The sequence below is a fragment of the Thamnophis sirtalis genome, unplaced genomic scaffold (assembly GCF_051295495.1).
Source record: "Thamnophis sirtalis isolate CommonGarterSnake01/CBP01778 unplaced genomic scaffold, rThaSir2_p1.2 scaffold_2, whole genome shotgun sequence".
In the NCBI taxonomy this organism is placed as follows: Eukaryota; Metazoa; Chordata; class Lepidosauria; order Squamata; family Natricidae; genus Thamnophis; species Thamnophis sirtalis.
Window position 1 is genome coordinate 156,773,430 of NW_028261382.1, and position 72,089 is coordinate 156,845,518.

Here is a 72,089-nt window from a genome sequence, read left to right on the forward strand (position 1 = left end):
CAGTGTTTTGTTTGCTATGGATATGGTACTTGGAACCCTGTTTCTCTCATTGACTTTGCTTGTTGGGATCTAGTTGGGAAGGTCAAATATAGTAATCATATGCAACTGTACTAAATATATGCCAGTTGCCAAGAGCCCAAATTTTGATTATGTGACGGTGGGGATGTTGTATCCATTGTAAGTGCAAGGACTAGCCGTAAGTCACTTTTTTCAGTGAGGTTGTAACTTCCAATAGTTATTAAATAAATGGTTGTAAATCGAGAGCCACCTATATAATCTTTTGCCTGGATTGCAAACAGACAGACATTAGCAGTACTTCAGTTGAAAATTAAACTCAAAAACACCAACTGCTACATTCCACTTTCAAAGGGGATAGTCAAAGTTCCTGGATTCCGATCCACAGTTGGGGAATTCATGCAACCAGGCAGACCCCCACATGCTTTTAGGTAACAATTGCAGAAGCTGTTCTAGCAAAGAATACCCCTCTGAAGAATCCTTAAACACCCAATACTCTATTACCTTCCTACCAGATGAACTGAAATTAAGCAGCATTTCCAAAGGCCAGAATGAGGGTTTGCTCAGGTATTTATTTATGTATGGTGATAGAATATAAAGCTGCGCATATCAGTCTTGTGATTCTGGGTGGCTTACCCTATGAAACATAAAAACAAGAAATAAACAACACTACAGCTTAGCCAGCCTGGCTTAGTATTTAGGACACCAGGCTAGAAACTGGCAGACTATGAGTCTCCTAGTCTTTCCTTACTCATGAAGCCACCTGGGGCTTTCAGTTACTCACTTTCAGGCTTAAGAGGGAAACAATAGAAAACCACTTCCATAATCTTGCCAAAATAACTGCAAGGACTTATCCAGGCAGTTGCCAAGACTCATGACTGATTAGAAGGCACCAAAAAAGAAAGAAAGAAAGAAAGAACGAAAGAAAGAAAGAAAGAAAGAAAGAAACAAGAAAGAAGGAGAGAAGGAAGAAAAAGAAAGAAAGAAAGACAAACATCAAGATTATTAATGATCTGTTCCTTTGATAACAAAGCCAGATCTTCAAGGTTTTCTCAAAGGATCAGTTCCATCCATATCTCAGGGAGATGCTGCTCCACAGGGTAGATATTACAACAGAGAAGAGATGTTTTCCTGGATCCTACTAGGTGGCACTGTTTCACAAAGGTTACGCTGGAAGTCTTTCAAGCAGGACAGCTTCATGAACTGATTATAAACAACAACGTAACACGGTCCCCAAAATGATTCACTGTAACATCTGTAAAAAAATTATCATGTGCCAGTAATGAAAAATTAGTGGGAATATATAGCTTTATTTATTTATCAAATTTCTACAGTTCTCATTTCACCAAAATGAATCTGGATGGTTTACAATAGTTGGCAAATAGTGAAAACATGAGGTTAAAATATTGTGGGATTCATGCTGACATTAATTATGATTGAAAAGAAGATAGTGTGTATAACTGATTTGGCAATACCAGGGGACAGTAAAATAGAAGACAAAGATTTGGAGAAGATCACAAGGTTTCAAATTCTGGAAATTGAAATTAAAATATTAAACTGGCTCCGGTGGTCCTAGTGGTTATCAGCACACTGGGTGCCATAAACCTTTGAATGATACTTAAAAAATCTGTGCATTGACAAATTTTCCATCTGTCAATTACAAAAAGCCACACTACTGGTGTCTGCACATGTATACTAGACAATACAATACATCATTCTAGGTTCTTGAGAAGAACTTGATATATATGAAAGCCAATATCAACTAAGCACAGGCAGCTGTGATTTCACATTATTGTGTATACACAGAGGGGGTATTCAGCCGGTTCGCACTGGTTCACCTGAACCGGTGGTGGAAATTTTGCCCAGATTGGTGAACCGGTAGAAATGGCCAGCTGGCCATGCCTCCAAACTGATTCCCCCATTGCAGGTTGCCTGCCCAGTCTTGCAAGACAATCGGATGCACATGCACGAAGAATATGGTGGTGACAGCAACAGCTTTTTCACTGACCAGAGGATTTTTCAGAAGCCTGCAGTCAACCGCCACCTCTTTGAGAGCTGGTATGCAAAGCAGGTCTCAAAGAGGCAGAAGCTGGGAGGCTTCTTTGCCAGCCAGCCAATTTCCAGTAGCAGCGGCTGGCTGGGGGCCACCGAAAACTCCAATCAGCTTGTCTTCCAGACTCTGGACCAGCTGCTGTGGAAGGTAAGCAATCAAAAAAGTGGTGGGAGGGAAGGAACTGATGCTAGGGCTGGGACCACTAAAGAAGGGGAAATAGGGGTGACTGGCAAAGGTAGAGGGGGTAGATAGGGAGAAATCCTAAAAAATTCTTACCTTTTCCTGTGGGCGTGGCTTAGTGGGGGGGTCATGTGACTAAGTGGGCATGGGTGTGAGTGATGTCAAGTTGGCCATGCCCACTCAGTCTCATGCCCCCACCTAGTTACACCACTGAATCAGTAGCGGAAATTTTTGAATCTCATCACTGTGTATACAATAATAACATACTAAACTTCTACGCTACCTGACTCTCAATCACTCTGGACAGGTCACAGCAATCAAACAAAAAGGTCTTCACTGCTAATATAAATAATAGCAGAATGGAGGCAAACTCATTCTAGAGGGTAAGTGATGCCACATTGAAGGTATGTTTCGGGATCCTAATGGATGGCATTGTTTAACTAAAGGAACCAGAACATGTCAATCTCAGAAGATGCTATAGGACACAGGCAGGCTCTCAAATAACCAGATTCTATGTCATGGCCTCTTAATTATAGCAGTGAATCTGGTCTCCTTTAATATTTTAATTCACTTTGTTGAATTGAATCTTAGCTGCTTCACAAGGCCTATTATATAATCCCTCAAAATGAGAGATGGGGTAACCATGAACTGGTAAACCGAAGACCAGGCCTGTAATTAAGTTCATGACAGTTTGATCATGCCATAAGATTCAGTCTGATTTGAGTCCGGTATTATTCCTCTTCCTTTTCCCCCTATATGCCATGGGATTTAACCTAACCATTGTTTGGGCCACAGCTGCCATGATGGTGCCAATGCAGACCAATCTGAAGTTCTTGAAAAGTGGATCAGGAATGAATTTTCATGGGCCTTGGAATCTGAATAGACAAGGATCTGAACTATCACTTTACTTGTATCAGGGAAATAAATATCTGCTTCAAAGTAGTTCATTCCAGCTCATGTTCCAGGTTTTGATCATTCAACACAGACCCCTCATAGTTAGCAGAGGTAATTCTCTAAGTATTTAATCAATCTGAAATCCAAACTGGAAGGAACTATTTTCAGCAACACTGCCTGCCCATTTTTAGAATCTCATCTGGCGCTCATTATAATGCCTTTTCTACACTAGATGAAAAGTATTTTAAAAACACTGTAAATGTATAGTTTTGCTTCCCCCCATCTTCCCCATGCCATGTTAACATAATGTTATTATCGATCTCTTTTGATGGTTACTGTAGGTTTATTTCTTTCTAGAACTGAATTTATGGACATATAAGTTTTCCCGTGTTGCATTTGAATGTATTGTTAAACTGCTACATTTGTTATTGTTTTTAATTTTCTTTTACACTTGATGTTCTATTTTATGACAAGTAAAACAAACACTTTTTTTTGGATATTTTAGGATAATGAAAGAATAATATAGGAGGATTTTGAATTCTGGAGATACAACTTAAAAGCATATGTGCCTTGTTTAGCACAGCAAGCATGTTATACTATCCTGAATAGAAGTCCATGTGCTCCATTTTTATTTTCCCAATGAGAGGCACATTTAAAACAAATTAAGCAAAACAGACACCTGTACACACATACACATTAGGAAAAACACTGGAGAAACCAAACACATTATTTCCTTTTAGGGTAAACAGTGTTAGATGAAGCCAGTGGTGGGTTTCAAAAATTGTTGGAACCTACTCTGTGGGTGTGGCCTCCTTTGTGGGAGTGGCTTGCCACCCATGTGACTGGATGGGAGTGGCTTGCCATCCATGTGACCGGATGGGAGTGGCTTGCCACCCATGTGATCAGATGGGAGTGGCTTGCCACCCATGTGACAGGATGGGAGTGGCCTGCCACCCATGTGACCTGGTGGGAGTGGCCAAGACGATGTCACTGAATTCTTTGTTCCAATGGATGAACTACAGTAAGATTAAGATAAGTACAGAAACAATAAAAGAGCTACTTAAAGATGGAAGATGCCTGTTCTTGCCAGTCTTCAGTATCACAGACTCCAACGAATGGGCTGCACAAAGAAGAGACACAGAAAGCAAGATTTTAATTGCATTCACTGCATTGGGATGAAACCAGCACACAAAATAATAGAAAAGGAAAATTACTGTCCTTTTTTGTGTCTTCTGCACCACCACCTCACCACCTTGCTCCAATAACCTGCACAAAGGAGAGACACAGAAAGCAACACCTTAATTGCTTGCACTTCACTATCTCAAGGAGGAACACAGCACAGACCACACCACACCCAGCAATAAAGACAGCTACTTACAGAGGAAATATCACTGGCTTGCCGGTCTTCTGCACACCACCTTATTAGATTTAGGTTTAGGTTTATTGGCTTTACTTTGCTCAAACAACCTGCACAAAGGAGAGACACAGAAAGCAACACTTTAATTGCTTGCACTTCACTATCTCAAGGAGGAACACAGCACAGACCACTCCACACCCAGCAATAAATACAGCTACTTACAGAGGAAGCATCGCTGGTTTGCTGGTCTTCTGCACACCACCTTATTTCTTTACTTTGCTCTGAAAACCTGCACAAAGGAGATATATATAAAGCAAGACTTTAATTACTGGCACTTACACCTTACATAAGAAAAACACAATGAAAGAGATACACTCAAGTACTTACTTGTGTTATTACTTTTCTGGTTGTTGATATCTCCATACTGTTCTTAGGCTTCCAGATTCCTCTGTTGCAGCTTTCCTCGTCTTTACGTGTGGATCATCAGCCGTGTGGTGGTGCGCTCTGAACCAAACTTTCACTGTAGGAATTGGGTCCCATCTCTCAACAGGTATGCCAACAACACTTATCACCATCAGATTACTGATGTTTGGAACAATTAGGCGTGTTCTTTGCTCTGAACATATGAGGTTCATTTTTGAGAACCCCCTTTCCGCCTCTGCTGAACTAACAGCAATTGTCCTGACAATATCTCTAGCTTTTCTGACACTGTCAGGAATTTTGTAGTTATCTGGATTTTTCAGCACATTTTCCAAAAAATCCCTGTAGTCGTTCAAATCAATTTCATAATTAAAAAATACTGCCAAATTCAATCAATGCTTCCTCTGCGTCACCCCAAGGAATGACTACATATTTCATGTTCCAGTAATCTGGCTCCAAATATGTGATAAAGTGTAACTTTTTTACTGCTGGCAATAGGCTACCTGTTCTTAGATAGTCGCAATCCATTAGCCTTTTCTTTAAATTGGTGATGATGCTTTGCAAAAGTTTTTCATGGGGAAAGGCAACAAATCATTGGTTTGGAGCTAAATTGATGTTTTGGAAGGCTTGTGTTTTTAGCAATTCCACAAGTTCTTTCTCATATTTGCCCTTTTTCTGTAGTAGCACTTCAAAAGCACCAATTGTTCACAACACTAACTTTTCGGCCACAATGATATTTGTCGCTCTTCCCTGTAGGGCATTTGACAGAACAGAAATCTCACTTAGGATGTCGATCATCACGGCCAAATCCTGCAAAAAATGTAAATTTTCAAAACGGGAAGCCATGCCTGGGAACCTTTCATTGCCTTGAAAAAACTGAGGTAGCGCTGGATAAGCACACCACACAGCCATGGTTGCCCTTAAACTACAGGCAGCCCATCTTGGTCCCAAAACTCTGCCAATCTTCACAATTTCTATGCCCAATTGCTCGGAAATTTGGAAGAGGTCATTCTGGCTCTTGCAGGATTTGTGGAAGGTGGCGTGCACTTTATCCAGGAAGATCTTGAAGTGGTTGATCTGCTTCACTTCTCTTATTGCATCATCCAGCACAAATTGCAGGTGGTGGTTCAAGCAGTGCCAGATGATGATGTTTGGGAATTCTTGAGCTATTCTGGTGCTGACTCCACATTTTCTTCCCAGCATAACATTGGCACCATCAGAGCAGAAAGCGATCAAATTCTTCCGTAGACATTCGGTGGTAAATCCAACTTTGTGCAAGCTTTCCATTGATGCAGAATATATGGTCTCCGCATCTTGTCTCTGTAATTCTAGAAGCTCAACGAAGATGGTGGCTGGGCATTCTGGATCCTCAACTCTAACAAAAACTGTCAGCACTGGTCTCATTGAAAGTGTTGAGGCTTCATCAATTGTTAGGCACACCTTTAGATTATTGGCAATAATCCTTGAAAACACGGTGGTCTTGATTTGGTTTGCAATGAATTCAATGATTTTCACTGCAGATCTTCATGAATGCAAGCCAACCCCACATCCACTCCAAGTGTATTTAGCAGATTTACTTGCGCTTCGATGTCTGAGAATGGATTACATCTCTGTGCCAGATCGTAAATGGTAGAAAATATTGTGCAAGTACTGGATAAATGTTTCTCAGTTGACTTATCCAGGGGTTTGGTGAAAGTTTCCTGCCCCTGTTGCTTACTGGTCTCCACACAAGTAAGGTGTGCCTTTGATTGAAAATGTTCCCTTAATTTTTTTTCTGAGCAATGCTTGTTGTGTATCCTTGCTTTTCCCTGCTGGTGCCACCTGGAAATGTTTCCACTCTTTGGAAACATGAATACCTTTTCCAATGAGAACATGGGTTTTGCACAGTACTCACAACCCACCTTCTTGTTGGATACTTCCCGTCCATCCTACTTGTCCTTGAAGTGTCTGTATTGATGCAAATTCCAGCAGTCAAGAAGTTGTGGAACTGCAGTGGAGTCAATGGACTTGCTGTTTTCTCCGACCTCAACTGGTGTTAGTGGTCGTGCTGGAGGTGCTGGTGTTGCTGGTGTTGCTGGTGCAGCTGGCGGTGCTGGTGCTTTTTCACGTGGGATTGGTTTTAGCAATTGCCAACTAATGGAAACAGAAATTAGAAATCCAAAAGTATGAAAGAAAACACCAATTATGTAAGGAAAGGTCCCTAAAATGTATAAAGAAATATTACTAGATCATTATTAATGCGTAGATAACTGCAGGACATTACACACCCACACACCCACACACAAACTATGACAGTGCCAGGAAAACACCAAAAAATAAGAATCCCCCCCCCAAAAGACTGCAAATGAAACCAGTTTTTTTTTTTGCCTAAGCCTAAGGACAGGAAAGACAAAGCCACTGGAATAAAAACCATCAAAGCATTGTGGGAAATTATAAAGGACAGGTGCTCACAGAACCATCAACCACCTCAGAATTACCTAAACAATGAGGGTGAAACACACTAAATCTGGCAAAGCTGCCTTGCAAGAAACTTGGCCTGTCCATAAAAAAGCAGCCACTTTGAGACACATAAACCTGGTCTGAACATTTAAAAGCAACATATTGCATCACAAAGAAAACATTTGCAAAAAAGGAATAACATTTATTGTAGTAAATATATTTTATAAATAATTAAAAAATAAAATTTCCCCCAAAAAATTAAAAAAAGATATTCTATAAATAAAAGAAATCCTTAAAAACCATTGTTAAGTATTCCACCAGTAATAATTTATAGTATAACTATTTTAAGGTATTATACCAGCCATAGTATACTGTAACCATTATTCCAATCCACCAGCAATAATTTATGCTGTAACTATTTTAAGGTATTGTACCAGCCATAGTATACTGTAACCAAGCTAGGCCGCCTTCGCCGCCAGCCCACAGCTTTTACGAGGGAAGGCATGAAGGCCTTCCCTCACGAAAGCTAGGCTGCCACCGCCACTGCCGCTGTCCCACCCGCCTTTGGCCACATGGTGTATGCCAGCCTGCGGCTTTTGCAAGGGAAGGCCACTGCCGCTGTGCCACTACTGCCCCTCGCCCACCTTCGGCCGGGTGGTGTATGCCTTCCCTCGCGAAAACTGGGCCACTGCCGCCCACCCGCTTTCAGTAAGCTATACTCCTGAGTCCCGTCGCCCCCCTCGCACTTAGTTGCTTACCTGAGGGGAAGCAGCAAGCTCCTGGAAGGCAAAGGGATTTTTTTTAATGGAGGTCAAGTGCGATGCGAGGCATCTTGGGAACAAGACCCTTTTGAAAAGAGAAGTCTCCAAAGGGGAAAGACTCTTCAAAAGAGGAATGCTAGCCGTTGGCGCCACGCTTTTAAATGCTTCACCTCCAGCCCGCTCACTGATTGCCTGGACTCCAGCCAATCAGTGAGCGGCAGGCTGGGCTAGCTTACTTTAGTGCGGACTGGCGGAGGAGCAAGCAAGCTGCGATGGGCCGGCAAGGGCGCTTTGAAGCGACAGGGTCGGTGCCGGCATTCCCGGAAGTTAATTACTTCCGGGTCCACCGACCAACTGGTTCTCAAGGACCGGCGTGGACCGGTAGGAATCCACCCCTGGATGAAGCACAGGAAAAGAATAAGATTTAAACAAAAGGAAATATAGAGGAAAGAGGAACTAATTTAATTTATACCAACACATTTAGCAATAGCAATAGCACTTATAGTGCTTCATAGTGCTTTTACAGACCTCTCTAAGCAGTTTTATAGAATCAGCATATTGCCCCCAACAATCTGGGACCTCATTTTACCTACCTCGGAAGAATGGAAGGCTGAGTCAACCTTGGAATGGTGAGATTTGAACTGCTGAACTGCAGCTAGCAGTCAGCTGAAGTAGCCTGCAGTACTGCACTCTAACCACTGCGCCACCTCGGCTCTTCCTCTATTCCTCTCCCTAAGCTCTTTTTTTCTATACTGATCCCACACATGCTTTTTACATCAAAGTTATTTTTATCTGGCATTGAAACATTCATATTAAATGAGCGTGTATATTAATAAAAAAGTAGCATGAAATAAGACAACACACACAATCCTTCTAATATCTAAATGCTTTTGGTACTTTTAGAACCAGACAAAATAGTGACCTATAGATCTTAATATTAAACATAATGCTTGGAAAAGAGAGGTCAGTAACCTTTTTATATGCTTTATGACACTATCTGATTTGTGATTCCATGACCTCACCAATTATTATTTATTACATTACTATTACATTACTATTTATTTCCCCGATCATACATTAGCCTCTCTCAGACATTAATGTCAACACATTTCCTGTGAAATCTCCAATGCTTGCCATTTTCATATTAATATATTTTGAAACTATCATAAAATATTCTGAGACATCTATAACTTGACTCATAACTGGAAACACATAAGGATATATTATATCAGCAAGTTCTGGGTGATGGTCAAAAGTGAAATTATTTTGCAGAATAGATATTTAACAAATATTATCCTATACTATTTCTTTAAGCTGTTAACATATTTGTTAAAAATGTTCCTGTTGTCTATAATAGTTTTGTTATCTTTCATTTAGAATGCATTCAACTCTTGATTTGTACCTGTGTATCAAGCTATTTAATTAGCAATATTTCCTAGATGTTTTGCTGAAATGGCAAAATCTGATTTGAACCATTGTTTTGATTTGGAAAATGTATCCAATTCAATTTGATAATTCTATTCATGTTTTTAAATTATCCATTCAGTTTGGAGGTTTCAATCAAATTGCCAAATTGAATCAAGTTGATTGAGTTTTTCAAAAAAGGAATTTATGCATCTGTCCAAAGCATTCATATAAATTCAGAACCACACAATGCAAAGTAAACAATTTGTATCAACTTTACAATTTGATTTAGAAAATCACAGAAAGGCAATTAGATTCAGAGATTTTATTAAATTGACTTCAAATCAAATCCTCAAACTTAATACTTGCCAAAGTACAAAGCAAGCTATTTGCACAACAATATATAAGCTCCTGTTATTCTAAAATAGCAAATCATATCTGGTTGCTAAATCAATCCAAATGCCCCAGAACCTTTCATTCACCATAGGCTGAATTGTGATGAGGTCATATTTCAAATCTAATAGTTTGAACTGATTACATTTCCTTTGCAATACTTGTGATTTTTTTTTTGAATTGTCATTCTCCTAATCTTTGAATCTAAACAGGGAATTTCAATGAATGAATTACATGTGGTACACAGAAAGGGCATCAACTTCATTTAAATAAATAAAGCATTCAGACTAATGGATAAACTTACATACATATGCATCATACTATTCGTTTTCTGGGCAAGCGGTTTTATATAGAGCACAGGGAAGGAGAAAGAAGTAGTAGGGCAAAAGAATTAAAATTGCTATAAATATATATATATATATAAAACAGGCTCCCTCCAAAAGGCTTGAAATATGAAAAAGAAAAAGAAACTACAGAACTAATATTATTTTATGCCAACAACATATATTGTAGTGTTCCACATCATTTTATCCTTGCAAAAAAATAAATAAATGAAGCGCTTCCACTATGTTCTTATTTCTATTTCATGTTGTTCTTTAAACTTTTCACCTATTTCTTTTTTCAGAATCCCATCAACTTTATCCAGTCACAACTTTCACTTTCCTCTTTTCTCTTTTCTCTCAACTGCTCATTCTTCCTTCATACATTTGCTTTGATTCATCTCTTATTCAGTCTCTATGTGACCAAACAGCCTTCATATACTTTTGGTACATCTGACTTAGTATTTATTCAGTAACCATTTTTTCTGACCCCATCTCTGCTTGTATTACTATACATGCTTTTAAAGTAAACTCTTCCCAATGCATTCAGCCTATTTTTATGTTTTTTCTAACATTCTTTTCTTCCATATATCATGGAAATGCTCGTTTCTTACAAAGCCACAGGGCCACTTATTATCTTCATGTAAACACAGAAACATGTTAGCATTTATCCATTCTTGTCTTGCTATTTTGTCCTGGATAATACTAGAACCTAGAGAATATTCAATTAATTTGTCAAGGTTGTTACAACTGGTTCTACATTGTTCTCAAGGGAAATATAGGGACTGATCCTGGCCAGCTGCTTTTCAACATCTTTATACATGACTTAGAGAACTGAATGAAAATAATACTTTTCACTTTTCACTCAAGCCTGCCTTCTAGGAGTCCAACATTCATTTTAGCTTTCCCTTCCTAGTTATCTAGAACTTATCTACATCCATAGCACCAGATATTAGAGGAGAGCAGTCCCTTCTTCTCTGTTGGTCAGGATGAGATCCAGGATCTCATTGTCTTTTCTCTTTGTTTTTCCTTCTATCTTTTAGAAAATGAAATTATTAGTGTGAAAGGCCAGAAATTTGTCACTGACATCCCCTAAACTTTGCTGAAGATGCTACTTAGCCTGGTAAAGAGACATTCGGAAACCAACCCACAAACTTGGAGAATGAACCTTCACCCTCAACTGTGGACATTGTTGATTCCTTATTTTGCGATGGGGAATGATGATTGTAGTATAATCACTTTACATTTTAAAAAAACAAGCAGGAAATGCAGAATGCTCTTTCCAAAACTCAAAAAAATTTTTTTGAATATTGTGGTTCTTCCCACATATGTGACATAGCTTTGTCTCTTTTTTATCATTGGCCCTTGCACTTTTTATCATTAGCCCATGCCGTTCATTTTCTCCAAAAATTGTTTCATCCAGCCATTGTCATCAGCAACAATAAATGTAACACAGCTGTTCTCTGAAATTTTTATAATTTTTTTTGCTAAAAAAATTTAGACCTAAGGAGTAATTGACATTATAATCTAAGCACCAGTAATTGACATTACTTAGACTGTTAAGACTAAGAGATAGTTCACTTTAGCTCATGCTGAATTGCTATTATTTCCCTTCTCCATAAAACAAAGACAACTTATACACTCTGCATTGTCTTTTCAGGTTCAAAGAACACTTCCGAAATCACCTACTGAAGGTCGCAACTCATGTTTTTTTAATTCATTATGTCAAATATTCACAACATAACAAGCTGATGAGAATCTAGAGCTTAAACCTCTGAAATTAGAAAGCAGAAGTAGATTCAGAGTAATAAACAATCTTATCAGGTTAACATGTCATTTTCAAGTTGGTATTGATGTAATTGAAAAGTGCCATGGGCTAGAAAAACAAGATCTTCAGGGAAGATATTGGTCAAATTGTTTTATGCATGCTCAAAGACTCTGACCCCAAACTTCTCTAAATCAATGAAATGATTCTTGTTGACTGTAGTTAACAATTTCAGGGACATTTTAAGTGCCCAGAACCAAAAGCACCCCTTATGTATTACAACAGCTTTTGGTCCCTGGAAAGAAGAACAAGAAGTTACTTGCATACAAGATAAAAATAATAAACAAATGTATCCTTACTACCTCTGTAGAGTAAAAGAGAGCCTTTTCTGTATTGTATTATTTTTACATTCTTCATTTCTACATCATTTCTTATTATCAACACTAAGCATTAAACCAAGGTCTTGTAAATATAAAACCCATGATCTCCATTAAACAAATGGAAAAACCTTAAAATCAATACATTAAAAATATGTAACTTGTTTATTCATATAATGAATCAAAATATGCATTGATATTTGTCAATTCATGTAACATATTGTGAAACCTACATGAAAGAAAACAATGGGTCATATATGTTTAGTGGAAAATAGGCTTTTAAAAATTGGATAAATTAAGGAAAAAAATAAATTAAAGAATATGTAAAGGTCAGAAGTGGTATTCAGCAGGTTGTGACCAATTCTGGCGAACCGGTAGTAGAAATTTTGAGTAATTCAGAGAACTGGTAAATACCACCTCTGACTGGTCCTGCCCCCATCTATTCTCTGCCTCCCAAGTCCCAGCTGATTGGGAGGAAATGGGGATTTTCTAGTAACCTTCTCCTGGAGTGGGATGGGAATGGAGATTTTACAGTATCCTTCCCCTGCCATACCTACCAAGCCACGCCCATAAAACCACACCATGCCCACCAAGCCATGTCCACAGAACCAGTAGTAAAAAATGTACACACACACACAGACACACACAGACACACACACACACACACACACAGAGAGAGAGAAAGAGAGAGAGAGAGAGAGAGAGAGAGAGAGAGAGAGAGAGAGAGAGAGAGAGAGAGAGAGAGAGAGAGAGAGAGAGAAGATTGTAGCAATTACTTAATGGGTTTTCCACATACTGGTAATAGCCCAAGATATTAAATGTTGACATCTAACAAGGCTTCTCTTAGGATATCACTGTGTCTGTAATTCCAGGGGTGGAATCTCATACATAGGGAATGCTCCTTAATGTCAACTTGCAAAGCATCCCTGGCCTGCTCTCGAGTTGCCATAGGCAAGGGAGATGGGAAAATGAACTTTGCAGCTGCAGGGAGAGAGCATTTCAATCAAAATAAAAGTACATTAAAGCCATCTCTCTGTCACTGCCATCTCTGTGGTTAATCACAGTGGCCAGAAGGGAATGATCTCTACAACCTGCGAAATTGCTTCGTTGGAGAATTCGATTGATGATACACCTTGGGGGGAGGGGGGAAACAGGGTCAGAGCTGGGATGTAAATTAAGTGGGGTCAGAGTTGGCTTCACTTGGAATGTGAGGACATGAAGCTTCTAATAAATAACTGGATCTCTTTTGAAGCTTGGGTCAAGGCTCTTGATTTAATTAGGGCATCGGTGGCAACCCTGACAGTTATTTTGAAAGCCAGAGGTAGATTTTGAGCACTGTATGTTTGTTTGTTTTGAACTTCAACAGCAATAGATTTTGCTCCTTTTCTCCTGAGGTGTTAGCATAATGTTTGACCCATGAATATTGTGAATAGGTATTATAAAAATTGCTACAAAGAATAGTAGAAGCTCCTTCAGTATCAATTATTCTTTTTGCTTAACCTTACAGATTAATATGGAAGTGATATAAAATGAATTCATGTGTGTGTGTGTGTTTGTGTGTGTGTTTGAAATCTACACACAGCTCTGAAGTGTACCTGTGCTAATTGTCTGTAATTTTCCCTAGCTTCACCTGTTGCTTTGTATCAGGCAAAAAGTTTATGATACACCTAGAAGTATGGGCAGGCACAGCTAGCTGAATCAGTTTGAATGTAGAATTTCTGGTATGAAAGATGGAATTGAATGCCAAGCTTAAGTCTACAAAAAGGACTCTTGCATAGGTTATTGGGGATTAAAGATGTTGCAAGGTGTAGCACGGTGCCATATTGACAGCATTATCTGCCAATCTGTTTGCATGGTAGACAAACTGCAAGGGATCTAACAATGGATACCTGATGCTTTACAGGTGGGCCAACATTAACCTTTCAAATGTCTTCATAACTACAGATGTCACAGCGATGGGTCTGTAGTCATTCTGCTCTTTGATGGAGAGTTTCTTGGGCACCAGAATGATAGTAGAGTGTTTGAAGCAAGGAGCAATATAAGACATCTCCTGGTCTTCAGTGATTTATTGAAAATGCTGGTGAAGATGGGGGCCAGTTGATCAACACAGGCTTTTAAGCAAGTAGGAACTATTCCCTGGGCCTGATGCTTTTTACCCATACACACAGACCACCCCATGGTCATTCTGAGTGCTTGGAATCTAGCTTGCCTTTATGACTGGTTGCAGTGTCCTACATGTGCAACCAATCATGTGACCATGATTTGCAACATTCTTTGCCAAGAAGTGCTCATTTGGAAGAATGGAGTCACACTTATAACTGTGGCATTTGCTTAACACCTGTGAAGCTTTAATGACCACTGATTTGCTTAATGACCTCCACAAAAATGTCCAGTCTGGTCATGCAGGTATCCCAATTTATGACCATAATAATGTATGACCCTAAATCAATCCCAATTATGGTTCTAAGTTGAGAACTATAGGTAAATATATGCATTGCAGAAATCCAAGAAGAAAACTATCATTAATATTCAAACAAAATAATTTACATTAAAACCTTTAAAAATGGTTTGAAGTTAATGACATTCAAGACAATCAAATAATCACATGGTTTTCATTAGTTACAATTACCACTTTGTACCATGACACAGAGATCTGAAGCAAATAATGGCTTATGAAAATTAAATGCATGCAATTAAATAAGAGAAAGCTAAAGCAAGGGATTTTGAGAAACAATTCATTTTAATTATTAACACATTGTTCACCTATTGGCCAAATAAGAAATGAAGAGAAGAGAAGAGAAAGAAAAGATTACATTACAGCCTTTCACCATAGCAAATAAATAAACATATAGTTATAACGATTATATACACAGAAATATACATATAAAAAGTTAAAGGAATGCAAGGTTTTATGCTATGGAGACAGGAGAAATGATTTTTTTTTCTTATCAAGGAATGGAACAGCTTGCATTTGGAAGTTGTGGGAGTTTCATCAATGGAGGCTTTCAAGGGGAGATTAGACTGCCATTTTCTGGGGATGGTGTAGGGTCTCCTGCTTGAGTAGGAGTTTGGACTAGATGACCTACAAGGTCCTTTCCAACTCTGTATCTACGAAGGAGAGAGAACAAGAAGAAACACCTTCCTACCAGACTTGGGTTTCACTGACATGTAATACTTCTATACAAATCTAGGAGAAGCCAAGTTAAAAAAGAAGGGCATTGGAAAATGAAGTATAGAGGAAGAGAAAGGCTGAGAGAATGAGAAAGAGGTAGAGAGAAATCTATTCAGCTGATTCTGCCTTTTGCATAAAACTTAAAATAGCTTTTTTTAAATAGAAAAAAGCTTGAGAGACAGCTTGAGAGAAAACAATAACACTGTACAGGAGTACAATCTATTCCTTATAAAGGGATTTCTATCCTGAGACAAAAATATTGCTCCTTCTGGAGTATCCATTTGAGAAAACAGGGAGAAAAGGAAGATAGCAGAGACTAAAAGCCATCAGTCAGGGTCATAGAAAGTCTTTGCTTATCAGATTACAAAAAATGATCACATGACCCTGGGACACTGCAACCATCATTAATATGAATCTGTTGCCAAGTGTCTGAATTTTGATTATGTGCAGTATGGGGATGCTGCAATGATCATAAGTGTGAAAAATGGTCATAAGTCACTTTTTTCAGCATCCTTGTAAACTTCAAATAGCCACTAAATGAACTGTTGTGAGTCGAGGATTACCTATATCTGAACTGAATCTTTCAATTATATATGTGCATGTACATACCTGAGTGGGACGTGGTGGCTCAGTGGCTAAAACACTGAGCTTGTTGATCAGAAAGGTCGGCAGTTCGGTGGTTCAAATCCCTAGCGCCGTATAATGGAGTGAACGCCCGTTACTTTTCCCAGTTTCTGCCAACCTAGCAGTTGGAAAACATGTAAAAATGCAAGTAGAAAAATAGGAACCACCTTTGGTGGTAAGGTAACAGTGTTATGTGCCCTTTTGGCATTTAGTCATGCCACCACATGACCACAGAAACGTCTTTGGACAGCGCTGGCTTTTCGGCTTTGAAATGGAGATGAGCATGGGAACGACTAGCACATACTATGTGAGAGGGAAACCTTGTATGCCTGCACATATGCATATATAAAAATATTGGCAATAAAATATTGCTGATAAAAATTATAGGCATATATGCAGAGGAAGAAGAAAGAGAAAACCCAAAATCTTGAATGCAATCAATTGTGGTGTTAGGAAGAAGCAGATGCTGTCTTGTTTCTCATTTTCTGTTCATGTGGTTTGGTTGTTTATGTGGCACAAATAAAAGAAGCACATTTTCTAAACTCCTGCAGCGCACTTGATTAGCCCTTTGGTGGCAGATGTGTTTCAGTGTAATGGAATCCAACAGGTATAAAGAAGAGCCTGGCTCTGTGGTTGGTTCAAAATAGCAGCAATGGAATTTCTCTTGTTTGTCATCTCTATGGCAAGTATCAAGTATTTGAGATCTAAAGTCTGAAGATAACTGCTCCCTCCCTTGTTTGCAGCCTGACAAATCAAATTAGAAGTGTAAAATATTGTGCACAGAGTGAAAAGGCCCTGTGCCTGAACAATGAGAAATGGATGTGATAACAGTATGTATCTTTTCATTTATATATCTATGTCTATAGCAATCTATATTTATCCATCTGTCTGTCTCTGCATATTGTGCATTAAAAAAAAAGAATATTTCTCTGCATTCTGCTTATCTCCTTGGCTCTAACTGGTTACACATTTTGTTTTTACACAAGCCAACATTTTTCAACAGCTTCCCCCCCCCCTTCCCCCATGTACTCCCTGTGTGTTTGCCTTCTGGTTGTAATAGAATAATTTCTAAGTCTTTAGAATCTGTGTCTTTGCAGGTGGGGATGGATGTTGTGGCCCAACAGCTGAGCTGGTGGTGGAATCTGACAGCGATGAACACTATGGGACTGCCCTGGAGGCTGAGGAAGACTCTGGGGGGTGTTCGGAGTCAGAGCAGGGACTAGAGAGGCCTGTTGGCCACCAGGTGGCGTCTGAGTCAGGGAACAGTGAGGAAGAACAGGGGGAGACTGTCTCTGACTCAGACGCCACCTGGTGGCCAACGTATGGATAGGGCTGCGAGGAGGAGGGAGCAGCTTTGGAAAAAGGGTCACAGAAGGAAATAGGAACACGTGTCTACTGATTGGCCCCTCCCGGAGAGCTTATAGGTGAGGCAACGGGAGGGGAATTTTGCAGGAAACAACAATTTACTGATCCAGCCTAGAGAAAGATTGGGAGAATTTCATGAGTTCAAGCCTTCTGGGTAGGGCAAAAATGGCTGCTCCCCCCCCCCCAGAGGCACTTCAGAGACCAAAAATGCCCTCCCAGAGCCTCCACGTGAGCCCTGTACTTATCTGACATCCTTGGAGACTCCTGGGAAGTGAAGGACAGTGTGGGCGGGCCAGTCAAAAATCAGATGGCCATTGCACATGTGAGCTGAATTGAGCTAGGGCAATGCTGGTATGCCCACAGATATGGCTCCGTGTGCCACCTGTGCCATCCGTGCCATAGGTTCGCCATCACAGCACTAGACTGTGTTTCATTCTGTAAAACAAAGAATAACTCCATCAACTCCCAGACATTTCAACTTTCCCCCTTGCTTTTTAGCTTTAGTTAGTACATAAAGAGTGATACCCCGGGCTTTTGCTTGGAAGCTAAGCAGGGTCAGTCCTGGTTAATACTTGGATGGGAGAGTAGCAGGAAATCCCAGGCCTGTAGGCTGGATAGCAATGCAAACTGTTTCCATTCTACTGCCAAGAAAATGACAAAGTTATTTTAAAGGAAGTTACCAGGAGTCAAGCTTGATTTAAGGGCACCTTTACCTTTATATTTATGCAGCAAGTAGGATTTTGGGTGACCTCTATGCTAATACTAAATTACTTGGCACTCAGGTATAGTAAATGAATGCATTTGATATCACAGCAGGCATAGCAATAAATCTCAGCTTTCCAGACACTTAACCCTATACTCAGGAACTAGCTAACAACAGCCCTTGTCTTTTATCACAGACAAGAATAAAGCCATATCTTTGAAAAAGATCTGAAAACTAAAATGCACAAAAATCATGGCATATATGCACGCATATGTATCAGTCTGATCCAAGATTTAAATTCTAGGGTTTTTTAAAAAGTCAATGGAAATTTACCTGGTCTCTTCTTGGCCTTGGGACTGGGAGATGTACTCAATATTTATATAACTGTTCTCCCCGGCCTGGAAGCAATTGATTCCTGTATTAGTATCCTCATTCTATATATTTGAGAGACGTAAGTGTCTTTGTAGGAATATTTTTGTGAACCATTTTGCTGCTGTGCTTGCATAATTAAGATACAAAGGTGTATTTCTTACACAAATAACTAAAAAAACAGAGAAAATGCAAAAATGACCGAGAACTGAATGGATGTGTTCATGAAAAAACAAATTCTTACTGTTTCTGTTTTACAGTCCTTGTTAGTGAAACACAATTATAGCCTACAGATTTTTTTGTACATATTGTAGAAAATTGTAATATATTTTGTCAAGTCTTATACCATCTTAAAGTTTTGAATGCATTTTTATTATATTTATGTTACTAGCCACATAAGATATCCAAGGATCTCTTTTAAGGAAAAACAATAATGATTTTTTTTTTTTACTATACTCTGATATATGTTTTCATGAATGGCTTAAAAACATTTTTTCTTCCAAAATAAGCATTTTAAAAACATGGCTATTACTATTTGGTCCAAGTATTAGTAGCTTAACTTTTTCTCCCTTTAATGCATTTCTTTTCATGGGGGCAGAATGTTCAAATTCACTTTCAGCAGAAATTGAGTTTTTATATCCCTATTGTGTAGTTTTGCTAAAAGAAAATTGAGTGAGTGAGTGAATGAGAGAAAAGTTCAGTAACACTAACAGTGTCTTTATTCTTAAACACATTCTTTCCAGACTAAGAACTTAGACAAAAGTGGATTAAAGCTCCACTGAAGTTGTTTAAAAGCAGTGAAGTGAAACTAATATACACAATTGTGAAGGCTTTTCTTATTTTATAATTTTCAACAAGAATATTTATTTTATATTTTCCTGATCCTGGGATTGCTTTAGAAAGCACATCTTTGTCATTTCAGAGGCAGTGAACAAAAGCAAAACATATGTCTAATCATTTCAGATGAGCACACTGTCCCAGTGAATGAATGTGATCTAAAACTGACTGATTTCACTATTTGGGGGCATCACACTTTTTAAAAAGATGTCACAAATTTTTCAAATGTATAACTTCTATCCCTGAAAAGCTATTTTGGATATAAATGTTATATTGTCAAGAGCAAAGTGTGCAACAGATAAAACATTTTGTCCATTATGGGTATTTTTCCCTCCTACTGGATGCATTAAAAGTGGAACATTTCTGTTCAGATAATTAACAAAAAATAAAACATATTACCCTATTTCCCTGAAAATAAGTTCTCACAGGATAATAAGGCCAATTGGACTTTTGAGCGCATGAGCTAAAATAAGCCCTCCCCTGAAAATAAACCCTCTCTTTTCCCTTTCTTTCTCATTAAACCAATTGAAAATAAATATTTAGTAAACTTCTTATAAGTGATATGTGGAATTCTCTTTCCTTACGTAAATGGGAGGAATGAATAGTACAGTTTTGCAAAGCCTTTGTAAGACCTCAATTGGAATACTGCATCCAGTTCTGGTCACTATAATACAAAAAAGATGTTGGGACTCTGGAAAGAGTTCAGAGAAGAGCTGATTAGGAGGCTGGAGTCTAAAACATATGAAGAACGGTTGCAGGAATTGGGTATGTCTAGTCTAAGGAAAAGAAAGAGTAGGGGGACATGATAGCACTGTTCCAATACTTGAGGGCTCCTACAAAGATGAGGAGGACAAACTATTTTCCAAAGCACCAAAAGGCAAGACAATAAATAATGGTTGGAAGCTAAGCAAGGAGAGAAGCAACCTAGAACTAAGGAGAAATTTCCTAATGGTGAGAGCAATTAACCAATGGGATAACTGGCCTTCAGAAATTATGAGTGCTCCATCACGGAAGGCTTTCAAAAAGAGACTGGATGACCATTTGTTTGAAATGGTATATGGTCTCCTGCTTGAGCAGGGGTTGGACTAGAAGACCCCTGAGGTCCCTTCCAACTCTATTATTCTATGTCCTATGTTCTAAGAATCGGGAGAGCATGTCAGTATATGTATGATCTTCTTCTCTACCTTCCTAGAATACAGAAAATTCTCCCAGTCTAGGTGGGCTGCTTCTTCTTCTTTTTTCCCCAAACCAGGAAGCAGGACTATAGATTAGCAATAGCAATAGCAATAGCAATAGCAGTTAGACTTATATACCGCTTCATAGGGCTTTCAGCCCTCTCTAAGAGGTTTACCGAGTCAGCATATCGCCCCCACTGTCTGGGTCCTCATTTCACCCACCTCGGAAGGATGGAAGGCTGAGTCAACCTTGAGCCGGTAAGATTAGAACCGCTGAACTGCAGATAACAGTCAGCTGAAGTGGCCTGCAGTACTGCACCCTAACCACTGCGCCACCTCGGCTCTTAAAGGACTGATGTGAGAGAGAAGAAAACTAACAGCAGCATTCAGAGCTGCTTCTTCTATATAGGAAACTTTAAAAAAATACCCCCAAAGGAAAAGAGAAATCTCTTTCTCCAGAGAATAAAACTTGGGAAGCTGGAAGACATTTTTTTTAAACAACGCATTTGGAGGGAAGTCAAAGAGTGAAACAGACATGGGAATAGAAAAAATAACTAAGACAGGTATAGAATTTAAAGAAAGTCTCTAAGCATCAAACTTGGAAAGGAGTTCAGTAACCAAATAAATATCAAGGTGAACATACACAGTATCTCTTGTTCCATAGTGTCCAGGAGCAGGTACAGGCTTCTGTTCAGGTTTTCTACCTGACAGAGATAAAAGCAAAATAAATGTTGGAGCAAAAATTCATTGCTATTTTCTCACATTATGATGATGAAGATGATGATGATCTTTCCATCTGATCCTTTGGAATCCCTTTAATTTCTCTTTGTTTGATTATGTATAAAAGGTTCTATTATGGAGGAGGAGCCAATGTCCCCATGGTACGGATGTGTGGTCCCAATGCTCTGAGACTGCAGCCAATACTTTTGCCACTGGGGGGTTCAATCGGACCTAAACCGTCCTGAAGAGATGGTGAACAGGAAGAATAAGTCTTGCTGATTCGGGAATATTGCAAAATCCCTGAAAAAAGCAAGAAAAAATCTTCAAGCTAGTGACAAAAGACAGCTGAGGCTGATTAAGTGAGGATGGATGGCTATGGAATGGAAGGGAACAGAAAGAGAAAGTGTGATCATCTGGGGAATTGTTTCTGTTTTGGAAAAAAAACTGCCCCAAAGAATCTCTTTTTTATGCTAAACTAAACTCTTAACCAGAAGAAGTCAGCGGCGGAATTGATCTTCATTGTTTTGTTTTGGTCAGTATGCTTTTCTTCTTGTAACTATTGAAATACTCTTGCAACTTTTTCTCCCCCCCCCCCCTTGCTTAAAGTGAACGAACTGGTTTTTCTTCTTCGGCTTCTTCCTGCCTTATTTTTCAAGTAAGTAGTAATTTAGTAACCTATAGATGGCTATGTTAAAAAATAATTGATAAGGGCAATAAGGCATACATATATGTTGGCTTGATGAGAAGAAAATAGATATAACAGTAAAGGATTTTTTGTTAACCAATATTAATTATAACAACTAACAATGGAATGATAAGGATAAGGGATACAGTTAATGATACATACATGTACCACCATAACAAAAGGAACATGGACACAAATTGTAAACAGTGATTTGAGGGGAGAAAAGGACTTAGATATTTTGTCAACTAATTTTTGTTTAGAATATGTTATAAAGGTTTAAGGCTATTGGATGACTCTGCAATAATTAATGAAATGCCATTAGGTGGTTGTGTTTTTTAATTATGGATTATTCTAGGCAAAAGAACAAAAAAAAATTTCAGTTAAATGAGAACTATAATATGTTGAAAGTAAGACTCATCAAGAACTTTGATATTCGATATGAAAGTAAGTAATGACTCTGGAAGAGATGCACGAAAGCTAATTGTAACCAATTGACACACTTTCTACAAGATGTAATATAAGATGATTATTTTTGTGTGTGTTGTTTGTTTAGTAAAAATAAAAAAGGTTTTTTTTTTAAAAAAAAGGTTCTATTATGATTTGTGTTCATTTCTCCTTCGTGTACCATGCATTATCATGCCACTCAGTTCTAAGTCAAGCTACCCTCTGATTCACAGGTTAGCAAAACGGGTATTTTTTTCTACTCTGGATAATTTCTTAAAAAGTAGTTATTAAGCATATTTAAGCTGTATTTCTACAAAGTTGACCTTTTTGTCTTTCTTAGATTCAATTTGTAAATTTTAAAACTATTTACTAAAAAGCATTCACATAAGGTGTAATCCCCTCTTCCCTACAAAATATATATATATATATGTGTGATTTGTGCATATTAATCAGAGCTGAAGGAAACCTACTCATTTCTACCGTAGAAATTTGAAATATGCTTTCTGGAAAAAGTTTTTTTTTAAAAAAATGAGTAAGAAAAAAATAATAATTGATCTCTGCCCTAACTAGTGAGTAAGTCATACTCCCTAATGACATGGCGTGGTTTATCTAATCTACAAAGAATCACTTTAATTAAAACCAGGCATTTATTATTTTTCTTCCTTTTTTTTCAACTGTGGGTTGTACTTACTCTTGGAAATGCCTGGGATTGTGTATGTGTGTGTGTAGATTTCCAAAAGCCAAGACAAAGAAGTTACTATGGCCAGGATAAAAACCAAGATTTAATATGCATTTAAATTAAACATTTTCTCTCTCTATTTCCTCTTTTCCCCTTCAGTCATGTTAAAATAACAAATTTTAATGCTATCACTACTAATGCTATTTAATAGGAGATATTGTATGTAGTGTAGTTTCAGATTGTACATTCATATAATTAATTTATTTTGGATATCCTGTGGCCTATAGGATTCATGTTATCCCAGGCCGAGTTTGTTCAGCCCATATCGCCATCATTGTGATGTGAGGGAAAAGTGAACTGAGCATCTGTAAAGTTTAACACAAGCTTATTTTGCATCAAAAGGCATTTCCAAAACTCAAATTAAAATAAATCTGAACTTTGTAGCCTCTGATGATATTGCTTTGTCTCTTGGCCTCACTCTACATCTTTTTTCTCCAGTGCAGTCCCTGGAGGAAAAAGATGTTTCCCTGTCCTCTGATTCGATGGAGAAGTTGTGTCTGACCCACCGTGACCCCATGGACAATGTTCCTCCAGGCCTTCCTGTCCTCTACCATCCTCTGGAGTCCATTTAAGCTCATGCTTACTGCTTCAGTAACTCCATCCAGCCATCTCATTCTCTGTCATTCCTTCTTCTTTTGCCCTCAATCTTTCCCAGCATTAGGCTCTTCCTCAGTGAGTCTTTCCTTCTCATTAGGTGATTAGACAGTGATGTCCTCATTCTAAATTGGATTTCATTGTACTCAGAAATACCAAACACCTAGAGTATGATGTCATCACGTTTATATATGATATTTAGCTCCACAAAGTTATCTATCACCGCACTGCTAAAATTAGGATTAAATACACATGAAAATAAATAACAAACAAGGAAAACCTAAACAATGGAAAAGGTAAATATTTAAGGATATGTTTCTTGTCAAAGCAAAGTAAAAAAAAAAATACAAAGGTCACTTTCAAGTTTATGAAGACAAAAATATCTGCTATTAGAGTTCAAGCTAAGTTGGCTTCCAAAATTATACATAAGGATCTATCAGTCTGAAACATCATGGTGCATAACTGTAACTGGTCCAAAACTATTTTTGAAAGAACTATTGCATCCATCAATTTGACAAGGCAAAGTTATAGATTTAGCCACCCAGTTTAGACAGCAAGGGTATTTTTCTTTCAACCTCTTTCCACATAGAAAAGAAGGAGAAAGTTCATCTGATCCTAATTTACTCACACTGCTTGTCTGGCCTAAAAGTAGATATGACCTTGATGATTCTCCTACTCTAGCTAGTATCATGTGAACATCGTGATGCTGTTTTTATATGTTGCTCTATTTCCCCGCCCCTTTTTTCAACATACCAAAATGGCATGATGGGTTTTCCAGACTGACGTTTGTGGATCTGGCCCTCTGAGAATGTTTGTGACTGAAAGTCTGGGTTTTCAATCCATATTGGGGGAAGTTGGCATAACAGGAAGTAAACTTTGTGCTGTGAATTATTCTGCATGTAGTGCTGAGAACCTTTCAATCCAATACAAATCTCATAAAGAATGGCATTTTTTTCAACTTGCAGTGACATTTGGAAGGAACCCAATATACAATTTGATGACACATAAATGCTGCCTGTCTTTAAATCAGAAGACATGTGTTATTAGTAATTGACAGAGCAATTAATGCAACTCAGTTTTACACATTGCAAAAGATGAAAGCAAAGCACTATGATAAACATTTCTGTACACCTGGCAGGAACAATCTTTGCTTGAGATAAGTGAACTGCTGTGTTGCAGGAAAGGTTACATCCCCTCACTTCCCATCTGCTGCCCTTATTACTCAATTACCAGAAATGATTTTGTAAAATGTTAAAAGCATACAACCAGGAAAGTTATATTGCCCCGGCAATTAATTTGAGGCATGCTGTAATGACTGTGTAGAGATTGTGCCATTTATTCAGATTTCTAAAGTATTTCTCTCTTCTTGCTTTCTCCCCTGAAGGTTTGTCACAGAACTGGAATTGCATTCTCCTTAGACTTTTAACAAAGTTGCTCAGTAATAATTAAAGCAACTTAACAAGAAAAGTTTTAAGATAATGGTGTATTTTTGTGTATCATAACTGAAAATGAAATGAAGCACAAAAAGCCAAGAATGTTAATTCTCAACACTCCCTCTTTCTTTGACCACTTGTGATGCTAATTGTAGCCTTTGGTATCTATTGTGCAAGAGAATGAGTAGTGGCAAGACTCTCTTCCCCATCCTCTGCCACAATATACATATTTCTTCTTCTGGTGAGCACTCTTCTGGACAAAAGGGCTTGCTGTGGGTAGACCAGTAACTTGAACGATAAAATACAACTTAAAAAATGCAGCAGCTCTTATCAAAATTCTGCTTGATCCAAAGGTGTAGGAAGGGGTTCATTCATGTGCTATGGAATAGGTGTATCCATTATTCTGTTCCAATCAATTGTTTCAAGGCCTGCAGGAAAAAAAAAATTGGAGAGAGAGATAAATATCTTGTACAGCACCAGATTGCTACATGGTCAGTGAATCTCTAAATGAATTTAGCACATCCACAGTCTCAGACTCGACAAATGGAAAGATGTCCAAAACAGAATATATAGAGATGCTCTGATACCTTTGTCGTTGATTTTCTTGGAACCGTATTAGCCATTTCAGTGCATAGGAGCAATTTTATCTAGCAGATAAATTTGTTTGGGGGAATCTGATGCACTGAAGGAATTTCACAGCCTAAAAGCGTTCAGCTTGTTTGAGCAAAGACCTTTGGGAATAATTTGTCCTTTCTGTTCCAGACATCTTCTAAGACAAGAACCAAAGTTTCAAGAGGATCCCTTAAAGAATTTCAAAACAATGATGATGATGATGATGATGATGATGATGATGATTGATGATGATGATGATGATGATGATGACGACGACGATGACGATTGATGATGATGATGTTTGCAGTTACTTCGCTTCTGGGAAGATTTCATATAGACTGCTTGTGTAAACTCATATATGATTATCTTTCTGTAAGAATGTAATTATAATTATGATTGATTTGTCCATTTACACAGTAGAGTCCCTTAGCCTTGAATAACACTCCAGAGCTGGACTTTTTATATATAGCCAGAAATACACACAGTCTTCAGAGATTGTTATAACCTGGAGTTTGAAATATGGCAAACTAGGAATATTAGTAACCTCCTAATTGCATGTTTTAAGCATAATCCTATTAACAAATGTCTCATTTTAATTAAATGTAAATAAATTCAAATTTAGCTTAATTTTTCCCCTCACCCTCACTACCAATTTTTGAAGCATGACCTGTGGCATATCACTCATAATTTAATTGCTTTAACTAAAACATAAAAATAGGGCTATTAAAATTACAGTAAATTGTAAAAATCAACCCCAATAGCACTTAGCTATTCTGTACATTAAAATACAGTGTTGAAAAAAAAAGATTGTGAGAAAGCTGAAAGATAGCATTTATTTCAAGTAAAATTAGTTCAGCATCTCAATTCCTGATTCTGTTTAAAAGCCTATTCTTGAAATGAAAATGATTTATTATATAGCACCTTTGTCAGAAATGGTATGAAAGGTGTGATGGGCTACCTTTCGTTATCACATGGTGAAGAAGAATGGTTGCCATCTCCTGATGTGTGAAATGTAATGATATCCAACCATAGCAATGTGTTCTGAATGGACCTCAAACAATTTTACTATACATGGAGAAGCTGTCACTTGGGTGTTGGTGGTTACTGATGAAATCCGTGCATTTTTGTAGCACTGGTGGCTACCAACATGTCACACAGGCCTTTGATATTAGAGAATATCAAGAAATTTGCAGCATCAAAGAACACTGTTAGCTTTGCCACATGGATCATGCTAGCATCCATGTGATGAAACTGGACCAAGTCTGTACCAAGTTGAAATATAGAATTGATCTGTTGTGTTAACTGAACCACAGTAGCCCGGATTTGGCAAGATAAAAATTTACAATATAGTTATAATATATATTTATATATTTCTGCTATTGAAAGTTGTACTCACAGTCAATAATGGGTGCAACAAATCTATAACACAATTTGAAGCTTTTAAAATGTATTGCCATTTTTAATTCTTTATGGAACTATACTGATTATCATTGTTGCAGCTTATACACCAATAAAAGTGAGCAGTGATGGAAAAAAGGCAAAGTTTTACACTGCACTACAAAACGTCATAAATTTAGCCCTCGGTAAGTATTCTAAACATACATATTGGAAATTTGTGGCTTGGCTGGGTAGAAGTGATGGACTAGTTTGAATGAACAATAATTAGGCTGAGACTACTTAGTTTTGCTTTATTAAGTTCACTAGTAATTTCCAACAGATTATTCAGATTCCCATCCCTCAATTATCATGGTGCTCAGAAGTGCTAAATGTTTCTTCTATGATCAATTATTCCATGATAGGCAAGTATTTTATGTCACTGTTAAAGAAGTCAGAATGCTGATCTGACCAACATCTGGTTCAACTATTCAATTATTCCATGATAGGCAAGTATTTTATGTCACTGTTAAAGAAGTCAGAATGCTGATCTGACCAACATCTGGTTCAACACAAGATCAAATTGAACCTGGAGCCTATATTGCAAGGCTATCTACTACCTCAATGCCAACTCAATTGTAGTCTCAGAAAAACCTTCTCCCAGACATGAAGCTGGCTCCAACCCTGTTGGCCCTTAAAACATGATTTTGTCAATTGGCCTGGAGATACCATGGAAGGATGAAGCATAATACAGTGGATGGTAACATGATAATGAATTGGAATGCACTCTTTCTGTATGGATGGGATTTTTAAAGGATTTTTTTTTAAAAAAAAATACATTATTTTGGTTGCATTGTCTTTATGCATTTGGATTGTTTTATTATGTACACCACCCAGAGTCACTACGTGACATAGAATTGCACAACAGATTCACTGCAACAAAACAAATATGATGGCAATAGCAGGAGCAGTCAGTCCATCATCAAACATGGATTGCCCTAATACGGAGAAAATATGGTGTAAAAATTGACAACAGATGTCACAGTGTACATGTGAAAAGAGAAAATTGGCTACATTTGCAAATCCAATGAATACAAAATATATGACAAACAAATCTACAAAAAACTGACACATGGAAAAGAGACATTTTTGGAAGGAATAGCTGCAATGGTGGAGGCAACAGCTTAGAACAGTTAGCATTGGGTGCCTTTTCAATGTTGAAAACGCTGTTAAATGAACACAGTCGAGCCAGCACAAGCATCCAGAATGCAACAGGGCAAGGTGCTAAAACGATAACTGAAGTTCTAAAGGTGCTTTTTCAAGAAGCAACTGGACTTTCAGGTTTTTCTTTGAAGATATTTTGCTTGTCATCCATCCAAGAAGTTTCTTCAGATCAAGAAGTTGAAGAAGCTTCTTGGATGAGAAGTGAAACATCTTCAAAGAAAAACCAGAAAGTTCAGTTGCCTCATGAAAAAGCATCTTTGGGACAACCATGACCTAGATGACTAAGAAACTCCATAGATGACTGACTGTACCTCTACATTCAGTAATTTACAATGTACCGCTGCAATACAACAGCATTATTATTTATTCTGAAGTGGTTAAACACCAGCAGCATGAGACCAGGTTCCATATGATCCAGGTCCATCTTCTAATATTGTGTATGAAATGAAGGAAAGCTAAAGAGGTATTGGTGAAGCAATCAAAGTGACAGCTGCAGCACCTGACCAAGTCACCGTGGAGATGATGAAGTTTGAGGGCCTGGTAGTTAATTATTTTCACGAGTCTATGCTCAGTGTTATGAGAAGAATGCACCTCAGTTGACTAGAAACATATTACAATTGTGCTTTGTTTAAAAAGAGTGATAAAATGTAAAAAGAAAATGATTGAAGAATTAACCTGTCCAAAATTAAAAAGGTCCTTCCCTAGATGATCAGCCATGGATATAGCCATTGACTATAAAGCAAAGGAAGATCAATATGACTTTAGATTAGGACATGGCTGGGTGGACCAAATGTTCAGTATCAGACAAGTGTATAAAGTGTGTACACGTGTGAAAAACTATTGATATGTTTATTGATTTCAAAAATGTCTGTCATGATGTCACCAGTACTCCATCTCTTTAAGAGCTTTAAAGCAAAGCCATTGAGCCATTGGTGCACTTTATGGTGGCACTTCTTGCATAGGTAAAGTACATGGTGACAAAGTAAGACCCTTCACAGTCATATTAGGAGTGTGTCAAGGGGGCGGATAAAAGTGAGAAAAGCTCAATGGGTGTACAAGAGCTTTTACGATATTGTTTTCATAGAGGAATTGGAACCAAAGTCTCAGGGGCTATTTAATGTCATAAATAATACAGCAGAGAGGCTTGGACTATAGATAAATGTAAAAATAATGGAGGCCAGGTCAACTGGTAGCACACAAATTAACTTTGCCCTTAGAGGTGAGCTCATTGAACCAGGTGTATAAATTCAAAGACCTTGGCTTCTTGATCTCTATGTTAACAATTGCCATGTCCACGGATATTGTTGCAGAAATTGGCAGTGCTCAGCAGTTTTTGCCAGCCATAATGGTGCCATTGGAAGAAGAAAAACGTCAACCTAAAAATGAAGGTTCAAATGTTCTTGCCATTATGCCAGCGCTGTACATATTCCTAGGTGCACAGTAAGTCAGTAGGTGCATTTATTTTGGTCTTTTACCAGCATCATGTGTGAAATTAAACAAAGCAAAATTAATCTCAAGTGAATTAGTCTATAACAATGGAAAATAGAGTAAATAATCATGCAAATGTACATGCAAATTCCCCAATTAGAAAAACTTTGCATTTAACAATGTTGTTTGCTTTCTTGTTTGTGGAGTTTTAGAAATTACTGTATGTTTCATCTCCATCTGCCTTGACCTTACATTCATTTATAAAGCTTGTGGGTTTGCTCAGAAGCTTTTATTAAAAAGAAAAAAAAGTAGTAACCTTCAGCAGACATTCAGCAGACCCTGGCAAAGATTTGATTGAAGAAAGATTGATTCTCTAAAGTCTGAATGGTCAAACATGCACTGCATTTGCTGTGCTTCATTGCTATATCCTGCAAAGTATTTTCAACCAGGATATCCTAATGAGCTTATTAGTAAGAGGCTGAAAGAATCACAGATTGTCTGTCAAGAAAGGCTGTCAGTCACACACTGTTAGCGGTTCTGAGATGATTTAGGCAACACATGTAGAAAAAGAAGAATGGTGCTAAAAATAAATATACAACAAAACCAGAAGTGTTATTGCCTCAGACTTCTGTTAGTGTATCAATATGGAATAAAATGTGGCAGAAAAAATCTTCCGCAAAGAGAAATCAGTTCTCCACGAGGAAGCCATCAAATATTACAAAGAACGTCTCTCTTTTTTTCACCAGGCTGAGATATATAAGACATGAGCATCATAACATTATGGAGTGTGGAATAAGTATCTATAAGAGAATATGTGGCAAGAGGGAGAAATATATCATTATTATGTGGTTAATCTTCAGCGAGATTCACAGCCTTTGGGGCTGGTTGGTAGCTCAACAATTTAAGTCCTAACCAAGGACCTAGGAACTGTTAAGGTAACATCAGAGGATATAAGCTGTTCCTAGTAGGGTGGTTTTTTGTAGAATCAGAATGTTCAAGTCAGGTAAATTTAGAATTTCCAAATAGCGAGGTAGCCCTTTAGATATTGCTCCAAGGTCTCCAATTACAATTGGGACAACACATGATTTCTTTTTCCACAGTCGCTCAACTTCAATTTGCAAGTCCCAGTATTTTGTGATTTTTTTCTTGATGTTTATCTTCAATTTGTGCATCACCAGATATTGCAATCATCATCATCATCATCATCATCATCATCATCATCATCATCATCATCATCATCATCATCATCATCATCATCATCATTATATGCTTTATTCATTAAACATGAAACTCAGCCAACTGAACATTCAAAAATGCATTACAAATACCAGTGGTTGGTGCTAATGGTTGATACAGTTTGCTGCCAGAGTCCTAGGTATCAACCAAGTACCTTCTTAAAATATAAGATGTTCTGAGTAGCACAGTTTTTTGCAGTTCAGCTGGTGCTATTGCAAGAAGCTGCAATTTATTGATATATTTTGTAAAATTTTTGGACATGGCGCCAAGTGCCCCGATGACAATGGGTATTACTGTTACATGTTTCATCCATAATCGGGATGGCCAGGTCATGGTATTTCGTGATTTTTTCCAGGTCTTTTTCTTCAACTCTGGTATCTCCAGGAACAGCAATATAAATAAACTGTATACTTCGGTCCTCTACAACTGTGATATCTGGCATGTTGTGCTCCAAATGACGATCTGTTTGTATTCAAAAGTCCCCCCCTACTCATTTTTGATAACTTTTTCCACTTTAGGTTCCCATGACTTTCTGGATACAGGTAAATCATATTTTTTACATAATGACCAGTGGATTAATTTAGCAACTTGGTCATGTCTAACTTTGTAATCAATTTGTGCCATTTTGCTGCATTCGCATATTAAATGTGAAATAGTTTCAACTTTGTTATTGCAAAGTCGGCAGTTTGGATTGTCAGTAGATTTTTGTATCTTCACTTTCATTGCATTACTTCCAGTTTGCTCATGGGACTGTTTTTAGCCTTCCAGAGCCTTCAGGCTCCTTCAGGAACTGCCGGACTTGTTGGACTTGGGCTGGGTGTTGTTGGAGTGGTGGTTTGTGCCCTGCCCTGAGAAGGGGGTGGTGAAGCGCTGTAGCTATGTGGGCTGGGACTGGGAGGCTGGGCCTTGCTACCGCCGCAGTTCTTCCAGGCCTCCCCCCCTCCTTTCTCTCTCGCTGCAGCCTTCTTTTCCGGGTTGTTGCCGCTGCAGGGCTTGCACACTGTTCATCTTTGACTGTGCCCCTTCTGGATTAATAACAAGAAGCGGAGGGGACGAGGCTGCAAACTTGCCTCCTGTTTCAAACTGGTGCCTATGTCCCCCCCACCTGCAACTACCCCAACCATTATAGACTCTGGGCCCTTGGCCCCTCTTTGGCTTCTTCTGGACTTACAGGAGGGGAGAGGGATGGAGAAACTCTCCCTCCTCTTCACTATCATTGATCCTGACCTCCATATCTGCACAAATCCACTTGATTGGACTTTTCAAGATCTGTGCAATTTTTATGGATGGAGTGTGTATGGTATGATTGTTGATGAATGAACCCACTTATTTTTAATTAATTTTTCTACTCTTTTTAATTGCCCTAGTGGGGTATGTATGAGAGAGTGACTGTGGGTATGCACGAGAGGATCGGGGGTGCAGCCTGGTACCTCCTCTACTGAGTGCATAAGCAGAAGTGGTAGGGGGCCAAGGCCTACCTCTCGTCCTAGAATGAATGATAGATTCGGCCTGCCAGTGAAAGTGGGGGCCATGGGACAGAGGGAGGGTCTACGGGGATGGGGGTGGGACGGAGAATTCTGATCATGATGGGGAGGGGCAGGTTTGACAGGAGCTACAGGGCTAGCCATTACTGGGGAAGGAGGGCTCGCTACGTCGCAGCGATCCCTTGTTCTGGCCCTGTACGCTCAACTCAAGGACCTGGTGGCAAGAGAAGCCAGGACCCTGGTCTCAGGTTGTTGTTGCTAAATGCCAGGTCTGTGATTCATAAAGCTCCCCTAGTCCGGGACTTAATACTTGACGAGGGGGCAGACCTGGCATGTATTACTGAAACCTGGCTGGGCCATGAGGGAGGAGTCCCCCTCTCAGAAATGTGCCCGGAAGGGTTTCAGGTGCTCCACCAACCACGACACCAGAGAAGGGGTGGAGGAGTCGCAATTATTATCCAAGGATCATTAGTTCCTTGTAGGATCCCTACTCTGGAGACTGTAGGGTGTGAGTCCCTTCTCTTGAAGTTGGACCTAGGGGTTCAAGTGGGCTTGCTTTTGACGTACCTACCTCCCAGCTGAGTCACAACAGCCCTGCCTGCACTCCTGGAGTCAGTAGCCGGGTTGGCAGTTGAGTTCCCCAAACTGATAGTACTGGGGGACTTCAACCTGCCATCCCTAGGCGAATGCTCTGACAGGGCCGAGGAGTTCATGGCTTCCATGACAACTATGGACTTGACCCAGGTAATTCAGGGTCTGGCTCATAGAGCAGGACACACACTCGGCCTAGTGTTTCTCTCGGGGCAGTGGAGACGTGATCTTGAGTTAAGGGGTATAGAGATCTCGCCCTTGTCATGGTCAGATCACTTCTTGTTGAGACTTGATTTTTGGAAGCTACTCCCCCACTGCAGGGAGGTGCAACCGATTAAGTGGTTCCACCCCAGGCACCTGATGGACCCGCTGGGATTTCAGAAGGAGCTTGGGGAGATACCTGACTCTCTCGCCCACAATCCGATGGAGTCCTTGGTCACCGCGTGGAATACAGCGGCGACTGAGGCACTAGACCGGATTGCACCTTTGCGGCCTCTTCATGGCAGTGGATCCAGGAGCGCACCTTGGTTCACCTAGGAACTCTGGGAGATGAAGCGCCAAAAGAGACGCCTAGAGCGACGCTGGAGGGGTAGCAACTCCGAATCTGACCGAACACTACTAAGAGCCTTCACTAGGACTTATTTAGCGGCGATACGGGCGGCAAAATGTGTACATTTTTTCGCTCTTATTGCGTCTGCAGAATCTCGCCCAGCCACCCTGTTTATGATAACCCACTTCCTCCTGAAAGGGGGGAAGCGGGGGATGCCTTACAGGGACAGGCTGAGGAATTTGCCCAGTTTCTGTCAGACAAAATTGCTTGGATTCGGACAGACCTTGACTCCACTTGGACAGAACCAGCGGAGATGCTGGGGAGGGTCTTGCTCAGATTTCCTGGAATGAGTTCCAGCTTGTCACCCCTGATGAAGTTGACACGGCCATGGGAGCAATGAGTGCCTCTACCTGTTTACTGGATCTGTGTCCCTCCTGGCTGGTTTCGACCAGCAGGGAAGTAACGTGAGGCTGGCTTCAGAGAATTACGAATGCTTCGTTACAGGAGGGTTCTTTTCCACAACCTCTGAAGGAGGCTGTGGTGAGACCCCTTCTCAAGAAGCCTTCTCTGGATCCAGCTATTCTTAAAAACTACCGTCCAGTCTCCAACCTCCCTTTTTTAGGGAAGGTTGTTGAGAAGGTAGTGGCCCTCCAACTCCGACGGACCTTGGATGAAGCAGATTATCTAGACCCTTTTCAGTCTGGTTTCAGGCCTGGTTACAGCACCAAAACCGCTTTGGTCACGCTGACCGATGATCTCTGGCAGGCCAGGGATAGAGGACATTCCTCTATCCCAGTGCTCCTTGACCTCTCAGCGGCCTTCGATACCATTGACCATGGTATCCTTCTGCAACGGCTGGAGGAGGTGGGAGTGGGAGGCAGCGTTTTACGGTGGTTCTCCTCCTACCTCTCCGACAGGTCGCAGTCGGTGTTGGTCGGAGGGCAGAGGTTGACTCCTAGGCCCCTTAATTATGGGGTGCCACAGGGGTCAGTCCTGTCCTCCCTCCTATTTAATATATACATGAAACCACTGGGTGAGATCATTCGCCGGCACGGGATTAAATACCACGAGTATGCGGATGATACACAGTTGTATTTGTCCGCCCCGTGCCAACTCAGTGTAGTGGTGGAAGTGATGTTCCAGTGCCTGGAAGCTGTTAGGGTCTGGATGGGAGTGAACAAGTTTGCACTCAATCTTGACAAGACAGAGTGGCTGTGGATGTTGCCTCCTAAGGACAGCCCAGCTAGTCCGTCCCTAAACCTGGGAGGAGAAAATTTGCTCCCCTCAGAGAGGCTCCACAACTTGGGGGTCCTCCTGGATCTGCAGCTGACATTGGAACATCATCTGTCGGCTGTGACCAGGGGGGCCTTTGCCCAGGTTCACCTGGTGCACCAGTTGTGGCCCTATTTGGACAGGGAGGCACTGCAAACAGTCACTCACACCCTCGTCACCTCAAGACTGGATTACTGTAATGCGCTCTACATAGGGCTGCCTCTGAAAAGTGTTAGAGAGACTACAGTTAGTCCAGAATGCAGCTGCGCGAGCGATACTGGGTGTACCTAGGTACACCTATATTACACCTATCCTCTGCGAGCTGCACTGGCTTCCTATTGGTCTCCGAGCACGATTCAAGGTGCTGGTTATCACCTTTAAAGCCCTACATAGCTTAGGACCTGGATACCTTCGAGACCGTCTTCTGCCGCATACCTCCCTAAGACCGATAAGATCACACAGGATGGGCCTTCTCCAGGTGTCATCAGCTGGACAATGCTGGCTGGCGATGCCTCGGAGTAGGGCCTTCTCTGTTGCTGCTCCAGCCCTATGGAACGAGCTACCCCCTGAGATCCGGACCTTACCCACTCTCATGGCCTTCCGAAAAGCTATTAAGACCTGGATATTCCGGCAGGCCTGGGGCTGTTGACCTCTGGATTGAGGTCCAGCCCCGCTTAGATTGGGTGCATGTTGTATCTTTTTAAATTTGTTGTGTTTTTATCTGTTTTTAATTTCTTTTAATTTCTGTTTCTGTAAGCCGCCCGGATTCCTCCGGGATTGGGTGGCCTATAAATTTAATAAACAGTTAAACAGGAAGATTCCGGGGAGTGGGGAGGCTGTTTTCACCCTTCCCAGGTTCCTATAAAGCCTCTGGAGCCTGAGGAGGGTGAAAGAAAAATGCAAAAAATGGGGGAGAGCGGTGGTCGTGCATGCATGCAAACTGGGGTCATGCGCATAGCATTATGGGTGTTACATGCCCACACATGCCCCCCCCCTGGGCTTCCCCCATTTGGCACGCAAGCCAAAAATATTCACCATCACTGACCTAGGCCATCTAACCATTGAAGCATATTTTTTTTTTAAAAAAAATCAGATACTAGATCGGTATATGCCCTCAGATTACAGCCAGTCACAATGTGATCTACAGTTTAACATTGAGACTTCACAGTCACACTGAAGGGAGGATACTATGCCTCACTTATACATTGAGTCCCAACAGATGCCATGTGATGGGGGGAAAGCAAATTAGAATTAATGATAGAAACAGTTTTGTTTGTTTCTATTCCAAGCTGAATTATTTGATTACATACCAGCTTTACAGACTTGGGTGAGTCATTCTCTTGCCTTCAGTGGAATTGTCTTGAACTAGATCTTTAAGGGATTCAACTTCTGAAATCAAACATTGAGTTGCTCCATTATTGACCCCTTAAATAGGAATTTAAATTTTCCTTCTTTTTGAACATGGATGTAGACAGGTTTATTCCTGGTGATTGTATTTTTAGCTTAGGTATCTGTTCTGACCCCACTCGTTCCACACCAAAGCACACTCCGAGTCAGAGATTAATTACTGCATTTAATTAACAGACAAACAGGTCCTTGGCAGCAACCTGGCACAAACAGGCTTGGGCAGCAATAAACACAGATAAGGCTTGGCAGCAATCCAGCCTGCCAAGCTCATACAAAGTTCTCTGACATTCAATTCTGTGTTGACTTCTGCAAAGAGGGGCATGTGCACAAGTAGCTTTTTATAGTCTGGAGAGGAGCCTAATGACCACCAGCTGAGTACAATTACCTCCTGTAATTGCGTATTTGTCCCTGACACCTATTAGCTCTTCGATGCCATGCATCTAGGAACAACTCACTACTGGCTTCCGGCTCACTCTCCCTTTTCTCCTCCCCACTGGTCCAAGGGTCAGGTGCCTCCTGGTGGCCAACCAGCCTCTCTGCGCCCTGCTCAGAGTTGGAACCCTGTCCATGGTCCTCCACATTCTCCAGAGCTGACTCATAGGGCCCCTCACTGTCGGAGTCTGGTGGCAGCTCCAACGGCTCCTGCTGGGCCACAACAGGTATCCATATCAATCAGGAAAGTTGAAAATAGAGAGAGGAAAAGGGTGATACTCCCTCATTGCCACTGTTATGTTTTTCAATTCTGATATTCTCACCTTCTTGCTCTTTAAAATAAAAATAAGGCAGGGAATCAAGGCAATTGTACATGATTCAGGTAAAGAAAGGTCTGTGGGTATGCATTAAAGACTTCAGTTTCAATTACATAAAGAAGACAACATTTCACCCTAATTGTAAACAGTGATCTCTTCAGCCGGACACTGCAATTTTTATAATAGGATCCAGTTTCAGTCCATAAGCAGAACTCAGACTTAATGAAGAAACAAAGAGTGGGAAAATGTATGATTTGTTCTCAGGAATACAGACATTTGATTATTTGTAGAATCTGTGTTTACCAGATTGGAATAAATGTTACAGGTGAACACTGCAAAGAAAGAGTGAATGAGGTCAGAACAAGGAAACCAGTAGCATTAGGATAAGATTTAAAAAGGGTTGGATTTGTTTTAATGTAATTTTATTTGCATTAAATTGATTACATTCATTTAATATGATTATGTCCAATGTAATTAATCTGTTTTTGTTTTTCTCTGGCTAAAATTTATAATTCAGCGGCAGATTGTGGAGAAGCAATGAGAAGAGATATGCCAGATTTCAAGGGCAGAAGTTGCACAACTGTTAGAAGTTGTCTTTTAGGGTTCAAAGTTATTTATAACCATCAGTCTCTTAAGCAATAGCAATAGCACTTAGACTTACATACCACTTCACAGTGCTTTTACAGCCCCCTCTAAGGTGTTTACAGAGTCAGCATACTGCCACTAACAATTTAGGTCCTCATTTTCCTCAGCTCGGAAGGATGGAGGGCTGAGTCAATCTTGAGCCTAGTGAAATTTGAACTGCCAAATTGCAGGCAGCTGGTAGTCAGCAGAAGTAGCCTGCAGTACTGCATTCTAACCACTGCACCACCGTGGCTCAGAGAATGAATGTAACCTGTGAACCTACATTGCAAGATTTTTCTTTCCAACAAAAATAATATCATTTATTCAGAAAGACTTTTGATATAATTGTGCAGGTTTAAAATGTAAGTATGGTCTCCCACTTGGCTTAATTTAATTTCTATTTAATATGCCCAAATTCTGAATATCACACTTCTACATGTTCTAAATGCAATTTTAAATTAAGGGACAAAAGTATTACTCCTAGCCCAGTAAAAGATCTCCTATCAAAAAAGAGATTCAGCTGTTTATTTATCAGATTGTGGCTGCTTGATAAATTAGTGTGTATGTCTCTTTGTGTCTTTTTCTCTGTAAAGATAATATAGGAAGTCTTTAGTTGCTTTGCCTCCTGATTTGTTAAGCCCTAAGTGATATACTAACAATGCACAAACTTCATAAAAAGTATCATTTCTTCTCTCCTCTGAAAGGCAGAGGGATTTGACTACACTTCTGTGAAACAGCAGATTGCATCCCATGAAAATATGTCAGAAATGTCTGAGCTTAATCCTGCATTTTAGAATAGTAGTGTTCCGCCCCATCTGCTACGCTCGGGCATAATGAAGCCCACTGTGAAATTTTGTTGGGAATATTCTATGCATCTCATTTCAGGTAATTGGCAAATGCCCTCCAAAGGTGATCCAATGAAGTGTGTTGCACAAATCCTTTTTGAAATATATTAATACACATTGCAGAATTCTCCATCTTCAAGTCAGAAGAGATAAACACCAATACACCCTACCTTATCCTCAGGGGTGGAGTGGATGGGAAGATGAGATTTTTATTTCCCCTTTTTTAGTGAGAGGATAATATTTTGAGGAAGAAGCTTTTTATATTCCATTAAGCCTTATCAAAGAAATGTTGCATTTTTAAAAGATATCCTGTTTCTATTCATATGAATAAATTCAGCAGCTAAATTGTATTTTTAAACTAATTGATTGATGAAAAATATTCAAAAGAATTAGCTATTAGGATTCATCTGCAGGTACTTCTCCTAGCTCTATGTGGGGGCAGTCTTAACATGGCACCAGTAGATGCCAACAGCGTTGCAGACATTACTTATTACTAACTTGTAACCTGAAAGTTTGAAAATATAATCACAAAAATCCTTCCAAAAAGATAAATATAAGCCTAGATAATAGAAAAGAGGCAGCACAGAATCAGACGTGTCTGATTTCAGACCTGGTCGGCAATTGAATGTAAGATCAGCGGAGAAATATATCCTAGAAGAAGGAAATGATAAAGCATTGATTGATAAGAGAATTTATGCTTAATCAAGGAAAAGTGTCTTGACAGAATGACAGTTATTCATCTTTAGAAGTTATTATAACCTCCCTCCTAGTGGCAGTCATCTTGTGAATGGGCAAATACTTCCCGTAACCATTTTATGATGGCATTCACAATCTATTTTCAAAATGTGCCCATCTTTCTACAAAGGTAGCTGTTCTATTTCTCTTTGTTAAGAAATAGTAAAAAGGGGGACTTCCACTGGCACCGTAGGTGCTGAAGGACGTTCCTTTGGGAATGCCAGCCCCAAGATCGTGTTAAGCTGCTAGAACAGCATAAATCAGCTGTCTGGCGGTTTGAAAACTCTCCCCTCAGGAAAAGAGGGGGAGGTGAACAACCGGGCAAGGGTTGAGTTCCCGTAGATCCCCAGGGGCAATTCTGGGGCTTGAAGGGTGAGAGCCCCCCTGCAGCCCAACAGTGCTCCACTCCCGGGACGCTTCTGCTCCAGCAGAACAAAGCGCCATGACCATCCATGCAATCAATGTTTTAATCTACATTTGAATAAGAAGCAGGCAGAGCAAAGACAGGAGTGATTGCAATTGCAAGTACAAACCTTAACTCTGATGTAGTATCACTTCCTTCTTTGAAGATTAAGGGGGACAAAAGGAAAGATGGCACCTGAACATCAAAGGGCATGGTAAAAGTGAAATTTAAGAAGAAAAGTATTTGTTAAGTGTTTGCTAATGTTGTTAAAAGAACCCGTGACCCGACAATTGCACGATAGACATATGCGCGCCGACAAAATAGCGCCAATTAAAACGCGATGTCAAAATCGCACTGACAAATTCGTGACGATAAAATCACGACAACAAAAGTGCGATGACAAGGACAATAAAATAAAAAAAATTACTGTTAGGGTTAGGGTTAGGGTGAAGGTGAGGGTGAGGGTTAGGGTTAAATAAAATTGAAAAAATTCGATTTTTTCGTGATTTTGTCAAAGCGCATTTGTCGGCGCGCTATTGTCAAAAATCAATTAGCGATTTTGATGGTGCTCATTTGTCCGTCGCGGTTTTGTCAGCGTGCATATGTCTATCGCACATTTGTCGCTGAACCAAAAGAACCAAGAGCTCAAGATTAAACAAAACAGCATTGGTTTACTAACAAGCTATAAGATTTAACAAATCTGGGGATCAGATGGACTTTTTGGACCCAATAATTTGGCTGCTGAAAAGTGTGATTGAATATCTGGAAATGGTTTCAAAGCAAACCAAATTAAGTGCTCCTAAGAGCGCTGGAAGTTCTCCAGCCCAGACACACAAATTGCAATCTTTATTACCCCCAGCATAATCATTAACACTCGAAGCCCTCCAAAGCGCTTTAAAGGAACAAGCCTCTGTTTTAGAAGGAAAAATTACAACTGCCTTTAAAGATGTGTCTCATAAAATGTCTGAAATTAAGGATTTAATCCAAACTCGCAACCAAGCAAATAAGAGAGGATATTGTGGATGCATTTAAGGGTTTGCTTGGTTATGTAACATCACTGGAGGATAGGGTGGAAGAGATTAATCAGTCTAATGTGAATCTGGAGAACAAAGTTGATGATGCTCAAAGCAAGATTGAAAAGTCAGAGGCAGAAGTTACAATGATACAATATAGAGCAATGGAATTTGCTTTGAGAATAATAGGACTGAAAGAAAATAACCAAGAAAATTTGAAAGAGATTTTTGCAGAAGCCTTTGCTCAACTAATTGGTGAACCCAAGTCAGAATGTGATTGGCAGATTGACAAAATTTACCGTGTTAACTCATGGATTGCCAGACAGAGGCAACTATCAAGAGATATTGTAATCTATTTTGTCACCAGGAAAACAAGGAACGGAATATTACAAGCGACTTATAAAAACAAACTGCAGGTCGCAGGTCAGGAGGTGATAGTATTGAAGGAAATTCCTCCTAAAACATTGAGATCCAGAAAGGACTATGCATTCCTAGTGGATGAACTTAGAAATCGCCAGATACAGTACAGATGGGAGGTCCCAGCTGGATTGGTGGTGAACTACTTAAGAGAAAGATATCGTCTTAATTCAGTTTGGAAGGCAAGAGATTTTTACAGCAAGGCTGGATACCCTCCATCTCCAGGATCCAGAAGAAGAAAAGAAGCAGGGGAGGCTAGACAGGAAGATATCCAGGTACAAGCGGGTGCTGCTCAAGCCCTGGAATTACTTGAGGAGACAGAAGGAATTATAGAACAAAGACAAACCCGAGCGGCAACTAAATGTAAAGAACAAGAATTAAAGATGCAACAAGCTCAGACAACAATCCAAGAACCTACAAACATAAATACAGAAGCTGTGGGGGGAGCCAGACCGAAAAAGAAATTCCAGCAGGATTTCCAGGTGGCTCTTAAAAAGTTTCAGGGGCTGAAGATGACAATTAAATTTTAACCTGAAACGTTAATGGCTTAAACTCACCACAAAAAAGGGAAAAAAAATATTTCACCATTTGAAACAATTCAAAAACGATGTAATTTGTTTGCAAGAAACACATATTAGAACAAATGACCAGAAATATTTGATGAATGCAAGATTGGGCACACATTTTGTGGCATCTGCTCCAGAGAAGAAAAATGGCATAGTTATATACTTAAGGAAAGATTTAAAGGCTGAATTAATTGAAGCAGATCCTCAAGGAAGATATATTGCAATTGAACTATCAATAGAAGGAAAGAAAATACTCTTAATGGGAGTATATGCTCCCAATCAACAACAAGAAAAATTGTACAAGTTGCTCCATACCAAATTAATACAATGGGATTATAGATCGTGTATATTATTGGGTGATTGGAATGGAGTATTGGACACTATGAAAGACAAGAAGGGACTTTTGCAAAATACTCAAACATGAGCAAGATTGTCTATATCTTTTTTCGACATGATGGATGATATGGAACTGAGGGATATTTGGCGAGAATGGAATGTTAAAGAACAGGACTTTACATTTTTTTCCGATAGGCACCAATTCTTTTCTAGAATTGACTTTATATTAATTATGAATGACTTTCTTTCTAGAGTGAAGAAGACAAAGATATGCCTGAGAACTCTAACAGATCATAACCCGGTTTGGAATATGGAGAGGGATCTAGGAGGTCTTGGAGGTTAAATGAAAATTTATTTAGATATGAGGGAAATGTCACAGAATGCAAAAAACTACTGAAAGTATATTTTGTTCTTAACATGCATAAGGGAACATCTATGGAAATGGTTTGGGACACAAGTAAAGCATATTTGAGAGGTGTTTTAATAAACCTGAATAACCTATAGATGCAGACAGGAGAAAAAAATAAGGGAATTAGAAGAGGAGATAAAAAAGAAAGAGCAGGGGCTAATATCTAACCCAGATGATAAGAAGACAAAAGAAGCAATTGCTTTACTGCGAGGGCAATTTAACATCTTGATGTCAGATCAAGTAGCAACTAACTTGCTATACGCTAAACATAATACTTTTTGCAATGCAAATAAACCAGGCAGATGGTTAGCATATATGTTAAGGAAAAAATAAAAATCTCGTACTATAGAGAAAATAGTGTACAAAGGTAAAGAAGTCTATCAACAGGATACTATTAAAAAGGCTTTCTCAGAATTTTATACAACACTGTACACTGGTGATAAAATACAAGGTCTAGATATAGATAGATATTTGGAGAAAGAGAATATCCCCATAGTTACAGATGAGCAAAGGAAAAGGCTGAATCAACTGATAGCCACGGAGAAAATTCTCCTGGTAATTAAGCAGTTACAAGTTGGCAAGGCCCTTGGTACAGATGAATTGACAGCAGTTTATTATAAAAATTTACAATTAGAAATGGTCGAACCTTTTAAGCAACTATTTAATAAAATTCAATTGGAAGGAAGGGTACCACCGTCTTGGAAAACAGCCTTTATTTCCCTGATTCCAAAAGAAGATCAAGATCACACTCAGCCAAAAAACTATAGGCCTATATCACTACTTAATACAGATTATAAAATTTTTGCTAAAATACTAGGAAATAGGTTGATGTCAGTTATACAACAAATGATTCACAATGATCAATCTGGTTTTATACGTGGGAGACAAATGAAAAGTAATGTAAGACAAATTGTTAATATATTGGAGTATTTGGGGAAGAATAACCAAATCCCCGCAGTGCTTATATTCTTGGATGCGGAGAAAGCATTTGATCAAATGAATTGGCAATTTCTAATGAAAATAATACAAAAGATGCAGTTTGGAGAGTATTTTACACAATCTATCAAGGCAATATACCAGAAACAAATACCATGAATTATAGTTAATGGTAGTCTAACAGAATCTTTTAAAATCGAAAAAGGAACAAAATATTGTTTATTTTAACTTTGGAGTTATCGCTGAATAGAATACATGAGTCAGATGATGTACACGGAATTAAGATTAGGCATTATGAATACAGAGTACGAGCATTCGCAGACAACTTGGTTGTAACTTTAACCCAACCGGGGAAATCAGCTATAAGTTTAATGAACATAATTAATCAATATGGTCAAATATCTGGGTTTAAAATAAACTAGGGAAAACAAAGATGATAGTTAAAATATGACTACAAATCAAAAAGAAGAATTAGAAAGAGTAACAGGATGTGAGATAGTAAAAAAGGTTAAATATTTAGGAGTTTATATTACAACCTCAAATGGGAAATTATGTAAGTATAATTATGAAACATTATGGCACAAAATGCAGACAGAGATGAATAAATGGAAAAAATTACAATTGTCTGTGCTGGGAAGGATAGCAGCAGTAAAAATGAATGTTTCGCCTAAGTTTCTATTTCTTTTTCAAATGATACCAATACTCAAAAAAGATGCAAATTTGGGAGAATGGCAGAAAGGTATTAATAACTTTATTTGGGCAGGGAAGAAACCAAGAATAAAACTTAAAATAATGCAAGATATACGTGAAAGAGGAGGTCTGAAAATGCCTAACTTAAAATTATACTGTGAAGCAGTAGTTTTATCAACAATTAGTGATTGGATTAACCTAACAGAGGATAGAATATTGAATATTGAGGGATATGATTTGGTATATGGTTGGCATGCTTATTTAATATATGATAAGAAGGTGGACAAGATTTTTAAAAGCCACATTTTAAGGAATGCTCTACTGCGTGTCTGGAAAAAATATCAATATAAGTTAAATGACAAAATACCTATGTGGGTAGTACCCAGACATGCGATAGAGAATATAAGTATAGAACAAAAACAGGATGTAATTACATATAGAGAGCTTCTTAACATAGAAAGAGATGTACCACAGTTAAAGCCTTTGAAAGTACTAAGAGAGGAAAGGGTAATTCAAACCTGGTTTCAGTATGGACAGTTACAGGCTAGATGGAAAAGAGACCAGAAAATTGGTATCAAACAAAATGAGGATAATTTGGTAAAACAAATTAGGGACCAGAGTCAAATGCATATAAAAAGGTTGTATAATATACTGATAGAAACAGATTTTGAAACAGAGTTAGTTAAAGACTACATGATAAAATGGGCACAAAACTTTGAAGAACCAATAATGATGGAAACATGGGAAAAGATTTGGGTAAGAAATGTAAAATTTACACAAGCTCAAAACTTGAGAGAGAATTTTTATAAGATGTTTTATAGTTGGCATTTAGATCCCCAAAAGTTAGCTTGTGTGTATCTGAATTTACAATCTAAATGCTGGAGATGTGATTCTGTTGACGCTATGCATTATCATATATGGTGGACTTGTAAAAAAGTTAAAGCATTTTGGATAAAAATATGGTGGATTATTCAAAATATTCTTAAAAAGAGGATAAAGTTCACGCCGCAGCTGTTCTTGCTAGGTATAATTACAGACTGTACAGTTATAGAGACTAATTTGATTCTGAACTTAACAACGGCAGCAAGATTGTTGGTGGCGCAGTACTGGAAGAAGGAAGAATTGCCTACTAATCAAGAATGGACGTTAAAAGTAGTAAACTTAGCAGAGATGTCCAAAATCTCAACATATTTGAAGGACCATTCAGATGAGAAATACAAGCTGGAATGGAGAAGATGGATTGACTACATTCAAAATAAATATCGGACTAAGAAATTTCAACTAGCTTATGAATGAATGAACAAAGAATGTTACAATTTATCTAAAATTAGCTTAATAAATGGGGAGTTAAAGTACAAGAGGAGGTAGGATGCTATAGTTAGTTAGCTTATGTTAGTGTATGTTAGTTAAATGTTTATACCCTGTATTTTGCTCTGGGAGGTTGGGGGGAGGGAGGGTTGGGAGGACAGGGTTGGGGCAAAGGGAGGGAAGGGGAAACATTTGTAAAATCTATTAAAACACTTTAATAAAAAATAAAAAATAAATAGTAAAAAGGAAAATAAAACAACAGGATTTGCTTCTGTAAGGTAACTGAGATCAAGAACTACTTTTGAGATCCTTTCTGTCAATATGCTAGAATTTAGATTAGTCTTTTAGAGCTAGTTGCCTTGATAAATTAGGGCAAAAAGAATAACAGCCCATCTCTGCAGTGAATACTTTATTAGTAGAGAGACAAGAACTGGAACAATCTTGTTTAACAGCTTTGAAAAATTAGATTGTAAAAATAGCATTACTAACTCAATGACTTTGGATAGGATGCAGGGACGTGCAGTCCCTAGAGGCAAGGGAGGCAGAGCCTCCCCAGTCTCCTGAGAGAAAGGAAAGAGTTTTAAATATTTTTTTAAATGAATTAAAGCCAGGATAGTTGCTACCAGATTTCAAGTCACAGTGGCTTGGTGTCTGCTCTCAGTGTTAACTAGGAGGAGGCCAGAGAACTCGGGGCCTCTTTTGCTTAAGGAATTTTTCGCCTTTTAAAAGTTAAGGCAGAGTTAAAAAGCAAAAGATTTAATATGCAAAAGAGGCACTGATTCTCCCGCCTCCTGATCTGGGAGCAGCGAATCATGTCTTGCACTTGAGCCACTGCGCAAGTGCAAGGGTGATTCTGGAGAGGTTTTTCTTTCACCAGCCGCCATTTCTTCTGCAGCCAGCCCAGCACTGAGTGGGGAGGATGAGGAGGAGGAGGAGAAGAAGAGTGGTGAGCCCTTGTGGCTGGCTGGGGAGGGACTCACCGCTCTTCTCCCAGCCAGCCAGCCACTCACCCCCACCCGACCTGCTCCCTGCTTGGCCGGCCAGCCGGCACAAAGACTCACCGCTCTTCTCCTCCCAGCCAGCCACCCGACCTGCTCCCAAGAATGTCAGCGGGGATGGAGGAGGCGGGGGGCGAGGCGGCAGAGCGCGGCAGCGGCGAGAAGCAACACCCCCGCTGCTGTGTCCAACAGGCATCTTGCGTTTATGTCCATCATAAATGAGAGACGCCTGTCGGACACAGCGGCGGGGACGTTGCTTCTTGCCGCTGCCGCGCTCTTGCCTCACCAACGGTATCCCTCACCGCATGTCACTGATAGGATGGTAAAGTAAGGGGGATCTCTCTCTCTCTCTCTCTCTCTCTCTCTCTCTCTCTCTGTGTGTGTGTGTGTGTGTGTGTGTATCAATATTATAGAGATAGATAGATATAGATATAGATGACATAGATATAGATAGTTGATAGACAGATAGACAGACAGATAAATAGAAATAGATGACAGATACATAGATAGATGATAGAGATAGAGACAGAGACAGAGATACCTTACTTTATTATCCTTATAGTCTTTGAAGCTTGGAAGACTGTAAAGTTCTCAGCAATTTTTAAAATCCCAAACATAACAAAACAAATTTAAATTTAACACAAAATAATTTGTCCGGGAAGTGACTGCCTGCAAAGGCTCCTGGATTCGGGGTGAAAGGCAAAAGCGGAAGCAGTTTGCTCCATCCCTTATTCGGATAGGCAGGTTGCCCTGATAGACCGGTCTCACTGGAAAAACACATATGACACAACTGTATCAATCCATTGCGTGAACTATGAAAAAATAGTTAATATATTACTCACTGCATATGTATCTACTAAGCTGAAACATCTTAGCCAATCAGTTTTGTTTGTCATGAGCCACAAATGAACACAATGTTTATTATAATGGAATCTGGGGGGGGGGGGCTAAGTACCACGCTTTTAGTCTCTTTCCACTTCTATTTCTCACATTTCTTTCTGTCTCGTTTTTTCAGGTAACTATTTTATAATTTTAATATGTATATAAAGCTCCACATGAATTTGTCGACGATGCCACAGCACTTTAAAATGATGGTGTCAGCGATCCTAGAATTTGATATAATGTGTCATCATCTTCACTTGGATTTAATGATGATGTAGGCTAATAAAACTGAGGTGTTTGAGTGCAAAGAAAAAGAAAAATGGTTTCAAAGATAATCAGCAGCCAAGATAATAAAAATCTCTAAAAAGCCATGATGAAAATGTAGTAAGTTGATAATATACAAAATGTTCTATCCTTAAGGAAGACAATATTAGAGGACATATTAAAATGTGTGTGTGTGTGTGTGTGTGTGTGTGTGTGTAAGGAATAGAGAACCCAAAGAATTGTAAACTTCTCTCTCTTTCCATATTCTAACTAGGTGAGCAATTTATATGACTTGTCGAAATAATTCCTTCTTATTTCATATGTTGTGAAAAATGTTGGTTTCCTCATGTGTATTTTTGCTTAAAGACAACAGGCTGCAAATATGCCAATGTCCCCTATTTCTGCCCTGTTGGTTTGCATCCAATGGGGTGCCATAGCACACATATCCTTTCTTAGGAATACTCCATTGGAAACAAAAATGTTTATTTTAGTCCTTACTTTAACATGTTTTATTCCACAATTCTTCTCTGTTCATGTGTGTGAAGGATATCATGATTAATGGTATCAAAGACTATGAAGGTTATAATAGGAGCAAAAGTAAACTATTTCCTTTATCAAGATCAGGGTTCCCCAACCATTCTGGATTTGCAGAGTGACAGAGGGAGGGAGAGGGGAATCTTACACTCAAGCAGTGGGCGAGGGTTTTGGAAGTTCAGTAGACTTTTCAATAGAGGACCACATAAAAATAATAGGTTGAACTATGTCATAATAACACAAATTACACTAATCATACAAAATTCCATTTTGTTTTTATATCAAAGCTCAATCAAAAGCTTTGATTTTAAGTAACTGTAACATATGTGTGTCACTTAATAAATCTAACAATATGGAATGATAATAATGTCTGAAGCCAACTTAATAAGGATAAAAAAAGTATCACGCTGACATCTAAAATTGCATTTAGATATTGAAAATACCACTCACAGCTCATAAATGGCTTAAAGTTTGAAGAAAATCTGCAACACGTGTAAGTTTTCTGTTTAGTTGACATATAAAAGGGGGAATCTACTGTGCTCAAATTACTTTTTTAAAATGTGAAATTATATCTGAATTTAACTTTAGTCATATTATTAAGTAGCACAAAATCTCAATTACCTTCAGTGAAAGAAGGCAGCGGGTTTTTTTTTTCTTGTTGTGAATGCCTTGCATTCTGTTTGCCTCTGTTCTTTAGAATTTTATTTAGCTTTTCATGCTGTACATTTTACATATTTACTTATTTATTGACTGATACAGCAAACCATTTAGTTGGGAACAGTGACTCAGCAGTAGGTACGTTAGAATGCTGATTCTCCAGTGTGACTATTTTGTCTTCTTTCATCTGATTTCATCTGATGAACAAATGACTTTCATCTGAATAGTCATTCATTCATATTTTCTAATTCAGTAATTTATTTTACAGACTTCAGGATAATGCATATTTTCTTCCCAAACCACCCATGGTTGCTTCATTTCCATCCATTATTGAAATAGGAACAGCAACATTTTCATAATGTTGTCCTATATTTATTCATAACTAGCTGATAATCTGGTGTTGTCTGGGTATTTATTTATAGGGGGGAAATGTCCAGACCAAATGTAATTTCTAATGTTGGATTTTCCCCCTTACCAGAGGGAGCCTTCTTGTGGAGTACAGTGAAGCCATTACCATGGCGACTCCACTGTGCTGTACAGTAGAATCCATTTTATGGCAGTACATTAGAAGTCATTTTAAGACACAACAGACTGTATCTTAACAGAACACACACCCTGAGGGGTGTTAGGGGTGTCTACTCCCACAGTTTTTTTTCCAGAGAGTAAAACATCTGTGTACCAAGTTTGGATGAAATTGCTCGAGGCATTCCAGAGTTATGCTGGAACACACACACACACACACACACACACACACACACACACACACACACACACCTATTTATATGTATATAGATGAAATCTTTACCTTTGTTATCATTTATCCTTTCATTTCAAGTTGCAATCTTTCATATTACATGATCCTCAACATACAGTCTCATACATGTTGATCACTGTCAGCTATTATAGCCCTGGTCCATCAAAGCTTCCATGTAATATTTTTTGTAAGGAGGAATGATTAGATGAGGTACAGCCTTTTCCATAGCCATGTGACATGCAGCATGTTAAAGAGCTTCAGTGGTACAATGGTTAGAATGCAGTACTGCAGGCTAATTTTGCTGACTGCCGGCTGCCAGCAGGTCTCATTGGCTCAAGGTTGACTCAACCTTCCATACTTCCAAGGATGGTAAAATAAGGACCCAGATTGTTGGAGCAAAATGCTGACTCTGTAAACCACTTAGAGAGGGCTGTAAAGCACTGTGAAGTGGGGTATAAATCTAAGTGCTATTCCTATTGCTATTCCCCACTAATGGTGAAAAAAATGCCCTTCCATTGTGGCACATCATAACCTGTACGTTTAGCCAATATGGTACAAGTGGAATTAATCCCAGCTTTAAGCCCATGGAAGCTCATGCTATTCTCTCCATGTTAGAATCTGTAATGTACAGATTATTTGCAAGCCAACATACTTGCTAGCTCTAACTTCTCTCTTAGCTAGGAGCTATATGAAATGTACTGACACCTGCAGGACATTTCAGTGTTGTAAGAATCTGATTTTGGAAGTTGATGGATGTGCACACTACATGAATGTAATCAGGTAATGGATTTTGCTCTTGGAGGTCAAAGCTGTCTTTCTAGTTTTGAAGCAAAGACATTTGGAAAAAAAATACTTTATTTCAAATTTTCTTCCAGAGGCTGTACTATAACCTAAGGCATGCATTTTGCAAAGTATCAGTAAGTTAGCCTTTCTGTTTCACCTGTTTTTACATAAAAACATCTATTCAGATGACAAAATATCTAGATTGTACCACCAATAGGAAGAAATAAATAAAAATGACATTCAGCAATTATATAATCAATAGAATTCTGTTCCAACTCATAGAAGTAATAACTCAAAGTAGTTTCAACATTCTTTTACTCAATAAATGTGAATTAAGAATATAATTTGTAGATAACTAATCAGTGACAATTATCTTAAAGGAAATTCTACAGGAACTGACAAAAAGCAAAATGATTCTGTCGAATGTAAAATATTATAGTAAGTTATAAATTTCATATGATGTGCGCACATTTGCAAGATGAAACCTAATTAGCATGTATATTGATCTCTCTCGTTTGCTCTTAGAGGAGTTCGAAACTTAGTTGCAGAGTTAATAAGCACACTAATAGTGTTAACCAATCACAGTTCACGGATTGTTAAGCATGTTAGATGAATTAAGTAAGGTACTACAAGAACTCCATTAGCAGAAGCCTCAGGCAATATTTACATTGAGAAAAATCTTCTCCTTCAAAGTATTATTTGGAACTAGTTAAGAAATAGAGCATTATTTGTAGCTTTTCTGAAAACACAGCAAAATATAATTTAGGAATTGCAGTTTCTGGGATAACACTGATCAATTAAGTGCCATCAAGTCATGTTGACTCTTGGGACTACATACATCAATTTTTTCAAGTCCTGACTTGGTCTTTCAATGATGTGAGTTAACATGCCAAAATGTAAATGGAATTTCTTAGTACTATCTTCTAGGATCAGGTTCATGTTCTATTTATCATAGCCAGATCAAACATGTATTCTCACAAAACACACATTCACAGAAAACAAAGGTAGCAAAAATACTATGCAATATTTTTCTGCTCCTTCCCAATCTAACCAATTTCTATCTCATTCTACAGGACGCCCAACCTTTTATTATCATGGATTTTATTAAGTAAAATTCCAAAAGATCAGAGGACCATATTTTTTTCACTGCAATGTCAAATTTGAGTAACTTTCTATGGGAAGCATAACCTTTGCCCCGAATTGAGATGGTGAATGTTAAAATGTTGCATATTATATATAGAGAAAATAATGATGTCATAAATATTGACATGATTCTTGAAATAGTAAAATGTCATAAGGTTAACCTGTAAGATTTCAGGTTAGAAAAAAATGACAGAGAAAACATTTATATTTTCTAGTATCCATAATATTTTCTAGTATTATATTCATGCTTACTAACCATTTTACTGCAGTTACCATTATTCAAGTAACCATTACTCTAGCAAGACATTTTAATCGTTTGTTTGTAGTATGAAGGTTATGCATTCTTTTTTTCAATTCTGCTGGATATGTTCTACATTTGTTACCTTTTAAAATACATGTAAAATCTACACATGGGATTCCTATATTTATTACTTTTTAAAATAAGTAAATCAGTTTTCACTGGCAGAGGCCCCATGGGTCAATCCTTTGCTGTTTCCAGGGCAGGCCCATAGGCCAGATCTAACCATGCTGTTGGCTGAATCCGGCCTCCCAGGCCTTGAGTTTGACATCCTGGTCTATGGAGAGTCTCATTCATCCAGATCCTGGTTGTCCCAAAGGTGCTTTTTCAAGAGGCAATTGGACTTTCTTTGTTTTTCCTTGAAGATGTTTCACTTCTTATTCAAGAAACTTCTTCAATTCAGTTCAAAGGCTTCTTGGATGAGAAGTGAAACATCTCAAGGGAAACAAAGAAAGTCCAGTTACTTCTTGAAAAAGCATCTTTGGGACTGAACTTGGATTATTTTCTGATGAGGCAAAAGTGTTTCTATAATAGTCTTATCCCTTGGGGCTAGTCACAATTTGCCTAAAAACATGTCTCCTGTTCCATAGACAAACAATAATAGATGATAACTGCTATCCTGCATCACCCTTAACTTTGCTAGAATAAAGTAAAATAAAACAAGTTTATAAAAACAAAAGAATCAGCATACATGGAAAAATATGTCATTAAGGAATGTCATGTTTAGAAAAAATATATTTTAGGTGTATTTGCATTCAAAAACAGGTATATATGGGCAGTTATGTTAGTCACACAAGATATTCATGTATTGCAATGCCACTTTTTCTTTGTGTCTTGCAAACAAATACATAAACCCAGCTTGAGAGGGTGTTTCTCTGCATTCTTCTCTCAGGCTGACAATTTTCCCTAATGACTTATGAGAGTTCTGAGATATGGACAGCTGTGCACTAGAGATTAAGCTGACCTCAACAAATTGAACTATTATGCATATCTTCTGCCTTTTCTCAAGTTATTTTTCCCCCAGATATACTAGTTCCTCTGTTTAGAGCTTTATGCTAACAGAGGATCATCCCATAAAGCAATTAGGTCAGATACTAAAAACTACCATCTGCCATGGGGCTTTTAACTCTTAAGATCGCCTGGCAATGCCACAAAAAGAATTTGTCAGTAAAAGAGTGCACTTTATGGGTTATAATGCTTATCAAGATGAAAATATTTTAGACTTTGTTGCTGTTTCCTGAACATTTTCAGTGGCAATTGGAAAGTGTGTGTTCCTGTTTCCAGTGAATGTTCAGTTACAAAGTTTTTACTTTTTTTCAACCTTTGGTAATATTTGCCAGGTTAGAGAAGGCTGAATTATTCAAATAACAATTTTTCTTCCTTTAAATTGATTTGTTAAATTACATCAGTACACAATACAATTAAACTGCCAATGTAGTATTAGGTCATTATTTCCATTACCATATGATCTCTAATTGGCTGGGATAATCAATGTAACTGCTTCAGGAAGTCTTGTCCTCCTACCCATTTGTCATTTGTAGACTACAGTCATATAAACAAATGTAATTGATTACATTATTATTCTGTCAAATTCATTCTGTGCATTCTGGCGGCATACAATAGTATTTTTTCCATTTTGCTGCCTACCAGGCAGCTGCCAGAATTCAGCTCCCAGAATTTAATAGCCAACATATCTATTGCTGAGAATTCTGGGATTTTAAATCCTTATATCCAAAGCTGAAGAAGCTTCTTAGATGAGAAGTGAAACATCTTCAAAGAAAAAAGAAAGAAAGTCCAGTTGCCTCTTGAAAAAGCACCTTTGACACTTATATCCAGATGTTGTCTTTTTGAAGATTCTATACATAAGATGAAACGTAATGCACCATTTATTACACTAATAATTTTAAATAGCACAAAGCCAGCAATTAACAAATTCAGTACAAGGTGACCAATTAAGGTCTTATCTGACCATTGATTTTGTCACTTAAAAGAATGATTTTCGAGCCAACATTTGAAGTGGGTCAAATTATCCTTCAGTGCAACAAATTGTTCAGTGAAGAGTTGTGTATGAAATTGCTAATCTGTAAGAAATTCTAGATACACTAATGCTCATTCATAGATGGAATGAACATTAATGCACAAGATCTATAAATAAAAGATAATACACAGATAAAAGCAAGTTGTGTGCAAAATCTTGATAGATAGCTAAATGTATTCATATATATTTTACAACAATTATAAAAAGTCCCTGGTGACTTTAGGTGTGTAAAACCTTAGAAGTTTTATCTTGGAAAAATGTACAGAATACTTAAAAACATTTATGATATATTTACCCAACTTTTAAATCTATGAAATAACAGCATTCATTTTAGTACAAAGTCCATATTATTTCAAGTTGATTTCATTGAAATTTAATTCCAAGGAAAATTATTTTGTGTATAGTGTACAACTAGTGTGTGCATATTACAAAATACAGGTCACCTGCTATAAGAATGGAAATAGGTTGAGGCAGGATACAGTTAAAAGCCCAAAGTTAAAACTAATGTATCGATATAAGGTACTACTTAAATTCTCATTGTCATGACTTTTAACTGGACAAAATGGTGCAACAATTTTTAAAACAAAGTAACTCAATTGGGTAACTTAAAGAATGCATCCAAAATCTAGGACTCATGGGAGTGTTTTTAAGTTTATAAGTTTAATAACATTTATATGCCGCCCAATCCCGTAGGTCTCCGGGCAGCTTACAGTACAAAAATAATCAAAAAAGAAAAAAAAAGTAAGCTACAGGGAAGAAAGATAGATATAAAATACAAGACATCATGCACTCCATTCTGAATGGGGCTGGACCATATTTGGGGTCAACAGCCCCAGGCCTGCCGGAACAGTCAGGTTTTAATGGCTTTTCGGAAGGCCGAGAGAGTGGGAAGGGTCCGGATCTCTGCGGGTAGATCATTCCACAGGGCCAGGGCAGCTACAGAGAAAGACCTCCCCCGAGTAGTCGCCAACCGGCATTGCTCGGTCTACGGTACCCGGAGGAGGCCCAGCCTGTGTGATCTTATGGGTCGTTGGGAGGTATGCGGCAGGAGGCGGTCCTGCAGATATCCAGGTCCCAAGCCATGTAGGGTTTTAAAGGTAATGACCAACACCTTGAAGTGCATTCGGAGACCGATGGGAAGCCAGTGCAGCTTGCGGAGGATAGGTGTAACATGGGTGTACCTAGGTACACCTGATATCGCTCACGCGGCCGCATCCTGGACCAATTGTAGTCTCCGGACACTCTTCAGGGGCAGCCCCAAGTAAAGCGCATTGCAGTAATCAAGCCTAGAGGTGACGAGAGCATGAATGACCATTTGAAGTGCCTCCCGGTCCAGGTAGGGCCACAACTGGTGCACCAGGCAAACCTGGGCAAAAGCCCCCCTGGTCACAGCCGACAGATGGTATTCTAATGTCAGCTGAGGATTCAGGAGGACACCCAAGTTGCGGACCCTCTCTGAGGGGCAAAGGGTTTTGCCCCCCAGGCTAAGAGATGGAATATCTGGTCCATTCTTGGGGGGCAACATCAATAGCCACTCGGTCTTGTTGGGATTGAGTGCCAGCTTGTTTACCCCCATCCAGACCCTGACAGCCTCCAGGCATTGGCACATCACTTCTACTGCTTTGCTGAGTTGGCACGGGGCGGACAGATACAGCTGGGTATCATCCACATATTGGTGTATTTGATCCCGTGCCGATGGATGATCTCACCCAGCGGCTTCATGTAGATGTTAAATAGGAGGGGGGACAGGACAGAGCCCTGGGGCACCCCATACTTTAGGGGCTTAGGGGTCGACCTCTGCCCTCCAACCAACACCGACTGTGACCTATCTGAGAGGTAAGAGGAGAACCACCGTAGAACGGTGCCTCCCACTCCCATCTCTCCCAGTCGTTGCAGAAGGATACCATGGTCGATGGTATTGAAGGCCACTGAGAGGTCAAGAAGCACCAGGATAGAGGAATGTCCTCTATCCCTGGCTCGCCAGAGATCATCGGTCAGCATGACCAAAGCAGTTTCGGTGGAGTAACCAGGCCTGAAACCCAATTGAAAGGGATCCAGATAATCTGCTTCATCCAAGGTCCATCGGAACTGAAAGGCCACCACTTTCTCAACAACCTTCCCAACAAAAGGGAGGTTGGAGACTGGACGGTAATTTTTAAGGATAGCTGGGTCCAGAAAAGGCTTCTTAAGGAGGGGTCTTACCACCGCGTCCTTTAGGGGCAGCGGGAAAGATCCCTTCTGAAGAGAGGTATTAACAATCCCCTGGAGCCAGCCTCGTGTAACCTCCCTGCTGGTTGAAACCAGCCAGGAGGGACACGGGTCCAGTAGACAGGTGGAGGCACTCACAGCTCCCATGGCCTTGTCCACTTCCTCAGGAGTGACAGGCTGGAACTCGTTCCAAGAAATCCGATCAAGGCCCACTCTTGGCATCTCTGCAGGTACTGACCAAGTGGAGTCCAGGTCCGTCCGAATCTGAGAAACATTGTCCGACAGAAACTGAACAAATTCCTCGGCTCTTCCCTGCAAGGGTTCACCTGCATCCCTCCCTTTCAGGAGGGAGCGGGTTATCCTAAACAGGGCGGCCGGGCAAGATTTTGAGGACGCAATGAGAGCAGAGGAATGTGTACATTTTGCCGCCCGAATCGCCACTAGATAAGTCTGTGGAATTTGGGCAAGCTGTGGTTGCTACAGTGCTACTGGATGCTGCTGGGCTGCTGCTGCAGACACTTGATCATTGTTTTAAATGTTCCATGTTAATTCTTCAGCCATTTTATAAACCCTCATTCACTCCCCCAACTAACAGTAGCTACTAACCTACTTGCTGAAAAGGGAAAGGGAAGAGAGATTTCCAATGCTCCCTGACAGATTCTCACAAAGAAACTCAATGGGGAAGCCAAGGTACTCCTGCTCCCACTGCTTTTCTGCCTGCCCACAGTCATTGTTTTTCTCTGTTTAGCAAGGAAATATTTCTGAAATGCTGATACAAAAGAGCATGGATTACTTAATGAATAAATACTCAGGTTCATTACTAAAATATAGTAGAACTTCATTCCTTCTACAATTCCATTTAATGAAAAGAGGTCCCTTAATTACTCAAGAGCATTAGTCAGCATATTGATCCCAACAATCTGGGTTCTCATTTTACCAACCTTGGATAGCATGGAAAGCTAAGTCAACCTTGAGCCATACATTCAAAAATTCATCATGCTACTTCTCAGTGTCTGAAGTAATGTTGTGAAGATGGATTAATACTCCTGGGGGAATATGATGGATAGAGCTCAACTGAAGAACACTTGGGGAAAAAATAATGCTTTTTCCCACCAGGGTGGCATCTTGCTTAAACAAATTGTTGTTTCCCATCATTAGTTGTATCTATTCCTGAGATTAAAACAGATCTCATTATTTAGCCAACATGTTGTAATGTTGAATGTGAATGCATTATCTGCTATGTTTTTAGAAGGTTTTTGTTTATTTTTATGGTGATTATGGTGTAAGCATCATTGTAAAGTAATAGTACAAAAGAGACACCTACTTTGAATCAACAGCTTTTTCACTTTCCTATTATTATTTGCATTATGGAGAAAAGGTTGTTTGCCAATTTTTCAGAAGAGATGACACACACTCAAATCTTTGTTTCTTCCATTCTGTGTTAAAATCAGCACTTGTGTTATTATTATTTTTTTAAAAATCCCCACGTGTCACTACAGGGGAGAAACTTAAACCTTAAACTCCCAAGAAGACTCAACAAAACTCAAAACTCAAAGAAAATATGTTGAATCAAAACATTAATTTGGGGTTTTGACTTTCACCATTCCATTTGCCGGATTTGGAGATGACTATCCCAAGTCAAAGAAAAACTATATTTCTTAGAAGAATTTCCAGTAGCAACACACTGCATTCTGTTTTTGGAAATAGCAGATGTTAAAGGTTTTACACACTTCTTATTTTTCATGCCCTGAGAGAAAGTGGATGGATAGAACTGATTTCATCAGTATCTTAAAGATATATTTTCAGTGAATCTACATTTCCATTAAAAAAAGGTTTAAGATGAGCGAAAGGAAGACCTTCTTGTTGCTAAGCAGTGTCAAATAAAGAGCTTTTTGAGCTTTGCATATTTATCTATGAATGATTACACATCAATGGTGTGTGTGTGTGTGTGTGTGTGAGAGAGAGAGAGAGAGAGAGACAGACAGACAGACAGACAGACAGACAGACAGACAGAGAGTCTTCAAGTCAGGTATATAGTGTCAGTGTTTGCAGTAGAAATCACATCCAGAAAGCACGCACAGATTCAGCAGGATTCATTAACTTCTTTATATATATAATAACACATGAATAAATGTACAATACAAACAGCAGATTCTTCCAACATGGTAGAGAGAAGAGATTGTTTCAGTTCAGAGAAGACTACTAGATTAGCTTCATTTTAGAGCTGAGCATAGAGCTAAGCCACGATCACACCTTTTGTTTAAGTTTCTGTTTTCCAAACAAGCCCCTTTGGCTGACCTGTTACCATGCCTCTTTATTGGCTGATCTTGTTACCATGTTTCTGCCAGTTTGTGAATATTCTGACATCTAAGTAGGGTGTTTGTAGCCACATCTGAACAAGTATCTGGGTTACATATAGCCAAAATGGAAGTTTGGAACCATATCAATATGCTAAGGACTAAATCTGCTGTATAGTAGCCCACTCTAAAAATCATGAAGCAGGTTGCAATCAAATTCCAAAATTTGGAACAAAATGAAGCTTCAGTAATTTTTTCTCCTTTTCACCTCAAGCTTGTGAGTGTTCATGCCATTATGCAGAGTTTTAAAAATATGTTTGAGGAATTTATAATTCCTCAAACGTGCAAGAAATGATTTGAAAACAGGATTCTTACCTTTTTCTCTGATTTCCCTTTTATACATTACTGTGAGTATGGGACATCAGTCTTCCATCTGATAAAGTTTGGCAGAGGGGAAAAAAAGAACACTAAACTAAAGAAGGAGAATATATTATGTAGTAAGTAAAGGCTCAGTGGAAGCCAGATGAAACTACAGAGGAAATCAAGCAAGTGAGCAGGTTTTGTCTGGCCCTCACTTCCAAGTTAAATTGCCTCAGGTTGGTGATTTTGTGGAATAAATTATTGGCTTACAGCAATAGTTGGCTCCTTTAAGAAGACCACTACTGCCAAGAGACATTAAACATTCATGTCTAAAAATATTTGCAGGTACCAGTGTATGCTCCTTTATTGTGATGACAATTTAATTGCCACTTGAGAGAGAGACCATAAAGCAAGGAAGGAAGAGGAGCTAGAAGTCAGAGTTGTTTCTAAAGAAAAAGTAAAATAACAGTACACTGTTTCTGTATAAATTGTTGGATACTTGTCTTATCCATTAAGATTTGGAGCTTGATCATCCAGGCCTCTAGTCACGTTACCTGGAATACTAAAAAGCAGATCCAGAAATGAAATAAAAAGATTTTTGAAAGATTTTTGCCATTAGTTCATCCTCTATCATTTTGTCTTTGAAGCTAGACCTGGTTTGTTGTGTAGCTGTGGAATATGACAGTTTACCATCTGCTTTTAATTGACATGCTCATGTTAATGCAATTGCTTGCTAAAATTATTTTTGAATGTTTTGAAAGAAGCATTATATTATTATTAAAACTTAAAGGAAGACTTCTGCAATTGCATACTTTCCCCATATCCTGGGGACACAGTTCTTAGAATCTCAATCCAAGAATGAATGAATGAATGAATGAATGAATGAATGTATGTATGTATGTATGTATGTATGTATGTATGTATGTATGTATCAGGCATGAAATGCTCTAATCGTTGCTACCAGTTCTGCACTGGGAGCACTCTCGCTTCACTAATACGTGGCACTTCTGCACATGTGCAGAACCTGCCGCAACTATCAGTTCACCCGAATCAGGTGAACACCACCTCTGCAAAATACCACCTCTGGTATGTATGTATGTATGTATGTATGTATGTATGTATGTATGTATGTATGTATGTATTTATTTATTTATGTGTATGCCTATGCCTATGCCTATGCCTATGCCTATGCCTATGCCTATGCCTATGCCTATGCCTATGCCTATGCCTATGCCTAAGCCTAAGCCTAAGCCTAAGCCTATGCATGCATGCATCTAATTTATATAGCTGTCCATCTCATACCACATTCTGCTTGCTAGGAATTTTGAGAACTTTAGTTTCAATATACATTAGGAGAATAGAAATTTTACAAAACACTACACTTGAATATCACAACTGATTAGAAATTTGAACCTGAGTTTCCAACTATTGCATAATACTTGTTCCCAAGTGAAATAATCATACATATTTCATTTGTTTCTAAAAGGAAGGACTTTAGTTTTTTAAAACAGAAATTAATGTATTTTGAAAAAAAAAACTGAACAAGACTTCAGTTCAATTATCAATGATTAAAAATGCAATTATCTACTAATTAGCCTGATTAAAATTGAGTTTACAGTCTTAATGTTTAGAATTATCACAATAATGCATATATAATAAAACCATAAGTTCTGTGGCTTATAATAAAGATAGTATATTAATAATGGTTCGTTTAGAAATTAGACTAGGTTGTGTTTCATAAGTTTCTACTGGTGACATTTATTTTAAATGTAAAGTGCAACTGAGTTATAAACCATTTACAAAATAAGAAATTGAAATCTTTTTCAGATAGTCTAAGTCTTTACAATAAATAATGATACTTTGACATTATTACAAAATGTTCCATAATCAAGTCTCATTCATTAAAAATGTGCACAACCTCCTACAGTAAACATGTTGTTCTGATGGATGAAATGCAACTGGATGAAATTTATTGCTATGATCCTTTTGATTCCCATCCATTTTAGACTGCTGGAGTTTTTGAAAAATGATTGTATAGCTAAAGAAAAATATCTTGGGGCTGAGCAATAAGGATTAAAAGGGAATAAGGAAAGAGCCTAGTATGATTTAAACTTAAATAACTGCTTTATACACTGAGAAAGCAGCTTGCAATAAATGTAGATCCCAAGCTAATGATTTTTTTTCATTCAATTCAATTTCTTCATATTCTTTTCCAAGCCTTTGTTAGTCTTAATATCATTTAGTCTGTTAGTCAAGGGGTTAGTTTAATGAAGGAATGGATTGTGAAGATGGCTGAGTTTGCAGAAATTGTTAAATTGACTAGTTTCATTAAGGAGGAAGCTACAACTTTTATAAAAGACTGGAAACTTTTATAAGTACAAACTTCTTGCTGAAAATGCATAAAAATGAACCATTGGTTTGAGGATTTATTGATTAAAAAGGTATGTTTATAGAAATAACAGAACAATGATATGTAGCATGGGACAGTGGAGATGATAATTGCTATTTCCAACTGCTGCAAAGAAATTAGGAAATAACTTCTTGCTTTTTTGTTATTCTTCACCTTTTTTTAACCTTTTGATAAAACATTTCTTTTTCTTCTATGTTTCTACAGTTTTCAAAAATTTTGTAAAATCTTCTTTTCATAAAAGTAATTTAGGCAAGGGTTAGCCTAAATTTAAACTATTCTGTTATCTTTTTTTCTTTAATTTTGTTTCCTTTTTATGGATGAAATTTTTACAAATGCCTCTTACTTTTTAAATTGGATTGGTCTGTTTTTCCCTTCTTCCCCTACTTTTTCTCATTTTTTGTATTTGTGGATTAAGGATTCCTTTCTTATCTTTCCCTCAACACACAGCAGGATCGTTCTTTTTAACCATTTTTTTCTTAACCCAAAGAAAGAAAGCTTAAAGAGAGAGCTAAAAGCAGAGGAAAAAGAAGTAGCACTGCCATCTAGAGGCTAGAGGCTTGGAAATATTTTTTTTAAAAAAAAATATTTGATGCATATCTCATGCTTCAATGCTTCAGAATTTTTTTTATTGAAAGTACAGTGGGAAGAGTACAGTTTGTTTACACAGGTGCTCTTCTGGAATATTATCAGTAGCTGGACTGCAGTAAAGAGAAAGCCTTGACTTGAAAAATTATAGTGAATTTACTTGAAACCTAGTAAAAGGCCTTGGATGTCCTAGTGGCAGTGTTTACAACCTGGAAAAATGGCACAGTATATGAAGAAGAGGAAATAACTTTTTAAAAAATTATGCTAGAAATTCAAAAAGTCCTAATAAGCACAGAAAGAATTGAAAAGAATCTGGGGATTATAGAACCAAGAACAGAAATAATGGAGGGAAGAGTTGAGAATATTGATGAAACAATGATAAAACCTGAAGACAGAGCTCAAAAAAATTGCATAAAAATATGAACAAAGGGACAAGAAATGTGTTCATACTGACAGAAAACTGACAATGGAGGGAAATAATATGTATGGAATACTGAAAGGAGAGGAAAACTGGAGCTCTATCTCATGCTTCAAAACATAGATAAAGAAAGGGGAGAAAACTTTGCAGAAACAATGAGAGTATCTGTGGCAGAAGCATCAGTGATAACCAAAGGCAAGCTGATGAAAGGAACAGATGGAGGGTTTTGAGTCTTTACAAAATATGCAATGAACAACAAGTTTCCAAGAGAAGTTCACATAAGACAGTAGGTAGGTAGATAAAGGGATAGAGAGAAATAGAGAAATAGAGAGAGATAAAGAAATACAGTAGGTATGTAGGGAGAGAGAGAGAGAGAGAGAGAGTAGGTAGGTATGTATGTAGGTAGGTAGGTAGGTAGAGGGATAGGGAGAGATAAATAGAAAGAGATAGATAGAGAGAAATACAATAGATAGGTAGGGAGAGAGTAGGCAGGTATGCAGGTAGATAGAGGGGGGAGAGAAATACAGTAGATAGGTAGGGAGAGGGAGAGAGTAGGCAGGTATGTAGGTAGATAGAGGGGGGAGAGAAATACAGTAGCTAGGTAGGGAGAGGGAGAGTAGGTAGGTAGGTAGATGTTTCCAGGTGTATTTATCCATGTGCTGGAGAATGAACTCACTGACAATCTGCAGCACCTAAGATTTTGTTTCTGCTGGCACAGCACTTGATCAATGTAATTCTCATCAATCAGTTAAAGAGCTTTCCAAAAGGAAAAAAAAAAGTTTTTGCACTCTGCAAACCTCCCAAAAACATTTTTCGCGAAAACCGGCCCGTTCCCCCCCCCCCAAAAAAAAGGCATGAATAGCCTTGGGGGGACAGAATGCTCCTAGGGGCGTGGGGGGGGCACTTTTTTGTCAAAAAATTGCATGCATAGCCTTATGGAGGCTTAAAGATTGCTGCTGGGGACTGGGGGGGGGCAAAATGGCTGATTGTTTGCTAATTTCTGCCCTCCCCAGCCCCAGGAGCTCTCTGAAAGCTTCCATAAGGATATGCATGGCCATTTGGGTGAAGGAGGCGGTGCTTTGGGAGGCAAAAAATGCTGTATTTGATGTATAAGACGCACCCAGATTTTCAGCCTCTTTTTTTTTTTGAGGAAAAAAGGTGCGTCTTATGCTCTGAAAAATACGGTATCTGAACTAAAGTCACTGATTTCTTTCATCCCTAAACACAAGTAATTCTTCCTTACACATTTCTAGAAATTCTGGAGAAGAAAAATAACTCCGAATCCAGATTTATATACATCCTATTATCCATTTTAGAAATACTTTTTAATTTCATTCACTATTCCATGAAGCATCTTATCATTTAATTACTTTATAAAAGCATGACAAGACCTAATAATTTAAATAAGAGAATAACAGAGTTGGGAGGCACCTTGGAAGTCTTCTAGTCCAAACCCTGCTCAAGCAGGAGACCCTATGTCATTCCATACAAGTGTGTTGTGGCCCAGCAGGAGCCATTGGAGCTGCCACCAGACTCCGACAGTGAGAGGCCCTATGAGTCGGCTTTGGACGATGTGAAGGACCCTGGACAGGTTCTGACTCTGAGCAGGGCGCAGACAGGTTGGTTGGGCACCAGGAGGCACCTAATCCTTGGACCAGTAGGGAGGAGCAAAGGGAGTGTGTTCCGGATGTCAGCAGTGGGGAGGAGTCAAGGGAGTTGTTCCTGGATGTCCGGCACCAGAGAGCTAATAGGCGGAAGGATCAGTTGCACAGTTACAGGAGGTAATTGCACTCAGCTGGTGGTAATTAGGCTGCTCTCAAGACTATAAAAGGAATGCTTGTGAACAAGCCCCTTTTGCAGGAGTCAACGCATTAACTAACGTTGGAGAACTGTAGTGTTAGCTTGGCAGGCTGGATTGCTGACAAGCCTTGTCTATGCTGGATTTCTGCCAAGGCTTGTCTGTGCTGGATTTCTGCCAAGGCTTGTCTGTGCTGGATTTCTGCCAAGGCTTGTCTGTGCTGGTTTGCTGCCAAGGACCTGTCTGTCTGTTAATAAATTCCGTAAAGTATCTTTGGCTCAGCATGCTTTGGTGTGGGACGAGGGGGGTCAGAACAGATTGACTCCTGCCCCAAACAAAACTCCATCAAGCTACAATGGAGCAACTCTGTGCTGAGAATGCCCAGTTGGCTCAACAGATTGCTTTGCTGGCTGGTCAAGTCTCTCAGCTTCTGTGGCCTGCTACCCCCACCCCCCAGCTATGGAGGAAATGCCCAGTGGCTACACCAGACAGGTTTGATGGCAAACAAGCTATGTTTGCAGCATTCTTGGGACAATGCCAACTGTTTATCAGCTTGAGAGTGGAGGACTTTCCCACGAACTGGACGAAGGTGGGATTTATCATCAGCTTGCTCTCAGGCACAGCAGGTCGCTGGGCTACTCCGTTGCTATCTCAGCCTAGCCCTCTGCTGGATGATTTCCAGGGCTATTGTAACCATCTCTGGCTGATGTTTGATGATCCCATTAAAGGGGAAACAGCCACCAGACTACTCAAGTCACTGCAGCAGGGTTGTGGCTCCTTGCAGGATTATGTCAGCGAATTCTGGCTGCTTAGTCAGGACTCAGCTTGGAATGAGCCAGCCCTCGTGGACACTTTTCAGGATGAGCTGGTGAGGGTGGACAGGCCACCGATGTTTGACGCGTTGGTCCACTTGTGCCTCCAGATATACGCCTGGCTGCAGAGGCAGAGGCCTCACCGCATGTCCCAGGAGAACACTAGGGTGCCGGTCCCTCAGGAGACTGCAGTTGCACAGGAGGAGCCAATGGAGTTGGGTGCCGCCAAACCCCGAGTGTCGTGCATGGAGATGGACAGATGACATGCAGGGGGAGTTGTGTTTCTACTGTGGGGATCCTGGACACCTGGCTGAGGTTTGTCTCAAAAAGAGTAGGGGGGCCGCATGGCCTGCAGCCTCCCCTCAGCGACGGACCACCATGTCGGGAAACAGGTGGGGCCTGATCTGAGGGAAACTTTAGGTCGGGTGCAGGCCGAAACAGAGGTGGACAGGCCGCCACAGCACATGGTTTTAGCAGCACACATCCTCTTGTCGGGTAGTCTGCAAGAAATTCTGGCCCATGCCTTGGTCGATTCCGGGGCTACCACGAACTTTATGGATGTGGGGTTTGCTACAGTGTATGACATCTCTCTGTGTCTGGTGGACCCACCGATGTGGGTCGAGACTATTGACAGTCGGTTGCTTCTGTCTGGGCCTATCAAGGCCACCACGCAGCCTTTGCGCACGATCCTCGGGGAGCACGAGGAGGCCATCCAATTTTATGTGGCTTCGGGCCTGCATTTCCCTGTGGTCTTGGGCTTGGCTTGGCTGTGGACACACGACCCTCAGATCTACGAAAGAAAGTGCTTTAGTTAGTGGGATGTTGGGGGAGAGGAGAGAATGCCTGAGCATCTGATTGTGATGGCATCAGTGCCTCACCAGCCATAAACCTCACTGCATGTCACTGCATAGGTCTATACTACAAGCCACCCAACCAAGCAGAGGAAGTAGATGAACTTTTTGTTAGTCAGCTAAGTAAGGTAAGTAGGAAGCACACCACAATAGTAATGGGGGCTTTTAACTACCCTGACATCAACTGGGAAACAAACTCTGCACCAAGTGGAAGATCCAACAGGTTCCTAACGAACCTAGCAGACAACTTTGTTTCCCAAAACGTAGAGAGGGGAACAAGGGGATAGGCCATATTAGACTTAATTCTCACTAACAGAAAGAAAATGATAGAAGGTGTTGAAGCCATAGGAACCCTGCAATATTGGAATTCAACATTATGCAAACACAAGTAGTAGAACAAAGTCAAACTAGAGTCTTGGATTTTAAGAGAGCTAATTTCAATAAACTTAGAGAGAGCTTGGGAAGAATTCCATGGATGAGAATCCTCAAGGGGAAAACAACTCAAGAAACATGGGAAATTTTGAAAAATGAGATTACAAAAGCTCAATCTAGCACAATACCAATGAAGAAGAAAAATAACATCTCCCAAAAGAAACCAGCATGGCTGCATAAAGAACTCTCTGACAAATTGAAAGACAAAAAAGTTAAGTATACCAAGTGGAAAGAGGGGGACACACAAGTAGCCTGAGCTGTAAAGATGAATTAAGGAAAGCTATGGCTCACAATGAAGAAAGGCTTGCCACAAAAGTAAAAAATAACAAAAAAGCTTCTTCCAACATTTTTTTTAAAAAAGAAAAAAGTTAAGGAAACAATTGGTCCATTGCTGGAAAAAGTGGCAAGAAGGTGACAAGCAACAAGAAAGCAGAACAATTTTAACTCATTTTTGCATCGGTCCTTACACATAGGGATAAAAGAGTCGAACCTATCAAAAACAGCACTACCAAAATCAGATTAGAAACACAAATTGAAATATGGAAGAAAATGGTAAGTGAGCACCTGTCTACTCTAGATGAGTTCAAATCACCCGGACTGGACGGATTACACACCAGGGTTCTGAAGGAACTGGCAGATGAGATCTCAGAACCACTAAACTATATCTTTTAGAGATCCTGGATCACCGGGAAACTGCCAGAGGACTGGAAAAGAGCTGATGTGATTCCCATCTTCAAAAAAGGAGAAAAAAAAAGATCCAGGAAACTATAGACCTATCAGCCTGATTCTGGAAAAGATAATCAAGCAACGAATTAGCAAACACCTAGAAGTAAACAAAGTAATAGCCAAAAGCCAACATGGGTTTGTCAAAAACAGATCATGCCAGACTAATCTTATTGCATTATTTGACAAAGTGACAAAATCAGTGGACCAAATGAATACTTCCTTTCTTTCATGCTGTTATATGAGACCTAGATACTTTCCATCAATTTTTGGATTCAGTCAGTTGGGAGGGGCCATTTTAGAGAAACTTCCAAAGTATAGGAAATATGTTAATACAAGGAAACACACAATATTGATAATACCTGACCGTTTTCTTTCTAAAGATTAACAGTTATTCCAAAGACAAATAATTGTTATATCTCAAGAAAACAAACTGATATCTTAATAATAATAGGAAACAGTTAGTCAAGTTAAAAAAAACCCAGATTTAAGGGCAACTCCTCAGGATCAAAAGAATAATCTTGTTACTTTACAGCCCCCACTAATTCCATTTTGGGTCATGGATCTCTGAATCATACTCATGATTAATAATAATGGGGTACTGATATCTTGATATAGAGCCTCACAGGTAGAGTTAGACCTTATTATGTATAGCTAATACCAAGATTCATGCTTTAGTATGAGATTTAAAGTAATTTTCATTCAGAAATTTTTAGATATACTAGACATTATTTTATATTATTTTATATTTTTTGACATTTTATTAGCTTTCATGTTTGCTACATCCAACATAAAATCCAACAGTGTATCTTATCATGGCTTTATATGCTGTATAATATGGATAGAAAGCGTATAAAATTACATATTTCAGATCATTACCTTGTTAGTACAACTGTAACCAAATTTAAATCTTGAAAAGGGATGCATTTTTCTTATGGCATTTGTTGACTTCTTTAGTACAGTAAGACAACAACAACAACAACATATCTGCTTCACTAAAGAAAGTCTAGCATACCCAATGTTTGTTAATTTTGCTTCTATTCTCACTTCAACAGGTTTTTCCAAAGCCACAAAGCATGTTTTAAACATGGAGAATTCAAAATAACATCTGCAAACTCCAAGTAAGTATGCGATGAGTAGTGTTTTTATTTTATGTTTTAATCATTTTTAAATTATCAATCATAGCAAAGCCTTCTTGATAAAGAAAAAAACTATTTTATGCATTTTGAAAAATCTATTGTTTAAAAAGAAGTGATAAAGAGGTACTCTAATTCCTGGTTCTCAAGATACAATTAAGCTCACATTTATTATAGCTGGTGTGATATTTCTACAAAGCATGCATTCCATAATAAACTCTTCATTCCTGCCTGTGAGATTTCTGGATGATATTTTTAAAAAGGTTATCTTAATTAAAATGCATTTCTGTCAATTTGGATATTTTGAAAACACTCTCTGCAGATGCTGAAACAGAAAGTAGCATCAGTTCAATACATAACATGATTATGCACACATTAAGAATTTTTTAATTGAATATCATATTTAGTTTAGTATAAAACCTGATGTTAGTTGATGAACTAGTCTTATTCTGAGGTGTTTTTTCTTTTTACAAGTAACTGTAAATGGTACAGCTTGCTATGCTCAGATTTTTGTTTAAAAAGTTCACCTAATATGTGATAATCAAATAATAAACCAGTTGACATATTGATGGACACACTATGGAAAGCATTGAAATAAATATTTGTAACTGGTGTAAATCAATCTTGCCTGGAATCTGAGGACTAGACTACATGGTAGTTTATATCCCTAAAAAGACTGCTCTTTTTCTTTCTTTGTAATGTTTTGTTCTAGGTTAGTGATGGCTATCCTTTTTGTTGTTGCATGTCGAAAGCACGCAGAAACCCATAATGCAGTGAATGTGCCACCAGCCCCCATGCATGCGTGCTGAACCCCTACATATGCCCCAGCGCTATGCATGCACACATGACATCTGCACTCCCCTGCCCCCGTGCAAACACATGCAACCCACCTGCATGTGCGCACAACCTCCCTGCAATGCCCCACCCCCTGTGCATGTGCACATGACCCTGCATGTGCGCCCATCCCCTGTGAATGTGTACATGTCTCCCACATGTGCTCCACCCCCTGCACATGTGCGGCAGAGACCCCAAAAAGCAGCTGGCTGGTGGGTGGCGCACACACATGCATGGTGGAGATGAGCTGGGGTGACAACTCGTGGGCCCACAGAAAGGGCTCTCCGTGCCACCTGTGGCATGTGTGCCATAGGTTCGCTATCAGGGCCCTAGATCTTCTTCAAAATTAACCCCAATAGAGGTTCATCTTGGAAACAGAACTTTAGAAAGGTGGCTATCAGGACATCTTGGGGCCTCAGTACACAATTGATGGATCACATTTAGTTGACAGTGTGGGAATTATAGTTCCTTCAAATATTTTTAAACAGTTAATTTATACATTTTCATTTAAAATACATAAGTGCTTTGTGGATCTTACATAATAATGCTTTTACCACTCCTAATTTCTACCTCTATTATCCAACTATTTATAAAACAAATCCTATGTTGGAAAATACTCTGTATCTTCTTTTTCTTTTATCTTTAATGTCAGTCTGTCCATTTCTGCCCAATCTAACATTTTTTTAATGACATCTTTTTATCTCGGTGTTTCCTCATTTTTCCAGTACTGTGGAAATACAATCCTTGCTGCTTTTCGAACATGTGGTATTAAACACAAATTCCCCTTATCATACTTTTCTGGTATTCTACCTGACAAAATGTTTCTGGTTTATAATCTATACGCAACTTTAACATTTTTTCTAACCATGTATGTATTTTTGTCCAATATTTCTTTGCTTTCACACATGTCCACCACATGTGATAATATGTGCCCATTGTTTGGTTACATTTCCAGCATTTGGCAAACATGTTTTTAAACATCTTTGGTAATCTCGTCAGTGGTAAGTGCCATCTATAAAACATTTTGTATAAGTTTTGTTTATAGGTAGTTCAAATATTTTATATCCATCTCCATCTCCATCTCCTTCCCCTTCTCTCTTATCTCTCTGTATCAACTTATCATAAAGATATCTGTAAGGGAATAGTAAGGGAAATTATATTGATGAGAATTGCTGTAATTTTTATATCGCCAAAAGGCCCTGAAGTATTTTTTTTTAAAGTCCAAAACAATGAAATAACATTTGAAAGTAGCTCAGGCAGACAACACCCACCCACCCCAATTTACTGAACTATAAGAAGCTGAAGAAGGTCAGTGGGACAATCAAACTTGCAAGATTGATGTCAACCTCAGACCAGGAAATCAGCTTCACATGAAGGTCAACGCTACCTTTGTAGAGATTGGTCATATTTTGCAAGTTTGATCATCCTTCTTACTGTGAATTAGGGAAGCATCTGCATAAGCTACTTCCAAATGTTATGTCTGCTCTGAATTTACAAAAAATGCTCTAATCTCTTTTGCCTAGTAATTATTGCTGTAAGTCTCTGTAAAGATTATCTCTTTGCAACATCTCAACTATACACAACTATTGGACTGACAACTCTAACATTAAATAAACTAGATTTTGTTTTGAAAAAATAGATTTATATACATTTTAATTTTCTTCCATTGCCATTTCTGGCATGTCATTTCTAGAAATTTATGGCTATACTATGATTAAATAAGATTTGTCTAGTAAATGCCATCAACATTCTCTTACTGAAGCAGATTCAGCAAAAGTAATACTCTTCAGTAACTGTTTTGGCCTTGTTGACAATTGATATATTCTTGGAGCTCATAAACACAGATGGGATCCAAAAAACTACTTTAGGTAAGGTGAAATAGCAATCTTCACAAATGATTTATGAAATCTCCTACACTTTTAGAAGGTAGCCTGGCATGTAACATGAAGACGTGTCACTGAGAAAGTGAAACCCACAACCCTTTTAAGCCCACACATTTTTTTCAAACATGCCCTGAACATTTTCATTAACTTAGAGAACAAGAGGATTTACCGTTGTTATTGAACTACATCTCCTAGAAGCCACAGGCAGCACGGCCAACTTTGAGATATAATCAGAAGGTTAAGTCAGCAACATCAATAGGATTATAGTGCCCCCTCTTCTGACTTAATTTGTACTGTAACCGTTTATGCATTTGTACATGATATATAATTTTATTTACAGGGAAAAATAGTCCAACATAAATAGTCCTCAATTTACAACTACAAATGTCCATTGTGAAGCTAAGTGATTGTTAAGGGAGTCATGTCTTTTTTTGCTGCAGCCATCAAGCAAATCATATGGTTGTTAACCGAATCACATAGTCATTAAGTGAACCTGGCTTCTCCCAGCTGGAGAATTCCTCATAGGAACAAATTCAGAACATCTATGTTAAAGCAGCAGCTACATCAACCTAACCATTATGCTTTGGCCATACTCTAGCATCCTGTCCAGTTTTATGGTGCTCACACTCTTATTTTGGGCTCAAGCTAAATTACTCATCTGCTCTCCAGTGAGCCAAGATCCTCCCATTTACAAATGGTCTACTCAATGCATTTGTCTCAAGTCTTCCTCTCTAAAAGTATCCTTTCCTCAGCCCCACTATATCCAGTTCTGAAAAGTGGAAACAAAATCTGAGATATATCACTTATGTTCAAGAAAACTCAACAAAAGTGTGCATGAAGTAATCGTATGTCCACACTTCAGCTTGAGCTTTTACCTTTTGCCCTCATCATATACACATGCAAATAGTGTCTTTTATTTGAAATCAATGCAATTGCTATCATTTTCTTTAAATAGTATCTTTAAATTGGCACAGATGCTGTTGTATCACATTAAGATAGTTTCCTTTCAATATAATAGGTTTCATTTCTTCAAGGTCATCCCATTATCCATTTTGTTGAAACTTTTAAAATGAATTAAGATTTAAACTGTCCACTTATTTATTGTCAGTGAAGGAAAAAATGGCCTTTTGCTTTCTGCACAAAGAATATTTTCATATAGTGTCTTCATTTGAGCTGGTAGCTAAGAAAAAGTTAGAAGGTAATCTAAATTTGATCTAAAAATGCCTCTCCTTTGCTTCATATTCTATGATAAGAACTATTATATTATTCTAGACTAAAATAAGTGTTAACTTAAAATGGCCTAACAGTCTTGAGTGGTAAAATATATGATAATGTTTCATCTGAAAGTAGAAAAATGTGATTTTATGTGCAATGTGCACTAAGTAAAAGCATTTTCAAGATGCTTACTTGGTAATTTAATTTTTATTTGGCTGCTATGTTTTACCTTTTACACTTCCCCTTTTTCCTCTTTTTAAACGCTTGTGGAAAATATAAAAACTGGGTGTTTTAAGACTTGCCATTCAAGGAGATTGCTATCATTCCTA

General features: G+C 38.8%; 1 protein-coding gene across 1 annotated transcript; it reads left to right on the top strand.

The window, feature by feature from the left end:
* The first annotated feature begins 1,972 nt into the window (after nt 1–1,972).
* On the top strand, nt 1,973–53,001 carry LOC148049244 (uncharacterized). Its single transcript, XM_087703585.1, has 4 exons — nt 1,973–2,215; nt 40,773–41,698; nt 50,953–51,011; nt 52,895–53,001. The coding sequence occupies exons 1-4, from the start codon at nt 1,973–1,975 to the stop codon at nt 52,999–53,001; spliced, it is 1,335 nt and encodes a 444-aa protein (XP_087559711.1).
* The last annotated feature ends 19,088 nt before the right edge of the window (nt 53,002–72,089 follow it).

What these genes read in the sequence shown, in the direction of transcription:
- LOC148049244 (XM_087703585.1), top strand. Translation starts at nt 1,973, where the DNA reads ATGCACATGCACGAAGAATATGGTGGTGACAGCAACAGCTTTTTCACT. An exon ending in TTCCAGGTGGCTCTTAAAAA is followed by an intron (nt 41,699 to 50,952) that starts GTTTCAGGGGCT and finishes AGGTACTACAAG; the next exon opens with AACTCCATTAGCAGAAGCCT. An exon ending in GAAAAATCTTCTCCTTCAAA is followed by an intron (nt 51,012 to 52,894) that starts GTATTATTTGGA and finishes TTAACTCTTAAG; the next exon opens with ATCGCCTGGCAATGCCACAA.